Consider the following 72,089-nt stretch of genomic DNA (forward strand, 5'->3'; position numbering starts at 1 on the left):
TCAGTTCGCAGGTCGAACCAACGTTTCGAAAAGTGTACTTGTCTTTGTCTGAGCAAAGCGATCATCACTACACGGGTTTAAATACGCTTTTGCTTTCGAAGAAGAAACGTTGGGGAGAGGGAAAGTGGGTGAGAAGAAAGTAGGTGCAGGTGTGTGGGGGGGAGGATCCCATCCTCCCACTCATTGCTCTAGTTTAGAGATCCATGTCTTGGCATTATGAGAAGAACATATTATATTCATTCGTTTTTTTTTTGGTTCCTTAATTCTTACCAACCGTGCCGGCATGTTTACGTATGAAGTTTAACAATTGTGTGCAGCATTCAGTTTGAACAAAGCTCTGCTGCTAAGCAATCTTCATAAAAACGATTCAAGATGCATATTTTATTTTTCGGAGAGCAACAGAGTTATCACTGATACACAAAGTGCCCTTCTTTTTAGTCAAAAAGGTTCAAGCATTTTTCGTGCCACCTGATCACGACTTCTCCCTAGAATCCTGATAATGCTAAGCACTGGCTCACACCTGCAATTTATGCAGTGAAAAGACCAATTAGACTGTCCTCCTTTCTCTTGAGATTTCAAACATCTGTATAAAATGCGGTACCACCCTCTTCTCGATATGGGCGGTTAAAGATAGAACCTCTGTACCCATATAGGTTAAGCATGTTCCAGCCCTCGTATTTCTATGTTTCAGTCAACATAATTGTATTAAATTTAAAATCAATTGGTTTACAAAGCTATTGATGACGTCATCCTTGTTTATTGCCGAGCGCGTCTTAAAGTGTAGGACAGATGCACTCGGTAAAGAGGACCGGAAAACAGATTCAGGTAGAGCAAATGCGTGATTTTTCATGCTGAAAAGCTAATGCGCCTTTTGTAGATTAGTTCATCAGTTAAAGGTCGTGTTCTCCGGTAATCTGTATTGTCTTTGAGCTTTCTGTCTGCTTCGGAACGATGTTTCCATTCACCGACTACACTGATTTCCATTTATGATCGGTTGTCCTCTTGCTAGCCAAGCCGAGCAGCCGTTTAAGTGCGGGACAAAGATACCCATTGAAATATAAAGAGGCTGAGCCATTGTCACAGTGTTTGAAACCTACGTCTCCGTTGGTGAGCCTAGCTTTTTTTTTTTTAATTCCCAAATGCCTCATCACGCTTTGTGAGTGATTTAATTTGCACTTTTATGCTTCACTTGTCTAGGTTTCGAGTTGGCACTCAGTGGCCAACTTCAATATCAGCAGGCGTCATTGGGAATTCGATGGCGGTGCCTATTTTGGAAACGATGTCCAGAACATTTTTGTCTTGCCTTTCGATACTTTGGATTTCAATGTTTGAGTGCCTCGAATAACGTTTTAAGTTCACAACCCTTTTCTCGTATCCCTCTCTCTTACATTCAAGATGATCTCGCCTTACACGAAGTGTTTGTTTACATTCTGCAGGGCAGTGTTTTTTGCATCCTCGGCATCTAACTTCATTTCCAGCTCTTCAATTTTGAAATCCGCAAATTCCATTTTTTGGGCTAAGTTCTCTGTTTCTTTAACACCTCGCCCAGTTCACTGCTAACGTCTCGTTGGTATGCCTCAAGTAACAGCTTGGGCTCTTGGTGGAGCTCGTCTTTAAACTTCAAGATATCTGCTTTTAGTTCTCTTTTACTTCATGATGTCTCATTTACTTCAAGCTATCCCAGGTTCTTTTTCATTTAGAGGACACTCAGTAAGAATACAATCACACGTCAAAGTTTATGCAACATTATGCAAAATTGCTCCCTGCAACATTATTCAGTGACTGCAGAAAATAAAATAATGTTTGAACATATAACTATGAGAAAACCACTTTTTTCTGGCTACAGTTTCAGGGCTCATCATTGAAACCCCAAAAAAAGTTGAAAACATTTTTTGCAGTTTAAGCTGCATTTCATAACACAGCTTAACTGAAACTAAATAAAATGCAAGCAAATAATTTCATACATGTTATGCTCTAACCACTGGAATTAGTCTTTAAGAAGAAGCTGTAAATGTGGCACAGTTTTGTTTCTGAAACCTTCATTTTGCCGTAATAAATAAACCCTATGTCGGATATTATTGCTTATATGTAGGAAAAGAATTGAAGTAGACAACTGATTTCAAATCGTGCTGCAAGGTACAAATCGGATGTAGATCCTTCTCTTTCAAGCCGCTGTATCCGTAGAGGAGGAAACTGCCTTTACTAAGGCACAGTCGGTAGGCTTTTGTAGCAAGCCATTTTTATTCTGTTTTGTAGTGAACGAAGAGCGGATGTCACGAAACACGAGGAAGAGAACGAAGTGCCGCTGCGCTGCTCGAGCTCGCTGGTTTGTGCCTAGACGGACTGTGTTCCTGTGCTGTCCGCTGTGTAGCTTACAGAGGGCTATATTCCCTGTTGAACCCTCGGTAAAACCCATTTCACTTTCAGTTTATATTACTACTTCATTTAGGGAAAACAAAACCGCGCACTCTTGACACGTGGACCAAGGAAAAAAAACAACACAGCGCTGTTGTCATTATTTTCTTTGTCTATTTTTTTGTCATGATCATTTGCAACTAAATGCTTCTTTTACTAGTTTCTGTGCCTGGTGTAGTACCTGGAAAATGAAAATAAATTTCACTATAACTGTAGTGATGTTTTTCTCTAACAGCACGTCCTCTTTGCTATTTTATTATGCTTTAAACAACTCACCATTGCTCAAACTTCCGAATACAAGTATGTCTGTGTTATATTTACTGCTAAAATGTCCTGGTCAAAGTATATTAATTTCGTTTTCTTTAAAGCACTAACAATACTTGGGTATTTGAGAAGAACATTGTCTTATGCCCCAAAAGAAACTAAGCTACTAATGTACACATCATTAATTCGTCCTGTACTTGAATAGGCATCTCCAGTCCTGAACCCTAATAAACATTGTGAAACAGTGATGTCAAGTTCGTGTTCGGCAGGTTGATGAAATAAGATGACACGTCAGGCAGTCTTGAAGTTGAACAAAGAGGGATGCTATATTTACAGTTTATATACACAAATGACAACTGAATTTACACTGATGGCCTCACACAGAGCTGCCAACGCCCTAGCAAAAGTGTACATCACAAGCACAAAACATCTCACACAGAGAACCGCTTATACCCTCTTTACACGGGCAGAGTTAACCACGGTTAGCGTAACTGCAGTTCCCCGAAACTATAGTTAGCCGCGCTTACACGGCAGACGAAACTGCCGTTGCGCCACCTAACCGCAGTTACCGAAACCAAACTGGCCAACCTCCGTTTGCGACGCAAACCTGGTAAACTGACAAAATGGCGGCGCCCGTGACAGCAACAAGGTCGGCGAACGACACTTCCTCTCACAGGCGTGTTATCTGGCTCGATTCTATAACCACGGCCTTGATACGCATTTGGAAGGACCAGCTGCCTGCGCTGCGTGGTAACACGCGCAATGCACGAATATACGCAGCAATAGTTTCTTAACCGAACGCGGGCTAGCGCCGGACGAAGGCCCGTATACAGCAAATCAAGTAAAGCGAAAGATGGATAACCTCACAAAGAAATACCGGTAGGTGCGATCTCTATTGCACGATGATTGTACCGTCAGGTTCTTGACGCTGTTTTCATAGTGCAGCTGAGCAGCTTGCGTCAGTCTCGCGTGTGCGACAGTAGGTCGTGCTGTCACTTGAGCTACGCGTCGATTCTCTTCCCGTCGTCGCACATTGGTTAGTTCTTGAGTGTCCGAGGTAATCTTGCAAATGCGTTGTAAAGGTGCTAACGACACGAGAGTAATAAAGGATTCACGGTAGGCGAAGCATTTAGAATATATTCCTTATTTGTCTTCGCTCGTGCACACGTTCACCGCGCTGCATGGTAACTTCGTCTTCGTTCTACACGTGTTGTTCGTTGTGTTTATTTGGAAACTATCTACAAGCTGCACCGCTGGTAGCATTGCTGTACGCGTCGCTATTTCTCGCCCACGCGCTAGAGCAATAATGTAGTTAAATCCTATATTTATTTTTTTCATATATATTTTCCAGGCTCCGCTGTGTATATCTCGTGTATAGCCTGGAACGCCGTCTAGGAATTTGCCGATATGTGATTAGGCATTTCTTCCAGGCTTCACTGTGTACTAGCAGTATCTGTAAAGCAGTATATACAGCGAATCGAAGTCTGGAAAGATATATGAAGTAAATAAATCTATAAATTCACTAAGTTAGAATACCAATAGCTGAACCATAATAGCCAGTCGCTGCTTTGCTTGCAAGGCTGAAACTTGTAGGATTAAACGCACATTGTAAATGTGATTTACATTAGTAATTTTTTTTCCTTCAGTGCAAATGCGTATGCTAATGCTTAATTCACTAAGAGAAGTTTTGCGATCACAATCCTGAATTGTCCATTTTTTAAAAAGTACATTTAATATCTCAAATCATATTTACTTTTCCAGGCATTTGAGACGTACAAGCACTTAAACTGGGTCGACTGGTGTCCCATGGACCTTCTACTGGCAGCTCCACTGTTTCCTCGGCAGCCTACCCATCAACGATGATGGGCGAGTCTAGGAAAGTTTAGAGGTAATTTGTGATTTCTAACATTGCCTGTTATCAGTCCATCATATCACTACAGAATTTTATTACTACTCGCTTCTCAGCGTGCATCATACTCCCCATTACAGAAGGCTGGCCAATAAAGATAATGAACCGACTGGGGCTTGTGTAGAGTAAACCACTCCCACAATCATCCCATTTATACTTTTGCTCAAGTCATACTCATCAGGTGGCTTTACCCTTGGGTCGACCATGCCCATATGGTTGCATGTGTTTAGCATACTATTCCTTATTTATTTTGAGTGATGAGCTTCGTATACTGTACTGCTCGGCTCTTCATCTTATATTTATATAGTTATGTTCTGAAAAATTTGGACCTCTGCCTTCTTCCATCGTGGCCAGCACAAATTTGTGTTTTTCTCAATATACTGTTGCCGCCAGTGATTGCTTTCCTCTCTCCTGAGATGATAAAACATGCCGTCTCCCATGTTTCATCATGTGCAGCGGCCAGTCATCAATGAGGCACCAGATGGCTCAGACGTGCTGCTGTCATGGGATGACAGAGTGCCTGAAGAGAGCACCACAGACGGCCTCACACTAACTGCTGCCAGCTCCTCTAGCTGCAGTGCAAATGCAAATGCTTCAGTACGTGTACAACTTAGTACAGATGCCATCAACGGAGATACAGCCGGTGCTGGCACAAGCTCTGAAAGGAGCTGCGCTAAAAAGTCGGTACAAGCGACAAGGGTCAGCACTGGAACAGTTGTTGGCCCTCCTTAAAGGGAAGCTGCGCCGGTTTTAGAATTTGATGCGCTTCAGAGGGTCGAATCTGCGGTGTTTGTATGTTAAGTATACGAAATATTTTGGCTTTAGCTTTTGAAATAGTGACGTAATCATCGATTAAAGTTGCTACCCCGTTCAGGCTTCTCCGCAGTGCACAGCGCTGGAGGGGGGATGTCAGTAGCAGACGACAGGAGTACGACAGGCGGTAGTGACGTCAAGGACGGCGTCTACCTCTCTTCCGCTTCTATTGCGGAAAATGCAAAAATGCATGTAGGGTTTCTATAGAAATTCGAAAGCGTTGTGTCAATACACGCTGTTGAAAGTCTGTCGATAATCGGCAACATCTTGGATGATGCAGTGTTGACCTCTTGTTGAGCGCTTATGAAATAGTGGCCCATGTGTTTCTTAAGAGCGCTTTTGGAACTGAAATTCTGTTGATTTCAGGCTCAAATGCTTCAGAAACTCTGCAAGTGACGCTTTTTGATTTTTTGCTACCTTTCCACTCCTGAACAACAGAAAATAGTACACGACCATCGGTTTGCCAGGAGCAGACACGGGGTGATTTTCATTAATGCAAAAGTAGTACAGTACATCTCCTAGCTGCGATAAGTCACCACATTCTATGTTCTGCCCGACCAATCAACAATCCTGTCTGATCAGTGCTGGTTAATGATAAGCATATTGAGGCATAAAAGAACAAAACAGATCTTGATCCTTTAAGCCCCATTATACTTACTCACTCATTAACCTACGCTAAACTGACTAAATTGTTGCTTGGTCGAACAGAACATAGAATGTGTTGACTGACCGCAGCAAGGATATGTGCTGTGCTACTTTTGCATTAATGTAAACCACCTCCTGCCTGCTCCTGGCTAACCGTTGATCACGCAGCATTTTCTGTTAATCCGCAGCGGAAAGGGAACACAGAATAAAAAATGCGCGTTAATGAGAAAGAAAAAATATGCATCTTTGGTGAACCCATAACAGGAGCTGGGTTGTTTATTTGCTTTATTTCAATTCATGTGCAAGGTATGACGCCAGGCTGTTCTTTGCGTAAAACGCTGATACGTCCGGGAACTCCTCGCATGTGATGCTGAAATAAACAATATAAATCATAATTAAGCTGCCGTATATACTAACCTAAAAATAGAGCAAAGGCATTTGTGGGCTGCTCCACGTCATAGCTCAAGAAATTTCTTGTCTAAAATGAGTTGTCACTGTCTTTCACTGTTTAGACGGCATCGACCGCCGCCTCCACAGCTCGGCAGCACTACCACATCATTCATTTCTCCCTGATAAACAATATATGCTGCCGTCAAAGATCCCATTGTGAATATAAATAGCAAAGCGCAGGTCACAAGCATCACTACCCAGAAAACTTGAAGCAAAATTACCAACTATAGGCACTAATATGAGTGAAACAAAAACAAACACTTCAAAAATGGCGGAGCTGCACAGATTCAATAATCCACAATGTGTGACAGAGGCATATTATGATCTCGATAATGTGTCCGTCTCAGCGCGAGTAGCGTATCGAAAGAGTACAGCACTGTGCCGAACAATCCGTCAAAAATGGTCACCGGTTAAAAAAAAGAAAGAAAATGTCGCCATTCCAGCTGGCGTTCCATCGGCCCCAGCGTCCGCGTAGAGACAAGCCTCCCCCTCCTTTTTTTCTCCGACGAGGCTGGTTTGTCTGCTAGAAATATTTACATGCGGGCTTCACATTGTAACACACACTGTACAAGACTGGCACAAACACGAATAGGAAAAAGTAAAACACTCACCAAAGTGCAGACGCTCCCTCCGCCCGCGCCGGCTTTTCGCCTAGAATCCAAAACGCCTGCGACTGTTGAACTTCTTAAACACATCCTCCTTGCGCAGAAGCTGCCACCCAAGAGCGGAGTCCTCCGAAGACTTAAATTCGTACGTTCGCGCTCCAATTTGAACAAAACGATCTTCGTGATAATCACCAGCGAAAAACCTACATACGGTGCTTCGTTCACAGTGCAAGATGCGACCACGGTGGCGGGAAAACGCCAGCTGAACTGGCACATCGCCGCACTCAGCGTACCCGCGTCTGCGTGCAAAGAAAACGGGGCGCAGAAGAACAGCTTCGGTGAAAAGGGGAAGGCGCCGCCCCCGCTGCGCGGCTCCGGCTATGTTGAAGCCAAGGTCATCTCCATGAAGACAAACCACGGAGAAGGCAGAGAGCGGGGAGCACCACTCCCCCCCCCCCTTCTTTTTCCCCCCAGCCGACAGGGAGAGACCCCTCCGGACATGCTGGCGCCGTTCGCGGGGCACGGGGGAAGTGGGTACGGACAGGCCGGAGCAAGGCGGCGGCCGAATGCTTCTTTGAAAAGAAGAGTCGCCGATAGAAGACGCGTGCAATCCTGTTTTTGTTTTTCTTTTTATTTCATACGCGAATGTTTTTGCTATGCGTGTTAACTCTATAGTATGCGTGGGATCAATCCGTGATTATTAGAACCCCTCAATGTTTAAAGTGACTTCATTTTAGCATGGTGTCCACTAAGAAAGGAAGGAAAAGAAAAAAATAACAGTAAAATTCTCCAGACATACAGCGGTGGAGGATTCCAATACAGACTGCACCTCATTTTGCGGCAAAAAGCTACGGGCAAAAATACCTATGCTTGGGCAGAATGTCAGACCCTGAAGCATATATATAGTGAACTTTGGAACTGGTTTAAAAAAGCTCTGTCCTGCCCTACATGGTAGGTTCAACCTAGGATCCTGTTTGTTAGTATGATGACTCACTGAACTTGTTTTATGATAAATATAAAATATGTCCTACCACTAAAGTTACCTTCTGCGACATACAGAAGCTGATCCATTACGGATTCTGATTGACAGTCAACGATGTATTTGCATTAGTGGAGGCTTTGCCATCATGAAGTTTTTAGGGCATATTTTCACTGTGTTGCGAAGCTTGAGCTAAGTGTGCACCGTTAATATGTACTTTTATATAACATGAACGAGCACGCAACTGCATGCTGCTCTTATATTTCCCTTTGCAGAATGTGGCCGACAGTAGATTACAAGTGAGACCAAAAATTTATAACGAAATTGTCACATCATGTTCTTATCATTTGTGCCTAAAACTACTTAAAAACATGGGTCAGCATGAACAGTACACGCTAATTGTTCGTGAACGTTGAAAACTGACAACAAAAAGCACATAGAAAAAATTGCACAAAAAGTCTATTGGGTAGAACACAATGAAAATTCTGTTGGCCCTGTAAAGATTGCATTCAGCTGGAGTTGAATGTCTATCGAAATTCAGTAAATTCAAAAGGCGGTCAATAGTCCAACAATAGAGTTTCAAAACTCATTTTTGTAAGGGCCTGTCGCTTGCAGGCTACGCAGTGCAACCTTTTTCTTGTCTCGCGCTTGTTTTCTTCTTGCGAACGTTACCGCAAGCTTTTTAAGTGCATCTTGCACCGTTCTTCACGAAAAGAACAACCATGCTGTGGTTCTGCGCAGCCTATGGCTGCACGAACACTGGCGGCCGAGAGGATGTCGCGTTTCATAAATTCCCAAAGGAGCGCAAGCTATCGGCGCTTTCGGTTGCCGCGGTCAAGAGGAAGGATTTCAAGCCAACAAAATCGTCGGTGATCTGCTCAGATCATTTTCGCGACAGTGACTATCACCAAAGCTTGTCGTTGATGCGATCTTTTGGGATACCGATCAAATCTGCGCGATTGAAAACCGGTGCTGTGCCTTCTGTCTTCGCACACAAGAGCACCTCTCCGCCGCCAAGAGCTGCTTTCGCAAAAAGAAGAAAACTCGAGGTAAGAGGTCCAATACATCATATTGCTCTTCTGTTCTGTTTACGGTTTTGTTCTGTGGGGCAGATGGGTGGCCGGGCAGATGAAGGCATGGGTGAAAGTAAAACTATTCAGCATTGGCGCCCGCTGACGCGGCTGGAAAACTGTGAGAGAGTAGGACTTTTTTTTCATGATTAGGCTATCGGTGCGATGCGGAAAGATTGATCACACTGCTGAATCGACGAATGGAAAGGCAGCCCTTATTTGCTCATGAAAAGTTTTGTTCAGGAAAACGAGCAGTTATGGACCTCTATACGTTTTGCACTTGGCGATCCGATTCTGCTTGCACATGCCAAGTATGAACTTCTTAAAATGGAAGTCAGAAACCTATGTCATAAAGGAGAACGCACATCTTAAACTGGCCTCTGCTTTGTAAAATTAAGTTTCTTATGTCATGTTTCATTTTCTTATTTTCAGGTTCTTGGAGAGCTCCTGGGAAATTCAACTATCCCAATTAAGAAAAGAAATCGGGGCAGCATGATGTCTGTGGTCGAAGTCGCGATGTTAAGCGCAGCTAAATGAAGTGTGCTAAACTCGCGACATGGCAGCGCGTGACTGCCGATAGCTATCCTAGCGTTTCGGTATTTTTACCGGTGTTCTAAATGGGTTTACGCGCGCGCAGCAAGGTAGCGGCCTGGCTTCTCGTCGATACCGCGCTCCCGCGTTAATTTGCTAAATCCTGCGAGATTAAAATTTATACGTACTCGAGGTCGCGGGAGCTGAGAGCATGACTCTTGCTGCTCTTGCTGACATATAAATGACTAAAATCACGCAGCAAAACTGGGGCGACGGCTCGTCTGGATGAGTTCGTTGTTTACAATAGTCACATCAAGCGCATTGATGTGACACTGCTTCGTTCGAGTCTGGCAGGAGATTTAGGGCACGAGTAACGTAGATATGTTCAATTGAGAGCGGATCACAGGCGCATACAGCAGTGCAGCGCAGCGGTACGCACCAGTGTGAATTTCCCATGCGGGAAAAGGTTAGCGCTGTCTCCTCTCTTGTCATGTCGCCGCTGCCGCCAGTGTCACCTTGTTCCGAAGCCGCCGCTGGTTCGAACAAGTACGGCTCAATATCATATTCCCCTGAGCAGCGTGATCGTTGCATGTTCAGCAGCATACATCCACAAAAAAGCACGTGCGTGCATGTACAATCGCTTGGACCGCCGCTACCACTGAATGGCACTCCGTCATAGACGTCACGGCGCGCTTGACCAATCACAGGCAAGAGCGCCACTTTCAAAACGCCCCACGGCGTTGGTGCACGTTTTTTTGATTAAAAAGTAGTTTGCGGTCCCTTATGACTAAATTTAACGTCGTGTTCGTGTTCAGGGGGTCGTAAACTGTATATCTGTATTCCGAACTCTTCCTTTTAAAAAGTGATGCAGCTGCCCTTTAAAGGAGAAGCGAAGGCGGCAGCTCACGCTGACCGCAAGTCGCATAAAATGCGCAAAAACATGGTTCACCTCCAAGGAGAGGGCAATAAAATTATTGCTAGTATGGTAAGACTGCTAGCAAAATTTTTGAACAATAAAGAAAACAGTGACACTCTTTCAATAAAGAGTGATGAAAAGTACTGAAAGTTTGTTGGTTTGCAGTTCATGACATTAGAGTTCATGCGATCAGATGAACTGAGATCTTTTATTGCTGAAATATTTGTATTACAGTTGTCCATATACTAGTGATTGGCAATTCAAAAAATTTGGTGTCTTGGAACGCATTTTAAGAACTAATGAAGAATTCATAGCTGCCTGCACTGAGGTGCTGCTCGATTTTTTTGCCTACTGGGGCAAATCATGCAGGAACATGCAAATAGTACCTGTTCCAAACTAATCAAATGTAATATGAAAATAGCACAGGCTTGCTACCAAATCAAATACGAACTTAACCGTTTATAGCCATGTTAGCATTTTCGTACTCTGAATATGAAACTGAAAAACAGTCTGAAATGAAATTTTATTTACAGTTCTGTTCGATCAATCGTTTAGACGAATCTACACCTCACCTGCTTAAGACATGACTACAGGTGCGATAAATGTCGGAAAGAAGCAAGATTGCAGGTATTTGTAAACACAAGAAAACAAAGCACCCATTGCAGTGAAGTAAAGCTGATGGGGGTTAAAACGCAGATTGCCTAGATGCACAACCCCGCACTACTAAAACACACCTGGAAATGGATACTATCTTGGCATCAGTCATATGATATAGCATCAACTGAGAAGACATCAAACTAGCGCCTGCCGCAGTTGTCCAATCGTTAAGGTCAGCATTTTGAATGTTTTTGCTCAGATAAACCGTGCTAATGCCTGTCACTGCACTGCATGCCTACAGGCTATTTACTGCTCGCGCACACTCAGCACGGCAGCATGCTGTGTGGGGTCAGAGTTGGCACTGCCTGCAAAAGGGTTGTAAGAAGCAATGGAGGTGGCCTCTCACACTGATTATTCAAACACTGCGCAGAACCGATTTGAAAACTTGTGGATATATCTGAATTACAGTGTAATGGCATATGTCTGTGCTAACTGAATAACTAGCTGCCGTGATGAAGAAATGCAAGTGTAGATGGCATCAAAATTGAATTACAGACTCATGCCGAAACGCCTTATCTCTGGGCTATTGCAAACCAGTTCCATTGCAGCTTCCACTGAGCTAGCTTCTGATGCACACAGTGAGCGATATGGCGGCACCCAGGGAGCCCTTATTGGAAAGGTTTATATAGAGAATGCGTTTCATTATATTTATTTCATAAGTAGGAGTGCAAGACTAAAAGCTTGAACAGCTTGACAAGGTCTCGGCCAGTTTCAGATTGGCAATAGGGTATGATGATGACCTCTCATACATGAATATCACAATGAAATAAACAGTAACCGATAAGAGTAGCAGGTCATGTGACACAAACACAGAAACACAAGACCATGTGACACAAAAACAAAAAGGCAGTACAATGACATTGAATCGGCATAACCAGCAGTGCTTAACAGAAATGAATACTATAAGAATGGGATGCTTAAGCCAATATTTTACTACTGAGTGCTAGCAGAACTGTTTTAAGACAGATCTGTTTAGACTAGAGCAAGGATTGATATTTTTATGGCTTAACAAGTTATAGGCAAAGGTTGCGCGTAAGTGAAGAGTTCTTTGCCATAAGAAGTGTTATTGGTTGGTATGAACCACATCATTTTATAGCTTAACATGAGGCTATAATTGTGAAGAAACACATCACACTTTAGAAGAAGAAAAAAAGCACATTACGGTAAAAGTAATGCACCTAAGCTATATAATGGAAGACAATTTTCAGAAGCACATGTAGCTTATGTAACTTAGCACACTAGTCGTGACTCTCGCAACCTTCACCCCAGAGGGAATACATCACATGCATGCAGTGTTAGCCTTTAAAGGTGAGCCGAAGCTGCAGTGTCTGCTCCTTCACAAATATGCGAGCGCCGTGATAAACGCTGTTCTTGGCAGGAGCGCCTACCCAAATGCTTTTGAACAGTTCACATCAACGGAGTTTAGTTCCCGGCAAGGTGGTTCGCTAGGGCATTCCTGACAGCCACTCCTGACGGCTCTTCGCGGTTGCTTGTGCAAACTTGCTGAGGCCGCTTTTCATCTGCACTTTGTACCACACCAAACCAGCTTGAATCACATTGTCGTTGAGCTGCTCGCAAATGTTGTGCAATACACAAGCAGCACGGACCACGTTATCCACACTATGAATGTTGCACTCAAGGCCGTTTAGCAAATTTGTAAAGCGTGCCTTCACACGTCCGAATGCATTTTCCACAACACGTCTGGCACTGGACAACCGGTAGTTAAAGGTCTGTGAGGGGGATCCAGAAGCGCCAGGTAGGGGGAACGGTTTCATTAAATGATTCTGCGAGGGGAATGCTTGGTCAGCAAGAATAATTGGGCCAACTTCCACACCTTCAGTGATTTTGGTTTCCCCTCTGAATAGTGGATTAGCCAGAACACCAGGCAACCGAGACTTTTGAAATACAGCCGAGGCATTGTTTCTATCAGGGCTCCCAACATTGGTGTACAGGAACGTGTAGGCATGGTCGACGACAAGTACGATGCACCATACCATCCCTTATAGTTATAGTAGTCTTGCTTTGGAGGGCACACCTCTATATGGCAGCCATACAGTGCACCGACACCTTGTGGGAAGCCGCAGACTGCTTCAAATTCACACATGTGCTCATGTAGCTCGTTAAGTGTTGGCAACACCACAATTTGTGCTTCCAACTTCACAATCACGCTGCAAATTTCGTGAAAGATAATGTTCACTGAGGCGGTGCTCACGCCAAACAAGTTGGCAACAGTCCGCTCTTCGGCTGATGTTGCGAGGCGGTACAGGCCAATCGCCACACGTTTCTCCACTGCGACGGCTTTTCTCATATTTGTGTCCTGCCGGCGCATACTTCCACAAACTGCCACCACGCAACGGAATGTAGCGCGGTTGACGCGAAAGTTTTCTCAGAATCCGCTGTCCAGAAGATGCGGCAGCGTTGTTTCATACCACGACTCAGCGTGCGGGTAGGTCCACAAACTTCGCTCACGGACCGAGAGGTGCGCCGCCGCCAACAAAAGGCGCTTCGACCGCCTCCGGTGACGCTTCCTCCTTTCTACAAGCAGGTCGATTTCGACGCTCAGCGCCAGCTTCTGCATGCGCAGGCGTTGTAGTGCTGCCTGATGTGCCCCGAAAGCGGTCCAAAATTCAGCGTCGCCGTCGTTCGCGACGTACGCCGCAGTCCTGCTGAGGGCCATTGCAGGCGTGATGACAAACAATGCACAGTGTACAGCAAACGAAGTCGCACCAACGGTGAAAGAAAAGACGCGGAAATAGCGAAAGCACCAGCACTGATGTGTCGCAGTACGCAGTCACGGTAAAAAGAGGCGAAAGATGAGCACGGAGTCGGCTACGAAGTCGACTGCGATCATTGTTTAAGACTTCCTTTTAGCTTTTCGGTAACGTCAGCCACACGTTCAAGTAAAAAAAAGGTTTCAAACAGGTCTTAGCATGGAACACAACATTTTTTCTTTTGCTTATTCTTTTAAAAGTAGCTTTGTTTATTAATGCGCCTCGATAGGTGAATTTATAGCTTCCCTCGGGCGAGTATCACATGATCTTTTTCGTCGCACTAACCGAGATGCTTAAACTGTGTGTAAGCGCGGCTAACCGCGGTTCGCTCTAACGACGGTTAAGCGCCGTAACTGTAGTTAAGCTTAACCACGGTTAGGACTGCTCGTGTAAAGAGGGTATTAAATGCTCACAGAGAGGAAAGCTACGCGCAGAGCAGAGTCGCCAGCTTGTGCTCGACTGGACAGAACAGCTCAACCGGGTCTGATGGCCGCTTTTTCATGGCAACAACAAAGACATGCGGGCGGCCGCCTCACATGATCCTTCTCAAAATTACGCAGCAATCAGACCCGTTGATTAATACGACCCACCCCGATGGGATGGTTCTATTCTGGGACCTAGGTCCTCAATTCCTTAAAAATAAATATGAAGCGTGCTTTCTGCACGCTCTCTCCACGTGAAGGTTAACAACCCCTCCCCATCGGCGCTCGTCGTCCTTTCTTTATCTCACGGTCTACGGGGAAAAACAGGAATGTCGCTGCTGCATTTCCGTAGAAGCGCCGCGGGGGCGTTCAATGCCTCGGCGACCAAAGCCGATGCAGCTGAGGGTCAAGCCGGCAAGTTGCGTCTAGACAGAGGGGCACTGTGTGGTCAATCTTTCTTGAAGTCCCTGTATGGGAAGTGGGCGCCCTTCCGAGTCGCGTCCGAAGAAAGGTGTCGCGAAGCGGCGGCACCGGCCCTTAATCCCCCCCCCCCCCCCCCCCCGTGACGGGAGCTTGAACCGGTCAGCGAAGGAGACAGGTGTCGTCGTCGGCTGGTCCGATGGGTTAGTAGCGAAGATGCGTGGGAGCGAACATCTTCGCGAGTTCTCACAGGGTCCAGTTTTCCCTAAACCAAAAAAAAGCTGCAGTTTATCACGGCCCTACGCGTACTTCCTAAGAGGATGATTAGCTTGGAGACCGCTCATACCAGCCTAATATAACAAAGGCCGCGACGAAAACAAAACATGTATGACACTTCACACATGAATGCGGCACAAATGAATTTGTCGACACAAAATGGGCAACACAGCATGAATCACAAACATTCGCATCGGCGGACCGGGCATTGTTCGTGACAGTCCCGCGCGTGAGCAATTGGATATCCTCACACAGAGTTCACGTGCACTTCACCGTTCACATCACACATTGCACAGGGTACGCGGGAACATTCACGCGTCGCCGAAAGGCCGAGGCTCAAGCGTGTGCTTGCTCTACGCCCCAAGTAACACTGGGGACCCGGGACAACGCGTCGGCGTTCCCATTGCTTGACCCTTTATTATCGGTCACTGCCACATTGTAGCGTAGTATGGCCAGCGCCAATCGCGCGCGTTTTTCCCTTTGAGGCGAACTAGTAGTGAGATAGCAGAGGGGGTTGTGGTAAGATACCACGTTAATTTCTTTCTCGTACCCCAAATGATCAAATGTTTTTAGTGCCCAAATAATGACAAATGCTGCCCGCTCGATCGTAGGCCAGCGGGTCAGCGTTGGCGTGAATCGGTGGCTGGCAAACGCTATCGGCCATTTCCGTCCCTCGTCTCCCATCTGCGTTAAACAAGCCCGCGCTGCGACGTCGGGCGCGTCGGTGAATAGCCAATATGTCCTTTTATTGTCGGGGGTGTTCAGCGTTGCAGCTTTGCACACAGCTGACTTGAGCCTATCGAACACGTTTTGCGCCTCCTGGCTAAACGGAATCGTGTTAGGTACACCTCGCCTCTTTAAAGACGTGAGCGGTGCGGCCACCTCAGCCTAGCCTTCAACGTAATCGCGGTAGTAACCACAAAAGCCTTGCAGACTTCGGAGCTGTTTCTTCGTTGCGGGGGGCGTGAGGCCTCGAATGGCCGATATCTTTGCTGATCGGGACCATGAGTTCCGCCTCCCACTATGTGTCCTAGGTAGGTAATGTGCGCCTGTGCGACCTGACACTTTTCTTGGCTGAATTTAACCTTGGCGTCGCGCAACAAATCAAAAAGATTTTCAAGTGCCGCAAGTTTTCAGCCCAAGAGGAAAAGAAAATGGCGCTGTCATCGAGGTATGCGGCCGCATAAGCCTGTAGGTTCGAGAGGAGGGTGCTCATTATCCGCTGAAAGGTGGCCGCAGCGTTCTTTAGCCCGAACGTCATGACGTGCCAAGCATATTGTCCCTAATGGGTTACGAAAGCGGTCAGATGTTGGCTCTCTGGAGCTACCGGCACCTGCCAGTATCCGCGTCGCCAGTCGATAAGAGTCATATACCCAGCGCGGCCCACCCTCATGATTAGCTCTTTAGTGGGTGTCGATGGAAAGGCATCCGTGCACGTCGCTGCGTTTAGAGCGCGATAGTCAACACACATGTGCACAGATCCATCCTTCTTACCCACGCATACAACGGGACGGGCGCACTCGCTTTCCACCGGATACACTAGCCCGAGGTGTAGCAACTTGATTACCTGGCTGCTCACCTCACTCCTTAATAACTCCGTCACGCGATATGGGAAAGTGCGTTTGAGCTGGTGGCTTTCGTGCAGCTCTATCTTATGTGCACCACCTTGTGCTACTCCCGGCGTCTCGATGAAGAAATCAGCGTAAGCGGCTAACACCTCCGAGATCTCGAGGCGGTTCAGAGTAGGTAAGTGTGCGAGTTTCTCCGCATCTATGGGACAATCACCACATCTCTCAGGCACAGACCAAGGGGTGTGCTCGATTTCACTAAACTTTTCGTCTTCCTCGAAAAGTACTCCGACATGGCTGGCACGTGCGTAGTAGGGTCGCAGCCTGTTCGCATGCACTACCGCTGTAGCCATCCATCCCCTGTTTATTCTGTACGAGTTCTGCCTCTCTCGCGCGGTTACGACGAATAGAGGGATCCATTTTGGAGCCATTTTACTACCAGGGTCTGTGTCAAAGAGCAATACCTGGTCTCCGACGACAAACGTCTTGCTTCGCGCGCCTGTTATATGCCTGCGCATAACTTCCCTGACGTGCGCTCGCCGTCAAACCCGCTACTTCTGCTGCTACTTCTAGCTAATCGCGTAGCTGTCGCAAATACTTCCCGGGCTCTTCCCTCACCGTGTTCGGGAGGGGTTGCTGGCCTGTCCATGTTCGCTGCAGAATTGCTAGCGGTCCGATAGGGTTCCTATCGAATAAGAGCCCGAACGGCGCCACGCTGTAGTGTCATAGTAGTAGTCATAGTGTCGTAGTACACTACGCCTGTAGTGTAGTAGTACGCCCAGAGAACGAACGGGACCAGTCTATCCCAGTTCTTGGGATCTTTCTCAATAATATGGAACAACATGTTCTTCAAAACGCAGTTCCACCTTTTCACTGTCACGTTGCCCTCCGGGTGCTCAGGAGTCGAAAAACGCGGCGCGCATCCCAGTCTTGCTAACATCTCAAGCGTTAGCTGCGCCGTGAAGTTTGTTCCCTGATCTGAACAGACTACCTCAGATATGCCCGTGCGGCTGAAAACTGTAAGCAAGGCGTCGCATGTAGCCCTATATCGGTCAGAGTTGACAAACAGACTATACCTCCGGCCACCGCGTCCACAAGTCAACGAGGCACAGAGCGTACCTATGACCCCTGCCTGACGGAATATTGAGGGGCCCGATTATATCAACATTTACGACCTGACACGGATGTTCAGGTGTGGTGAGAGGTGTGATGAGAACCCTGTCTTTAATTTGCCTGTCTGAGCGGATTTGACAGCCGTGACATGTCCTGTAGATATTGCTTTAAAAAGATAGTAAAAACACTAGATAACACTTAAGTGTTTTATGAAGGAGAGGGCGGGCGTTGATTCAGATATTGTTGCATTGCTCTAGGTTAGAGAGGCATGTCTGGAAATTACGAAGAGAACATATATTTCTTCGTCTTTTTTTGTTCCTTAATTCTTACCAACCGTGTCGGCATTTTCACGCATGAAGTTTAACAATGGTGTGCTGCATTCAGCTTGAACATAGCTCTGCTCCTAAGCAATCTTTATAAAACGTTTCAAGATAGCAAAATTTATTTTTCGGAGAGCCAAAGAGTTATCTCTGATGCACAAGGTTCCCTTCTTTTTAGTCTAAAAAGCTACAAGAGTTTCTAGTGCGACCTGATCGCGACTTCTGCGTATACTCCTGATACTACTAAGCACTGGCTCACACCTGCAATCTATGCAGTGCAGAGCCCCTCCCCCATTAGACCGCCCTCCGTTTTCTTGCGATTTTTCAAGCTCCGGTCCTCTGTCACTGATGCAACAACCCGTCTGGTATATGTTGCTCCTTCCGCATGTTAGCAGGATTTCATACACAACGCCAGCGGCTCACGAAACAAAAGGCTTACCATGACTCTTATCGATTTCGGATTTTAGAAATTTTTGGATATGTGGACGACTTCCTTGTTACACTAAAGAGTAAGGCTATAATTACGTACCATACCTCTGTAGGAAACATACTATCCGCCTTCAGACAACAAGGGAAAATGCTTACTTTCACCCATGAACTACCACACCAATGACAGTGTACAGTTTTAAATATTACCTTCGAGCCCATAGGTGGTAGATTTTACTGGCTGCATTTCCTTCGGGCAAAAAAAGAGCTACTTCCACACCGATTTGCCCACTCCGAAACGGCCATAAGGGCTATCGCTTCCCTTTGCCTGGAATTCGCCCTCCTTAAATACTGTGCTCACATGGGCGAATAACCAGATTTACAGGCTTCAAATTTCTAATTTCCCATGTTTTGCCGTTTGTGATATAGCCGAAACCTTCCGACAAAAAATGAAAGTCAAGAGGAAGCCTAATAGCAAGATGGGAACTAGGTGACCACAAGTGGTTCCCTATATACATCGACTGGCGCCCAACCTGAAGAATGTGGCAAGACGTTGCGAGGTTGAGGATGTGCTCTCCGCATCGAAAACGCGTGAATGGTGGTGCTCAAGCAGTGGGCAAAAGAATAAACCCGAAAGCGAAATATTTTTAACTATAAATGCTAAAGTGTGTACATCTCATTCGGCTGTAAAGACGCACCCACGCATTTTTTGTCGCCGTAAGCCGAATAGAGAAAAGTGGTGCAATACACACTTATTTCTTACCAAACTTTTCGACGCAACTTTTTCTTGTGAAGCGTTCAGTGTGGTGTCGTAGCATTTCGCTTTCCAGGTAGAAGTCATCTTTTTGGCAAGTTGGGGGTAGTTTGCGATAGGTATCCGAGCCGACGACAGCTGCACCTCTGAGAAGGATAGGCGTTTACTGAAAAGTGAGATATTGCTTCCGTTTGCCAAACACAAACTTCAACTAAAATATTAGAGGAGAGTAAAGATGATAAAACCTTGAAACTCACTACGACGCAAAAAGAGAACACAAAAACGAATACGACACGAGATGCACACATTCATTAGCAAATGTTTATTAGAGAAAAATAGGCATATTAAATTATCGACCACGGATGTGTAAAACGCTTAATCGCTCTCAACCGTGGCGGTAAAAGTAAGCAGAGGTCAAGTGTGTCAGAGGACGCTCACTATATATTGCTCATACAAAAAAATTAAAGCCCGATCGTTAGTGCACCATCCACCAGGCCTCGTATCGAAATGAAGGCTCTCAGGAATTTTAGGGAACAGGCTAAAGTGAACAACGTGCTAAATTACGCTACTTATTTTGCATGAAATAATTTGACGAAGGTATAGAAAAAGTTTCACCGTGAAAGGCGAATCGCTAAGAGTGACATGCAGCGCCCAGTCAGAAAAAAATACAGAAAATGTTATGTGGTCACGACAGAATTTCTGTGCGGTTTTTGACGGGAAACTTGTTGTGACAACAGAATGTCCTGCAGTAACATAATAAATTTCTGTAGTTACAACAGAAAAGTGCTAGGGAACTACAGGCAAAAGATATACTACAGAAACACTACAGAAAAGTACCACAGAACTACAGAAAAGCCCGACATTTAGAAGGAACTACCGAGTATTTGGTCGTATTTTTGACATGGTTATGTAGTGTTTTTCGACTGGGCGTAGCTTTCATAATGAAGGTTTTAGCCAACGGAGGCGGTATATTCATCACACGGTAGCTTCAGTAGATTTCCTTGCAACGCTACTGCCAATTAATGTGGTCAGTTATCTCCCAGGGATATCGCGGTGGCAAGATCAAAGTGCACAATGACAAAGTAAAATTTCAGCTATTCTACCTTCCGCTCGTCATGCCGACTCTAAGACCCTCTCCTTGCCACTTTTTTACAGTGACAACGGAGAGGGAGAATGTGACAGGCGCAGGCAAAACCCTGAGGGCAGCCCCTCCTTTCTTCTCCCCTATCATCGCAACAAGTGAAGTCGGCGATGGTGCCAGGCGGAATGTATGTATGTATGTATGTATGTATGTATGTATGTATGTATGTATGTATGTATGTATGTATGTATGTATGTATGTATGTATGTATGTATGTATGTATGTATGTATGTATGTATGTATGTATGTATGTATGTATGTATGTATGCGAGAACGGATGCATGGATGGAGGGTTTTGGTTTGTGGGTTCAATGTACAAAAGTGACTCAGGCTGTGAGAGACGCCGTAGTGGAGGACTTCGCAAATTACGACCACCTGTGGTTCTTTAACACTGCACTGACATCGCACATCACACGGGCGCCTGGATTTTGGCCGCTATCGAAGAGCGGCCGCCGAGGCCGGGATTCGATCCCGCATCCTTGGGAACAGTAGTCGAGCGCCATAACCACTGCGCCACCCCGGCGGGATGTATGGATGGATGGATGGATGGATGGATGGATGGGAGGGTGGGGGGGTGGGTGGATGGATAGATTAAAGGAATGGATGGATGGATGGATGGATGAATGGATGGATGGATGGATGGATGGATGGATGGATGGATGGATGGATGGATGGATGGATGGATGGATGGAAGGATGAATGGATAGATGGATGGATGGATGGACGGACGTCTATGCGAGCGGACACTACTACCGAGGAAATGAGAGAATCGGGAGTTACCAATAAACAGATTGGTATGCTGGATAATCAAAGATGTGGTGTTCGTAGCGGCTGGTGGCGTTGCCCGAAGTAGTGGAACGGCGTTTGGATCTGGAGGCACAGCCCTAGCCCTATCGAGCCCCAATAAACTCAAAACCGTCTCGATCTTAGCAATATGGCCCTTGCAATGACTGATGTAGTTCTACTGCTATTGCAATAAATTGCACTGAATAAGCGCACAAGCTGTAACAGCTGTTTTGGAGTAGTATATTAAATTAAGATGAACTCAGAACGAGCCAGGTTACCTCAAGCTTAGGTGAAATCGTTTATCTCCAATGCTAATAGCTCGCATTCATGCTACTGGAGTGTTACGAAGCTGCCTATTCTTAAACACCTGACGCTTGACACCTGTCACAGTCTAAGCCGTTCGGTCATATTCTTATATATTTTAGATGCAATGCAGGTCATGAGTATTAAAATATAATTTGCTACAGTATAGCGGACACCCTTTTTCATACAAACTAATTTGCAGCCCTGCTAAGTGCTTATATAAGCGATTGCGCAAGATTTCCAAACATATTATTAGTTATGATACCGAAAGCATTGGCGATTTATCTCTAAAGACGTTCTCCGTGTCGCCGCGCCTAAACATGACATAGGTTGATGACAGTACGTATGAATGGCTTAGGAAAGTTGAGGACATACAGGAACGGCGGGACGAATTTTAATGTTTCAAACATTCCAGAATTCGCGAAGATATGTGATTTGAAGTGGCATTTAGATATACTCCGCTTCACCAGCTGTTTGCGTTACTACGAAATATATGGGGCCTCTACGCAGTAAAGATTGCGAGCACTGCACAATTTTGTTCTTTCAGTTCAATCGTCTGCATGTCGGGATGTCTTAGGAACGGATTAACATGTGTATATTATCTTTATTGCCTCGTGCCAATCTTATCTGTCATCGTATTGCAAAAAGTATGTGGAACGAAGCATGATAGGGACCATATTAAGTAGGCTCTACAGCTCCTTAGCATGATACATCCGGGCTACCATATCTAAGACCACTATTAATGACCAGACCGTCTAGGTAATTACTGCGCTATGCTTTCTGTGTAACGATGAACCAACACATCCAACAAATTCCCTCCTGAAGTCTTAGTAAGGCGCGGTCACAAATTGTAAATGTGCCTGCAAATCCTCGCAGTGAAACTAAGTTAGGTCTCTGAAGTGGCGTTGCCAGTAAATGTATTTACTCCACACGCCAAATTTTAGACAAGCTCAGTAAAGCAGCCTTTTAATCCAAAAGCAAGTGTCTGTGCACTTTCAAGCGTTCTCAGGGCAGGTAGTCTGAACGCGAAAGAACAGGCGCACTAATCAGGGACAAGGGACTTCCCGCGTTGGTACAGCTGCAGAAGAGCCACTACGGCGGGCTTGACTACTATCCGACTGTGCCCAGTATTATCGTAGCAAAGCTAGGGTAATTTAGGAAGCTAAAATATTTCCATTCTTTATAAGTTATCACGGTCAATGATGCCGCCTACAGAGTAACATACTGAAGAGTGTGATCGTCATTCTGAACGTGCACCAGGACATTACGGCGCTTTTTGAAGCCAACACGACGCCTTCAAGTGGCTGAAACTGGAAAGCCTCATTTTGCGCGCAAGTGTAATGTAAAGCTGTGAGCAAAAGTGATATGCACATGCATCCGGTCGCGGAGCTCAGATAAACCGCATCTAAACGTCATCTATAGACAGCGACACATTCATGTCGACAATAAGTAGCACCATCACGCTTGTCTCGATCCCAAAGAACTGTTGCTAGACGGGGTTGAAATGCAGGTTTCCGAGCTTTGCCACCGGCTGGATGTTGTATATCGATTTTTCTTACTCTTGTACTTTGACGCAGCAACTTCGCATGAGCTTGCGGATGTGCGGTGGTGTAAAGGGTCATCCACGTCCAGCTGTAACACGTTTACAGCATTCAAAGCATCACTGCGGTCGACGCAGGCGCATATCGATGCAAAGGGATGCAAGCACAGAAGACACCCGGATGTGCTGCTTCACATTGCCTGCCACTTAGCATTATTGCATGGCCGAGTCGGACACAATGATGCTTTAAAAGAAGTGACGACGTTATAGTTAAAGGTGGGCGATGCTGTACATTCACATGCAGATATCTCTGCTAGTCTTTGTCGGATAGCGTTAATATGTTACACTACAAAAGGTTTTTAGATTACATATCTTCGTATGCTCTGGGAAAGACGTAGTAGTTCTGTTTGGCAAGTGCACTGACACCAGACAGCGCATGGTCACGTTTGTATTTTATCTGTTGTAACGCGCGGTCGGCGAGGCTTCGAGTGGATCGCGCATTCTAGTGATCAGTACCCGGAAGATAAGATAATATACTGTTTATTTCCATGTTTTTCCAAAACATGGGGAGATGAAAGAAAAAGCTGCTGAACAGCAGCTTGACAAGCGTTCACCCCCGTATTCACACAGACAGCAGCAGAGCGCACAAAAGACGTGTCCTTACAGATCATCCATACAGAAATCATACAGTGATAAATCTATACAGTACTAACGCAATGCGAATTAACCATAACTTCCATTAAACCTACACGCAGACAGCATACATTCACGCTCAACATGACCCTGTCATTTCAAAGCATAATACAACAATAAACAGACAAACGATATCTGAGTAGAATATATTCACTTTCTCTCAGTACAAAAATCACGGAAAGGAAATAAAAAAAAAAAGAAACGAAAAAAAAAAAGTTTATGAAGTATAGTGCAATGAACAAAACAGAATTAAATGTTTACGGAAGGAATAGATCTCTGAACACTGATTTTGGAACATTCATCAGGTCAACATCTTTTTGGTATAAATAGTTTAATACACTTAGTACTGTCTGTCGTAGCATCTGGTTGCCATAGATAGTTCGGCTGTACTGCACTACCCAGGGCAAATGATGCCTAGTTGTATAAAAATGCCTGTTTCTTCGTAAGTTTGCTAGGTTAGTGACAGGTTTAACGTTCAGTTTCTTTTCATCTTTTATCATTTTACAAAGGCGAGAGTTATAGAGGTTCTCCATGTTAATTAGTCTCAATTTCCTGAGCAAGCTATCTGCGGGACAGTCTGGTTTGGAATTTGTAATAATCCGGATCACCTCATTTTGCATTACCGAAAGTTTTCTAACGTTTGTTAATGTTGTCTTGCCCCATACTAAAAAAAAACAGCACTTTACGTGTGATAAAAACAATGTATGATAGATAAGCAGTCTTGTGCTAAGCGGAAATAATTCCCGATTTCTATACAAAATCCTATAATTCGAGCTAAGCTCGTTATGACGTGATTTGTATGAGCATCCCGCAGCATGTACTATGAGAAAAATACTCCAAGAGTTCTAAATTCGCTGACGATTTCAAAAGGCTGTTGGTTTATGTGCAGATAACTGTTTGATACGATTATTTTGCTTTTAGAGTTTGTTAATACACTTGCCCATTTCCCTATATAGGAACTTCCACAGGTCAAGGGTATGTCGTATACCATTCCTTCCACAGAGGAGATGAAAGTACGCTGATGTTTTATTTTGCACCCTTGGCATACAGCAACGAAAATCCGGGGTACACGTTTCCTCAACTTGTTAGGGGCTGAAAAAAAAAACAGCAGTACACTGTGCTTGTTAGCCACCTTCTTCAGATTGCGTGACACTTTGTGTACGTAGGGCATAACTTCAGGTATTATGGTGGGGCCCCGCCTTTCAGGGCACATCGGATTAGTGCAGAGTTTTCTTTTTTTTTTTGGTGGAAGGTTTCGGTGACCTTAGTGAACACCCCCAAGGGAAAGCCAGCAGCCAAAAGGAGGCTATTCTGATTTTCTATACTAGAATGCATTTAGTGCGGATAGGATTTTGAAAGCGACGACTCAATGCATAAAGAGGCGACGGCGCGCTTAACAGTTTTATAGTGCGCCATATTGAAAGGCATCAACTCCTTGCTAGTTTGGGGAAAGTGACTTGAGCATAAATGGTCGTCCCGGAATAACAGTCTGAGGTCTAAAAACTGCAGTATTCTCTCAGTTGGGAGGTCTTGCGCAAAAACTAGGCACCGAACTTTCAGGTTCAAAATATTTAAAATACTTGACCCATTAGCTGAAAAAGAATTGTCAAAATCAGTGGATAAAAGAATAAGATAGTCATCTACATATGTAAAGATTTTATAAACAGGTATTGTTAAAAATAATTGGGCACGCTCGTTATCCAAAGAAGCTAAAACAAATGTCGTATTAAATAGGGGCTACACAGGAACCATTACATATGCCTTTCCGCTGTATATAAGGTTGTTTATTAAAATCGACACAAGTGACCTTCAGATAAGGCTCCAATAAGTTCAAAACGTTTTGCAGAGATGGTAGCACCCCGGAAGGCCATTTCACCATTATCTTCAAACGCGATTGTACAGACGCCAATACCTCAGCATGCAGGACGGAATAAAACAAATCCTCGGTGTCTACACAAAAAGGGGATCTAATTTCTGGATCGATTTTAAAACAATCTACTGAATTTATCGAGTTCTTAGCTTTAAAAGATTCATCCAACTGAAGAAGACTAAGCTTTCTTTCAAAAAATCAGCTAAAATTATGCTGCCAGGAACCATTTTCATTTATAATAGTTCTAAACAGAATCTCAGCTTTTTGGGTTTTTGCAGTAAAGAGCACTCAAAGAGAGTACCGTTTACTTTTGGCTATCTCATTTGCCAATCTCGGCAGTTGCAACTGTTTACAAAAGTAATAAACTTTATTTTCACTAAATAATCTATCTTTTCACACTTACGGCCCCTTAGTAATGGAGATAAAATGTTTGCCTACCGCTTTCCGCACTTTTTCACGGTAACTGCTTTCTTTCGTAACCACAAACCTGCCATCTTTACCTGACTGAAGAAGACGCAGCTCATTCCTTTTAAAGAAAGACGTAACATGCCGTGCATTGCGCTCCAGTCGACTGATCGTTGCCATAGTAGCAGATCTTTTCAGGCAGTCCACTTCTTCCAACTAACAAGACCTTTTATAGAGCTTAATATGTTTTTAAAGGAAAGCGTAAAAATATCTTATACTTCAACAACAGAAAATTTCTTTTGGTTATACATTTCCAAGCCGCTCTATTTAAGAGCGGACCTGCCGAGTGTCCTTATCGAGAGGTCTTTCTGAAGCTAATAAGACGAAGCATGACACAAAATACCCCGCCCTCAGTTGAACTTGACAAAACAACTTGGGTAATGGCGGATACGGGAACATTCGCAAGCCGCACCCCATATGGTAGCTGGATAAAAGGACACTATTAAGACAAAATTGCCAGGCGTTCAGTCTATACGTATCTAAATGTGGTCAGACCACAGGGGCCTTGGTTGGTGTCTCGTGGCGGCAACACGGGTGGTGCGATCTCGAACGTGATTGTCCCGCGTGTGTGCAGAATGATTTCAAAGCCTGGAAGTTCTGTCTAATCACCTTCGATCTAGCCGCATTCGTGATTGCACTTTTGCAGATACATGGAGCCATTAGGCGCCATGTATCAACAAGAAGAGCGTGCTACATGATCACCGATAGGTTGGAGGCGTGGATATAATAATTATGTATCTTCAATGACTCTTGCAATACGTTCAAGATTGAAGAAGTGATAGTTCTCTGCTAAGGAATTCCAATATTCAATGGTGTGTGGAAACACGAATTTCAGCGGGGCAATTCGTGCGTAGAGGAGCGTCAGGTTAACTTCAAGATGGCTGTTGATGTTTCTGTATCAAACGTACGCTGGCTGGATCAGAGAGTGAGTGAAGAATTATTTACTCAAAGCAAGAATTTCAATAACTCTATGCGGCAACTTGTGGAAAGCCTGGTTAGTTTTCAGGGAAGGAATCGCCGAAGAGGGTGAGAAACTGCGGTCATGACGGGGAAAATAAGTCCCACTGCATTACTTAGACAGCCTGTTATTTATTAAGCTGTTTTTGTGTTTATTGATTCCAAACTACATGAAAATATTCTAAAGGTAGAAGAATATAATGATTTATACATCATTAGCTTCATGTCTGGAGGACATTTATTAATGAACGCTGCAGGAACGGCTTTGCTGCAGATGTGATTAATGCGATTTGTCCAAGACAAGTTATGCGTGCAAATGACATCACAATATTTATACACGGCAAACGATTTAGGCTACTGTCTTGAAATGAGTAACTAGACGACGATGAAGATTTATTGAGCAGAACATCAGGACAGTTTCACCAATAGTAACCTCATCTGCCAGGCATTGCACCTGGTACAAAGCCTAGAAAACGACTCTTGTCGTCGAAAATTGTCATTAGAACAATTATTCACTTATACAAAGCAATCATCAGCGTAAGGATGAATGTTAGAAGAAACATAACATTCTTCTAACAGAAAGATAATTATTTACGAATAGTAAAGAAAGTAAAAGCCCGAGGACGGCGCCTTTAAGAACCCCTGACGTGACATTACTCGAAGAACAGTCAGTGGAACGGTAAGAAGCGAACTAGAACTAACTAGAGCTAACCTTCGGGGGCTAGAGAATATCGTCGAAAATATTTTCATCGCATGTGTTGGAGCAAGTTTATTTGCATTGCCTTAGAGTTAAAATATATTTCTTATTTATGGGATTTAGTTTTACGCTCAAATTAACGGTAATGGGGCTCTTCACACTGCTGCACTATTAATATAATAATGCCGTTTCGGTCTTCTACTGACTATAAAAAAGTTTTTGAACAATTGCAAACATTTCTCTTGCGTACGATATGCTACAATTCCACTTCCAATGTGCTCTTCCTTTCTGCCAGCCATTGCGAACCTCAGCAATTAGGCAGCGTTGCCGTTCGCGTGGTATGTGACAGTCACATCAATAAATTATCAATGTGTGTTCATCTGACTTGACAAGCTAACCGCAGGAAAATTTTGTTGCGCTTTATTTATGAACACTGCCGCATTAGGATCATTTCATTTTATCCTTGGAACTTTATATCGCCTATCAAACTGTTGCGTCTACATGTCAAGCATGATGCATCTCTTTATATCCTGCACGTATCGGTGCCGACAGAAATGAACAGACCACGTTTTTTTTTCTACCATTTTTCTCGCTTTACATAATTAAAACTGGCAGGCTTAGCATACGCGATCCGGTTGTAGACGCCAGATCCCTTTCACTGGAAAAATATTGTTTTTTTATCTCCAGTGCAGAAGTCATTATCTTGATTTGAACAGAAAAGCGTGCTCCGTTCACTCATGCCGCACTGGTACATTTTCGTATAAGTCAAAGAAACAGCTGCAAAGAAATGCTATCTGGAGCAATACGACTCAGGTTTCATATGGTATATAACCTCTAGCATCCAAAAGTGGCATCGGCTATGAGATACGCCGCAGTAGAGCGCTGCGGAAAGTTATCGACTGCCTGGGGTTCTTTAACCTGCGCTGACATCGAAGACTACATAGGCGCTTCAGCTTCGTCTTCATCGAAGCGCGGCTGTCGCTTCTGTGATCGAACGTACGTCTTCGGGTTCAGCACTCATGAGCCCTAACCACAGATCCACCGTTGTAGGGCACAACCCTATTTTATTATTTGTATTAAGCCTTTAACAGATATTTACACAACAGCCAGTTCTCCCGAGTTTTGCAGCGACAAGACGAGCATATTTAGTTTAGAATATATCGGTGTGTGTTAGACCGCTGCTTAGCCGTTTGGGCCAGGTCATATGAAGTAAGGAAATCGTCTTGCGTCCGAGGTAAATACTAACAGCTATAAGCTACGGCGTTCAATCGTTTTGCACGCCGAGTTCTCTCTGAAATAAGGAAATAACAATTGGGAGCCCTGGTTGTCGTACTTAGATTCCTGTAAAAGAAAAACGAAAACCAAAGGCGGACCACTAAGCCAACTTCAGCGCGAGGTTCGTCGATCCGGTTAAAACTGACACTATGGAGTCAGGTTGAAACATCTACAACCTCGTGCGCCAAATCAAAAAGTAAGAAAAAAAAGTGGATTTCTCACATAGCCAGATAGGCAGTCTATATTGCTTTCAGTCTGTAGCTTTTAGAAGCAATCGCATCTCTATAGACAGGTCGAGATAACTGTATGAGGACTAGTCTATAGCTTCAGGAACGTGCATTGTCTATAGAGCGCTAAACACATATGGCTTGCAGTGTGTAGTCGCCTTTTGAGGCAATTTGCAGTTCTATAGGTAGGTAAAAATAACTGTATGACTACAAGTTTGTACTTTTAGGAACATACAGTTTTCTACAGCTAGCTAAAACCCATGCGGCATAAACTATCCGCCCAATATTGTTATTGTGTTTGCAATGTCTGGCCCAACGTAGGACTCATGCACTACCTACACAGTACCGATGTTGGGTCCGTGTATTGTGCTGCCTGGAAACTGATTGTATGGTTTTTAATCAGTAGCTTTAGATCCATTTCCATCTGTATAGGCAGCTAAAGATAAATGTATGAATATTTTGCATGTGGCTTCAGGAACATATAGATCTACAGCTAGCTAGCATGATTCATAACCTATAGCCAAAGTATTATAAAGGTTTCTCTATGTGGGTGTATATAGTCTTATGAGCCTTAGTGACTGACTATAAAAGTATATAGACTGATATAGCTGATTATTACGTTGTCAAATGAAGGACATAGAGCATTTTTGTGTGGTTTGTAGTCTCTCCCCTAGCTTGTTGTGTCTAGCAATTGACTCCATAATGCAGACTAGTCACAGGCGTAGCCCTCTTTGCATCACAGGCTCTATCTGAAAGCACTTGCTCTTTATTTGAAAACCTATTTTATTTACTCGCACATTATTTTACTCATACGTTTTTTTTACCTATAAACAGTATCCGGGTAATATTGCACCGCTTTTATCACAGGTTGTTTCTGATATAAAAAAACAACTTTCGGGTTTAGGCACAGATATTGAATCTGCATGAGGAGGCTCCTGTAAATTGTAAAGCAACAAAGCCTTGCTCCCAAGAAACGCAAGATTTCACCCACCATCTCAATAAAGGGTTGTCGCTTTGTTTGCGCTTTTGTAAACAATAACTATCTAAGACCATAAAAATCTATCATACGAAAGCAGGAACATCGGAAGCGAAAAGCTGCAGGCAGGAGGCCAGCACCACTGTTCACTTGCAGTTGTGAACACTGTGAACAGCCAGTGCATGGTCGAGAAAGAAAGTTTGCGCAATAGCTGGGTTGGCAGCACCGATGCTCATTCCTCAGTGGATGACATGATATAACGCATGTATTACATTAGGTACCGCGTGTGCAGCTTTTGCGGGAAACGATGGATAGGTGCATCTTTGGCTTGCCATTTTTCGAGAGTGTCTAACCAGCTTGGACCATGTAACAGAAGAAATATTTCCCCACGAACAACCAAAGTCGGCGTGCCAAGGAGGATGTAGAGGCTGAGCCTCATTCACCAATGGTCGCATCGCGAAACAAAGACAGCAACGCGAGACAAATTGACCGCTAGCCTTAAACAATGGCGCGAAACGAAGGAGTGAGCTAATGAGTTCCGGGCATTTTATCTATCACGCGAACGCCTTAAACAAGGAACTCCTCCACGAATGCCTCTCACAGATAGAGAGGGAAAGCGACAGAAGTATACAATGCAGCATCCTTCGTTTCCTTCCAACCGAGGACGTACAGGACTGCTAGCGGGCCGGCAAGGCTAAAAAAGATGCACAGCCGCATGTACACTTCATTAGGTGCCTGAAACCGTGGGGAAGTTATAGCCTAATTACACCGCAGTCAATTCTTCTCTTCCCGAGTCTGTGCGAACTTCGGAACGACCGTAAGGCTGTGTACGCTTGGCGTCTGTAACAACGTTTATGCAGGTATCACTTGCAACGCCGATTAATGATGCCAAAAACTTTTATACTACTGTCATATATCAGGAAATTTTACACTGTCTTAGTGCGTATCGCCTTCCTGAGTTAATACGTGCGTGTCTGTACGACGGCATCTGATGCGCGAAAGGTAGTGAATGGAGATATCTCCTTCCATGATGCTGCGCTATTATCAGCGGCGTTGACCTCTCGAAAGCATCAGTTATGTCTGTGAAATACACCCGTCGTGATCAACTCGCACACTGAATTCGCATCGTAGAGCTTATGGACGAACATGCCACGAAACATCGGAGGCTGAAGTCTATGCAAATGAGGTAATCAAGATTTGTTTAATACAAGATTGCAACAGTGCAGTGCTTTGAAACATTTATTGGCTAAAGGCGACCCTAATTTTTACAACAATCGCTGTAAATTTATATAAGTGTCCCTGGTGAATATAACGATCACTGAAAGATAGTCGCCGCGGAAAAAGGAGCGAGCTGTATATCTGGAAGAAGCACAACTTTGCTTCGCCATTCCATTTGTTCCCCAGCTATATAATTTTGTTGTGAATAATAAAGTTAAAATTTTCAAATATTGGCTTCCCTACATATATATGAAAACGGAATATATGTGTCCTGCTGGTGAAATACTGATTGAGATATCTAGAACAAATATACTTTTACATAATGAAAGACGCAACTAACCAAAACAAGACAGAAGAGCCACACAAACAGGCATGAACAACGCTTGTTTTATGTAGTTAGTTGCTGAGAAGTATTTATTATCTGTGCGACAAAGTAGCTAAACTATGCACCATAATAAAATGACATTCATTGTACTTATTTTTTATGCCTCTAAAGACCTACCAGATAAGAGAATAACTGGCAGGTGATAGCGGTGTGACATTACAGTTAATAGGCGTGATCTCGGCGGGAAAAAGATGGCCACAAGTGCTCTGACCATGACTGTTTCACGTTTGTAATGGCTGCAGAGATGCGCCAGCAAATTGAATCAGCTGACATGCGTTTTCAAAAACTTATGTGACCCATCGAAACATACTGGTAGACCATGGTAGGGTTCAGTAAAATTCCAAAGCTGTCTGTATTACGTGTAGAGGACAATGCTGGATTTCGAAGAAACATTTTCGTACAAGAAGAACACCACGTCAAAAATTATTTATCAATTAGCAGCCAATGGCGCTGTTCAATAATTTCTCGAAATAGAAAAACCTATTTATTTTTTACTGAACGCAAATCACACGTCCATTCTCACATGTGTCTTAATGGGTTTATATGCCCGTTTTCATCCAGGAGTATGCGCCGCAAATGAGTCGGAAACAGCCGTCGAGTGTAAATCCCTACCCTTCGGCGACCACCTTTTCGAGCTTTTTCCTGAATACTTTTCCCGATGTAAGGCGTAATATACACGAAACATGCTTGTAGATATTCGTCCCTCCGACGTACTCTGGCCGTCGAGTGTCCCAGTACACAAGCCCTGAATGTGCACAGGACTTCGCCCAACAGTCGGAGATAAAATTACCCCGCACATTAGTAATCTATACTTGCGCTTATAGCATTGACTTGGCAACAATCAGCATCCGCCCAGGCACTATATAGCACGTCAAAATTTGTGTCCTGGCAGGCCGCGTCTCCTACAGAAAAAATCAACATCGTCATCAGCCAGACTATACCAATTGCAGAGCAAAGGCCTCTACCATACTCCTCCAATCAACCATTGCAAATGTCTCAACCTCATCCGCCCACCAAATTTTCTGCCACCTCTTGCTACGCTTTCCTTCCCTCGGTATCCAGTTGGCTACCCAATTCCACCATCGGCTACCCTAGCTTCACATTACATGCCCTGTTCATGCCAATTTCTTCTTGATTTGAACTAGGATGTCATTATCTCAATATATTTATCTACCCCATTCTGCGTACTTCCTTTTTTTTAATGTAGCACCTACTATTTTCCTCTCCGTAACTCTCAGCGTTGGGCTAAACTTAACCAGAACCTTCTTCGATAGCCTCCACGTTTCAGAATAATAGGTGAGTACAGGTAGGATACCATTGTAATATATTTCCTCTTGATTGGTACAGTTAAGCTGCTAGTCATGATCGGTGAATATTTGTCACATTCTCTGTCACCAATCACATTCTTATTTCCTTTTCGCTGTTCGGATATACGGTTACTACATGTTATAAAAAGGCACATTCGCCTACCCCTTCCAATCCTTCGCTGATTTTTAGGTCAGACATTTCTGCTTCTCCTGTCAAAGTCATTAAACACGTTTAGAAATTTTTTCCTCACAGTTACACAGGCAATCACGGTCATCAGCGAATCAGATTACTGTGGTAATTTCCTGGATCTATATCTCTAGCTGCTCCCATTCAAGTCTCCGAATACTTCATCTAGGCACCCGGGGAGTTGTACTGGGAACAACCTTAATTAGAATTTTACTACTGAAATCTTTTTCTCATTAACTGTCTATTTCCTACTCGACGTCAATTTAACCATTACGATCATGATTGTTGCTAGTACCGGGTGTCTAAGAGCCTCACGGAATGCATCTGGTGTTAATAGTGGCGCTAAAAACCAAATGAAGATATCTTCAAGTTGTATCGCGAGTGCGGATCTTATAAAAAATGCGACTTTCATTATTTATGAGATATGTACGGCCAATAACTGGAATGAACTAGTGAACTCCCGGCCACGTTCGCATGTCGAATTCTGGCATGCACAACAAACTTCTGATTGAACACGAGAGGTGACGCTGAACGAATTTTTTTAAACAGTGGCAAACTTGCTAATTTCGATAAGGGTTTGAAGATTATGAATCCATTTGCGGGAAGGTTTAAGCCAATTAGTCCCAGTTATATGTACTATAGTTTTCGCCGAACATTTTAAGGCGCTGAGAAAATAGCAAGGAAACAGATTTTAGAGAGGCAATAACTTGGTGGCGTTATCATCAGTCTATATTTACACGATAACATAGGACAGCGCACGGGCGTCTCTAGCGTTATGCCTCCACGCAAACGCGGCCGCTGCGCTCAGGCTTGTACTAAATATAGGTCGCCATCATGTTCGAATGTAGATAAAAGAGGATTTAGGAAGAGGAACAAGAAGGAAAGAAGGAACGAAAAACGTGTTTCATGGGGACTGCCCAGGCGTAGACGACAGGGGCTACGACATTTATTTTATTGCTATTTAACCTGTTCCTTCAAATTGCGCCTGTCTGTTTAAAAGGAAAGGAAATATCCGCGGATGCAGCGGCTGGGCCCAATGTAGCCAAAATCAAAGGCATGTGCCGAGAGAACGGCATTACGAGAGAGTGGAGTAAAATAAATCACTTACGTTCGTCAGAATAACGACGTTAATTGTAGAGATAATAGGATGGCTGTACCAGCGACGGAGTGACCACTTTCGTTTACTTTATTACACGAACACTGATGGTACCGTTTAGGCCTTAAGCATGGTAATATTGTAAATATAAACCTCCTTCTTGCACATGATGTGAAAATCCTTATCAGTTACAGGCTGTCCGTAAATATATGCTTCGTACATTTGCTACACACTTAATTGTAGAATTTTGACACTTGAGCTTTACCGAGGGCACAGGCTCTTCAGTTCCGTTCTGTGTTCTGCACAATCGCATTTATCCTGCATCAATTACGTGTAAGCAGTCACTGCTCGTTTAATAAACTGATTCTGACTCCGATCGTAAAAGCTTTGCCTTACGCATTCTGCATTGCGATTGTACGCTGATTTGTCATGATTTGTTTAACTTTACCAATCCACACAGCCGTACAAAGTACGGGTCAGGCGCCCTTTGTAACGGTCTAGGGTCCATTATTAGCCGGCTAGTCGTTACAGGCATGACTAACACCTAACCTATAAAGCGCCTGCATTCTGATGGGTGTAAGGACAGGTTGAAGTTCCCCGTGTGGTCTGAATAATTTTAGAGCCCTCTGTCGAGGCTTTGTTCATACAATGAGTAGCCGCGGGGAGACAAATGTCACACACTATAATGTATACTGTGCAGTTTTAAAGTGGAATCTTTGGCGGGTGTCATTGCACCTGTACAGAGACTACTATGGTCCATTCACTACACTAGTGACCACGCCTTTGTCTAGACCCTTCTGTGCGCTTCCTTCATAAGCGGGAGTTGTTTCCTTCACACCTTATGTCCATATGTTCTCATTTCTGAACTATTGTATTAGAAATATCTTAGACACACAAGCTTCCAGCCATTACCGGTATGTGGTTTTAAACTGCTCTCACGACTTGCTCTGCGCACAATCTCTTAAAATTTATATACGAAACAGCCACATTCATGGCAGCTTGTACTCTCCATGGCACTGTCTCGAACGAAAGAAAATATCATAGGCACAGATGTGTTCATGCTCTTTTCAAGGCTAACTTTTGTCAGGGACTGCATCATGTATCGAGGCAAAATCTTTTTCGGGACTCGTGTTGCCCAATGAAAAGCCACAACAGATATTAGATCATCTACAAGCAAGCGCTCTCACAGAGCATTTTCTGGGACCATGCAGTGAAGAAATCGCCAAAGCATACTGTTACTGAAATGGTAGATATTCACGCATCGTACTTCATGCACACATTGATAAGAGCTCTTTTTAAATATTTGGGATATTGTACACCCTCATAAATAACATAGGCGATGAACACAACCGCAGGATTCATCTGCATCCTGTCAATGTGCTCTGTGGAATCTTCTGGAAGTTGGAGAATTTTTTTTTAAGTTGCGCTCATTACTGAATAGCTCCAGTAAACTGTTGATACCCACAATAAACAGAAGTAACTGTGGCATAGCTTTAGATTTATTTCGTGAAAAAAAAGAGGTGTCAATTCTAATTACAAAGTGTTTCGATTTGGAGGTGGCTTTCCAATGAAGCGCACAGATTAACCGGACTATTCCCAGCATCGTTTACAACTAGAAAGGTGCTAAGGCAGTAAAAAAGAAATTTCAGCATGCCTCCGAAGAAACATCAGCTGTTGTAGGTTCTGCTCTAACACACTCGGAGTTGCCTGTCGACAAATAAGGACGCTGTTTTGAATAGTGCGTTTCTAGTTTGGGCAAAGTATCACTAATAATAACTGTTGCACTCAAAAAACAAGACCTCATTAATTTAATCATTTATAACGCTGCGATAGGTGGCTGTGTGTATTTATCGCTACGACAAGTACCGAGACAGCCTCCATTCGCGGTGTTATAAATTAATTGTTGTGTTGCCGTCATGATGGACCTTGACGTATCTGAAGGATATATACTTCGTGTACACTGCTTGTTTGGGTAGACTCCCACCGGCCAGGCAGACGGTAAACGAAAACACTGCCTCCTTCATGCTTTCCTTCTATTTTTTTTCCATGTTCCGGAGGCGGTTCCTCTGCAATCAATAAAAGAGGCCATGCCTCATTCTTAGCTCTCCGGCCCGCAACAAATTGGCGCCTCTCGATGTGCTCAGTGAGTGTGTGTCTTCTTGCAGCAATATTTTCTCTCTGCAGATACTTCCAATTCGTTAAGTACTGTGTAGAGTTTTGTGAGCTCTGACGAAATAAAGCTGTTTTTATGTTGCTTACATTACGCGTACGGTTCCGGTGGAGTTCCTTCATTTAGGGAAGCAAACTTGTTACGCGATGGGGTTCCGAAGTGAAACAATGTTGAGTGCAGTGCAGCCGTGCTACTTTGTCTGACCCTTCGAAGAACTAAAAGAGTAATGACCGAATTCTTGCACAATTTGTGTTTACTGATGAGCGCTTATTTAAAGCGTTGATTTGTTGTATATCCTGAGAGAAGTTTAAAGCGTTCTTGCCTCCTGTGGAATACGTTAGTGCTCTGCACTAATATCTTCTTCTGGCCCTAATCACTTTCCTCTCCTTAGGTTCCACTGAAGAGAATAGGCTTTCATTTTCGCTGTTTCCATTCTCTTGTCACAGAATCCATTAGAATCACAGATGTGCAGCATTACCGATGTAGAGTATTTATTTAGGTGTTGGGGATATTAAGCACTGCTGAATATCCCGGTGTATAGCACATAAATTGATATTGATGACCTCCAGATAAAGCATATTGGGTATATTTTTGATCTCATTTTACCATATGTTACGTACATCCTGAATCTTTGTGTTACTGTACTGCTGTATTTCCTCGTAAAATGCTAATCGCACGTGTGAGTGTTATCTTTAAAAAATGCAATAAACATGAAGAGGAATTTCAGAAAGAAGTGAAAACATTAGCTGAATCTGCAAAACGTGGCCTGCGGAACGAAGTGGGCGAGGTGAAAAAGGAGCAGATGGAACTAACTAGCAGCATTGAGTACGCCCAGAAGGACATTGCTGAATTGGAGATAAAGTTGCAGCAGGAAATAGAAAAAAACTCGAAGCTAACGATCGAAAATCAGGAGCTTAACTCCCTATGCGCTTCGTTAGAAAGGAAGTCTCGAGAACTTGAGTTACGACTTCTTCAATGTGAACAATATTCCCGAAACCACAACCTCGAAATTCAAGGTGTCCCAGAACATGAGCATGAAAATGTCAGTGAGATTCTGTCAAAACTTGGTGATGCAGTCAAAGAGCCGATTACAGACGTAGATGTTGAGGCTTGCCACCGAGTTCCTACTCGGAACTCCGGAAAATCTAACATTGTGGTTCGATTCAAGTCCAAAGCCAAGCGTGATGGTGTGCTGCAGAAATCAAAAAAGATGCGGCTGACTACGGAGGATGTTGGACTGGATGACAAGATTTCAATCTATGTCAGTGAACACCTAACGCCCGAAAACAAAAAACTTCATGGAGCTGCAGTAGCAAAGAAAAAGGAACTGAACTGGAAATACGTGTGGACGAAAAATGGGGCTATTTATGCACGCAAAACTGAAGAATCCAATGTCATTCGTCTGTATTTGCAGGATGATCTGTCAAAAATGGCGTAGTAAGTGCTTATGCTCAACAGACACATCTGATCCCGATTCTTAGAGTAATATGGAAGAGAGAGCACTTTTTACACCATGTGAGTTCAACCGTTGTCTAAGAAACAAAGAGCGCGGTAAATATTTACATATGCTACACTTAAACATGCAGTGCGCTTTAAATAAAACGAATCAACTGACAACTTTTTTGTCGAGTCTTAAATGCACCTTTGACGTAATCATGATGTCTGAAACATGGTATCGCTTTGACAATGACATTACTCGAATTCCCGGATACCTGACTTTCATTCTTAACCGAAGCTCGAAACGTGGTGGGGGCGTCGCCCTTCTAATCAAAGAAAGCTACTCGTGCCATATCTTATCAGAACACTGTCTGAGCGACCAGAACATTGAGATGCTTACGGTTCATTCTGGCCGTCAATCCTTTACTGTTGTTTACCGCCCACCGCAAAGCAGTATAAACGAGTTCCTTCGCGTTTTTGAAAAAGAAATCAATTTCTTGTCAGATAAATTCTCATCTTGTATAGGAGGTGATTTTAATATAGACATGGGTGCCAACAGTTCTGCGCAACAAGAACTCACGATATTGCTTCAAGCTGCTGGCTTCCAGAACGTCATAAATAAGCCAACGCGCATAACGGCTACGTCTTCTGGCGTTATCGACCTTTTTATCACAAATTTTAATGTGCCTCTTACCGCCGGGCGTTTCGCAGTGGACATCGGAGACCATCTGCCTATTTTCCTACGCATTGATACAAAATCCCGCTTAACACATAGCTTTATTCCCTGTCGGCAGCTTATTTCACAGAAAAACCTTGAAACATTTAGGTGCCGTATAGAGCAAACAAACTGGGAACCTGTTTTTTTAAGCACTGACTCGAATGTTGCCTATAGAGCTTTCTTGCGAATATTTTTACCAATCTATCATGATTGTTTTCCTACTATTGAAGCAAAAGTGCCGAAAAACGCTCGCAAGCCGTGGATGTCCCCAGGACTTCTGCGGCTTGTAAAGAAGAAGCACCGAATGTTGCTAAATTTATTAGCACGAAGGATACAGCACTACTAGCCCGCTTTAAAGCATTACCGAACTTTTTGAACAAAGAGATCAGGACAGCTAGGACGACTTACCACAATAACCTCTTTGATAAGGAACTATCCAATAATCCTACAGAAAAATGGAGGCGCCTTAATCAACTTTTAAATAGAATCACTCATCCCAATAGCATAAAAAGCTTAACAGTAGATGGTATTGACCTAAATGGGCGTCCTTTGGCCAATGCTTTTAAAGAATTTTTTACTGCAGTCGGGAGTCGATGTCACTGCCCTGACTTCTCTAAATTTCTGGGCGATAGAGTTTTGCAATCTCTCTTTTTTGGGCCGACAGATGAAAATGAGGTGTACTGTATTTTAAAAAGCCTCAAAAATACGACAAGCTTGGACTCTTGCGATCTCCAAAGTCGCCCAATAAAATATGTCTTGCCTTTAATAGTTCCATGCTTAACGCACATATATAACACTGCGCTAATTACAGCAAATTTTCCTGCTAATATGAAACTTGCTAGGGTGGCAGTAATCTTCAAAAGGGGACAGAAATAGTCTAAGTAATTACAGGCCAATATCTGTCTTACCTTTCTTCTCCAAGGGACTAGAACGCATAATTCATTCTCGAACGCATAATTGCCTTCTAAAACGCTCTATTATAAATGACTGCCAATATGGGTTTACCAAACATAGGTCCACGGAGCATGCCTTACTTGATCAAAAAGAATATATATTAGGCAACATAGAATCCCAGAAGCTTACTATTGGAATTTTTGTACATTTCAGTAAGGCGTTTGATACACTAAATCATAATACCCTCTTCGCTAAACTCGAACATTGTGGTATACGTGGCCATGCCCTCAACCTTCTCAAGTCATATATGTGCTCACGATCCCAATATGTTGTTATCAATGATTGTCGTTCTGATGTGCTACAAATTTCGAATGGCGTGCCACAGGGCAGTCTTATGGGTCCTATACTCTTTAACGTATATATTAATGATATTGTTAACATAAGCAACGAGATAAAAGTTATTATTTACGCTGACGACACCAGCTTATTTTGCTCCTCTACTGATATTAATCAACTAACAAACTCTGCGAACAAGGTACTCGCTTCTTTGAAGGAATGGTCATGCTTAAATTCTTTGACGGTAAACAAAGAAAAAGCAAAGGCAATAATATTTCATGCTAAGGGCAAGCTAGTAGGGAATGCGCCACCTATATTTTTCGGCGGCTCAAGAGTCGAATATGTCCAATCATTCACATCACTTGGCATAGATTTTACACCCACAATGTCATGGGATACTCAGGTAAACAAAGTTTGCACTAAGCTTTCTAAATTCATAGGCATTATCTCTCGTAATAAATATATTCTACCAACGAAAACGAAGCTTGACCTCTGTACTATGCATTATTTTTCTCCTAGTTAGGATACTGCTATTTGGTGTGGGGAAATACCACTAGTCCAATTTGCAAAAGCTTTTTTTTCTGCAGAAGAAAATGCTGCGCGTTATAACAAATTCCTCCTATGACGCCCCAACCCGTCCCATACGGATGAAATACAAAAAATTTCTAGTACTTGAGCTGTTCGAGTACAGGTTTGCTTGTTTTTGTAAAAAACATACCGCATGAAATGACCCATTTTTGTCCCGCATTGTACAGCTAGTGCCACGCAACACGCCCTATGCTACAAGAAACCCTGAAATGTTTGAGGTACCCAGATGTAGAACAAACTATGGTTTTGTTATGTTGAAATATATACTGCCAATGTGTTTGAACACTTTTCTTTACAGCAACATGAGCAAAATGACTTTTTCTTTCCTCCGAGAAATGTTCACTGATTAGGTTGTATTGATAAGGAATGCGTCTATCGACAATTCATTTTTACTTTTTCCTTGTCATTGTATAACTTTTTTTCTGTTTCAAAGCACTGTCTCATTTTGTAACGCGCGAGTCGTTCATTTTATATCGCACAAACTGCCGCTGCTGTTCATCGTTGACCTTACGGGTGGCTAAGCCCGTCAAGCGGTCATTGCAAACTGCTTTTTTTTTTCGTCACCCGCGCTTTTTGTACGACAAAAGAGGAATAAACGTTCATTCATTCATTCATTCATTCAACTCGGGAATTACAGGCCAATATCCATCTTATACCCGTATTTTCTATCAGCAGTGTGATTCTTTGGTAGTGGCCACAAGGAAAAAGGTAAGAAGGAAAAGAGGAGGAGATAAATGTTTCAGGGAAGTCATTTAGTTAGTTATAATTTAGTAAAAACTAAGTAGAAGAAATGGGCATAAACAAAAAATGAAATGTGAAGCCAAGGTAACCCGTCGTGTTTATGAGCAACGGAGTGGATTCTACGGGGGCCCATAAGTGCAAGTTCTGCTGGATGTTTAGCAGGTGGATGGAACGAGATGTGTGCGCATGAAACAGTTACTGCCATTGGGTTAATCGAACATAAATTCGCAAGGACTTTGTTCAGCAGGAGGCGTTGTTATGCTGCTGCTGCTCATGGTTACGAAGAGGGCACAAGGCTTGTCTAGAAATATCATTACCCTGTTTCTCAATCCTAATTCTGGGTGCACACTCACATTAGACAGTAGTCAATGGTCGTCTGCCTATTGCGGAATTCCCACGTTATTTGTTTTTCGCATTTTGTTTCTCTACTTACTGTAACTAGGTCGTGTCGCTCACAGACATCTAGCATTAGCTTCCCGTTTGAATCCGCGTAACCATCGAGATCATCGATGCGGCCGTTCATGTCCCCCAGAAGATTATCGGCCCCGTCTCCAAACTGGCTTATATCGTCACTGAGACATTCAACAAGATCCTTGTTTTCTTGCCTGCCTTGGTGTCCTATTCGTAAATAAAGCTTTACCCCCAGCCATGTCCTTATACCGGCAATTGTTCCTGATACCCAGATATGTTCTTTACAAGATGATTTTATTCTTTGCCAATTTGGTCCCTGGTGTATCAACACACCTACCCCTCCACCCTTTTTTTTTTCCTCTCTCGCTCAGTTGCACCCTTCCCAGACGTAGCCTTCTATAAACGGCGGATAGATCCCTGAGATGAGTCTCGCCAAGAACGTACACACATACTTTGTCATCCTTCAACTGCAGTTCTATATCTAGCTATTTCGCTCTTTTTATACCTCCTTGCATGTTTATGTGACTGATCCTTGTGTTAAATCTCTTTTTTGTACTTCTCTTTCCCGACCTCCTCCTTGCAATTTTTTTGGGCTCAGCCACAACCATGGGGCTCAGCCATGGCTACGGCGCGCCATCTGATAGGCGCGGCGGTGGCTCAAGGTCAAGCGGCGCGCGGCGAGACAAGCCACGGGATACCGTGAAGAACGGTTCTACCTAGCTTAGTATTGCTTTCGCTATAAATGCATTTATGATGACATTCAATATACACTGGCAATGAATCAGTGGGAAAGTACCCCTTTCCCTCTGACCGGCGGTGTCCGACCAGGTTGCTCCTCTCGCCTGTTTTGTTTGCTCTCAAGGTAGAGCCTTATTTTGGGCTATCATTAGAGACCAGGGCATCCATGCTCACCCTCTCCCAGGGTGTCAGACGCTGAGAGTAACTACTTATGCGGTAGACATTACATTGTATCTGTGTGATGAATCGAGGAAACAACGCTGCCTTCATATTTTTGACAGATACGGCAAGGTGTCTGGGGCTGCTCTGAATTTTCGCAAAAGTAAATATCTCTTCAATGGCAGGCCAGAAACACGCTTCAATGGCACCCTAAAAATTACACAAAGCAATATTATCCGCATCCTTGTCAATGATTACCACACACGTGTTCATAGAATCTTTGGTACTAAGTTCAGTCTGAAACGAAGTGCGCAGCAAGGTGGCTACGGCTTGTGCTCTTAACTACCCATGCTGGAGAAACGCTACCTTGTACACACTGTGTTCTGCGGGGTACATGGTACGTCGCACAAGTAACGTATCCTCCTCTCAGGCTATTACGATCCCTTCAGTCTCTTGTTAGCTCATTTTTTTTGCAATGCGGATTAAAAAGCGGGTGTTAAACAGGCCATCGCTACAACACTCAGCTTCCGCTCTATCACTAGGTTAGAGCTATGCTTAAATCCCATATTTGTTCTTGAAAAACGGGTACGCCTCATGATCTCATTCGCAGATGCGAGCTTAAAATTCAACGGGTGCACTTATGACGGGCGGCAATCTGAAAGCACTCATATAGTGCACTAGCATACCAGAAACGTGTGCCTCTTCAGCGCGCAGCAATGACAAAACTGAGTATACCGCATGATTATATTCGTAGATGCGAGCTTAAAATTGAACGCTGCACCTATGCCTTACAAAAAAGCTTAATGAGTTTCTGATTAAATGTTGATTACATTTCTCAACATGCAGCAGTTTCACAGTCCCGCGTAGGATAGTCTACGCACACTATGACCCAGCGTTTTCCACTGGAGGAAAGGGGAAACGGTCCCAGAAGGTCAATACACGCCTGTTCGAATGGGGTTCGTGGTGGCGCTATAGGCTGAAGATTACCCAGCGGATTACCAAGGTTCGGTGCTTGAAACGCTGGCACTAGAGGCAGCTGGCCACATAACGTTGAGTAGTTTGTCGCATATTCGGTCAATAAAAACGTTTCTTAGTTCTGTGCAATGTCCTTGTGAAACCCAAGTGTCCAGCTGTTGCATCGTCCTGCATTACACGAAGAACCTCACACCTAAGACGTGTAGGAACTGCCAGAAGAAACATTTGACTCAGTTGAAACCTCGGCGGTGATGCAGGCATTGCGAAATCAGGGTGTAGACGAGCCGTAGGTGAAAATGCTGGAAGATATATATAGCGGCTGCACAGCAACCATAGCTCTGCATAAAGAAAGTAACAAAATTCCCATAAAGAAAGGAGTTAGGCAAGGAGACACAATCTCCCTAGTGCTATTCACAGCTTGGTTATTGGAATTATTCAGAGACTTGAAATACCTCAGTAATCTGCGATTGGCTGATGGCATTGCCTTGCTAAGCAAATCGGGGGATGAACTGCAAATAATGATTGATGACCTAGACAGGTAAAGTAGAAAGGTAGGCTTGAAAATAAATATGCAGAAGACTAAGGCAATGTTCAACAGCCTCAGGAAGGAACACCACTTTACATTAGGTAGCGAAGTACTGGAAGTAGTAGGCGAATATGTCTTCTTAGTAGAGGTAGTAACCGCAGATCTGGACCATGAAAAAGAAATAACAAGAAGAATAAGATTGGGATGGTGCGCATTTGGCCAGCACTCACAGATTATGGCTAGCAGCGTACCGGTATCGCTAAAGAGGAAAGTATATAACAGTTGCATCTTACCTGTACTCACCTATGGGGCTGAAACGTGGAGGCTAACCAAGAGAGTTCTACTTAAGTTGAGGACAATCCATAGGGCTATGGAACGAAAAACGGTAGGGGTAACATTAGGAGATAGGAAGCGCGCAGAGTGGGTCAGAGAAATAACTCAGGTTACCGACATTCTAGTGGAAATTAAGAAGAAGAAATGGGCATAGGCAGGACATGTAGTGCGAAGAGAGGATAACCGATGGTGGTTCAGGGTAACAAACTGGATTCCAAGCGAAGGAAAGCGTAGAAGGGGGCGGCAGAAAGTTAGGTGGGCGGATGAGGTTAAGAAGTTCGCGGGCTCAAGTGGATGCAGCTAGCACAGAACCGCTTTATTTGGAGAAATATGGGAGAGACCTTCGCCCTGCAGTCGGTATAGTCAGATTGATGATGATGATGATATTCTGCGGGTCTTGTAGAAGGCACCAGGCCACTACTGCTTCCTCAGTCATGCGACACATGCCTCTAGCAATGAGAGCAATGGGCCGGTTAGAAGGCGTAAGATAAATGCGTAACAAATGAACAAGTGCGCACCGCGTTTAAATATTATCTTGAAAAATATCACCGTAACGACAACTGGTAGGGTTAAAAAGGTAGTAAATTAAGAATGTTGTTCATTAGTGTTTAGGATGTTAATGGTGATCGAAGTACATCTCGTCATTATCACTAAATGCCGTCCCTTACTTACTGACTAAAACCGAAACAAGCTGTGCGCTCTTCTTATACAATGAGTACAGGGGCGGACAAAACAAGATATGTGAAGCTTACCTTAGACGCCTCGTAACAACGAAGGTAATACAGCATTACCATCTGGTAAAATTCTCCACAATAGTTCGGTAATCGATTTAAATCTTAGAGCTCCCAGTTTAGAACAACATGAAAAACTGCACCACGGGTAATAAGACAGGGTAAAGGCAGGTTTTTGAGGACCTTCTGTCGCAATAAACCACAAACAAAATTGGGCTTGACTGTTCATATGACAAGCATTAATAAAAAACAACACTAAAGCTCAAGAATGCAAAAACAGGGAGGGCGTTTCAAGGCGAGAGCCTTTCTTGGCTCATGGAGTAAATCTCGTGCACCTGAGATCTGTCCGCGAGATGTTTTCTCCTTATGTAGCGTTCCTGCGTTTATATCGCGATGTAGGGGGCGCGACGATGCGCGACGCCGTACAGCTACAGAGGCTAATAGTACAGCTGATTCGACAATTTCAGGAGAGCTTCCAAAGAACACGCCAAGGAACCCCACGCTCAGGAGCGACGGTGTACCACCAAGTCGTACTTTTGCAGGAACCCTGCAACTAAAGCGTACCAAGGAAAAGAAATTCCCTTTTGCGGCACGAGCCATGCCTTTGCTAGCAAAATCTATGCGTGATGTACGGTGTGCGGCAGTGTTCACATTTCTCCAGAGCCGATGCTACAGTGTTCTGAGAAATATTTTGATGTAAAAAAATCTCCGAAAAGTTTAACAATAAAAAGTGTAAATAACGAATGGTACAGGAACTGGGTGTGTGAAAGCCAAAAGAAGAAGAAGATAAAGGTAAAAATAACAGTTGGAGGGTCAAGTACAAAAGCCATAGCTGATATTAGGTGCTGGTAATATAGGCGGAACGCTGGTTTTCCGTTGTGGTATTATGTTTACAGTGGCCAATGCAACCCGCAAATCATGAATTAAGTGAGCCACAGAATATCCCAGAGGGGTTTCAAGTTTGCCTTATACACGGCTATCTCTACTGGTGCTGAATACTTATTTCTTCTGGAAGCTTCTATTTCTCAAATATTTCAAAGCTGATTAGAAAAATAAAATTTTAAACTGCTTGGAAGATATCCCATTGATTCAAGTATTCCGAAGCAGCCTTTTAAGACATTCTTTCCTTTGTCAGAACTGTGGTCACTGATTCCCAGGCTCGCTGATTACTCTTAGCCTCATTATTTATTCATTTACAATACCCTCAGGGCCCGTAAAGGTATTGAAGAGGGGAGTGGGATAACAACAAAACAAAATAAGCATAACCGAATTATTTACAAGGGTGGATTTTCAAAGATATTTAAAAGACAATGATAAATACAGAAATTATACACAATAAGAAGCAGTGCAAAAATCCTGTCAGTATAATGTATTATCTAAAGCAGTACGAACATTTTAGTTATAATTGATGGAAACGATATCTGCGGGAAGCTGGTTCCATTGAGTCGATGTTAGGAGTATGAATGACTGTAAGAAAGCATGTGTATTGCATCTATCGAGGCCAATTTTACGATGATGGTCAATGCGATGGGAAACGTAGTGAGGTTGAAAAAAGAATTCCTCACTTAGGCTAGGATGATGATAGCGCTTGTGGCACAGGACCGTCGGGCTCGACTGGTCAGAAAATTGGACAGTTGTCGCAAAGCAGACTGAGGTACGGGAGAAGCGGCCTGTTGCTGCGGAAGAGACTGTGTGCGCATGTTTACTTGCCGGCATCCCGTTCGGAGAAGTGTTTTCGTCGCGCGCACGTGTTCCCGAATGATGGCCTGTTTCTTTGAGGTCCAGACGCCGCCTGCGCACCCCCATTCTTGCGGCCCGGGCGCGGCCGGCGCCCCCCTCACCGCGACAAGACCGGTGCCGCCGCCTGGTCGGGAGAGACTGCTCGCAGACCGTACCATCACCATCGCCGCTGCCTGGGAAAACGTCGGCGGTGGCGTAAAAAGAAGTGGGCGACAGGACCGCGGGGCCGGAGCCCATAACTCGACAGTCTGCTGAGACGCGGCCGGTTGAACTCTAAAGTTCACACAAGGCTGACAGCGGGCTGACAGCGGAGGAGCATGGATATCCTTCGCCGGCTACGAAGAGCTTGCCAGTCCAAGGAGTAACGTTACATCAATCGACCAGCTGCTTGGTGGAAGGGCCTGCGAGAGTGTGAAGGCACCGCCTTATTGTGGGCGGGTTTTAGTCAACGGATGTGATTGGTTGATTACAATAGAGCCAACATTTTCCTCGCAATTCGGAAGCCTTACAAGGAACCTCTGGAAATTCTTCAGACATCTTGATTCTCATCTTGATCTTCGATCTGAATCCCGACTAGTAATTATGTAAATAAATAGTGTCTAACTAGTCTAACTTTGGTGAACTGGCTGCATCTTATTCTGCGCTTCTTTGGGGTACCGAGAAACTTCGGAAACCATCAGAAGTAGGAACCATCAACATTTTAACTGGCGCAGTCGACAGGATTCCGCAGCGATCGGCGAGTGATATCAGCAGTGGTAGACACCGGGCGAAGTCGAAGGCGTGGACGGCGGACCCGAGAATGTCACTGAGGAGCCAGCGGGCTGCTAAACCGAGTCCCTCTAATCCTGTGGAAGAATAGAGCATCACGGAGTGACTCTTCAGAAGTCAGCCTAGTGCTTCTTGGTTTCCTGTCGGGCGCGGTTGATGATGCCATACAACTTGCGAGAAAGGGACGTTAACACCACCCTATGCGGAGTTGGACGGGATTGAAAGCTTGCAGGAGTTGGCGGTGACCAGTGACGCGGTGGGGGATCCGAGTAGCGCCATGACGCAAACGGTGTCGGAGCAGCAGATAAAAATGCTGGATCTTTGATTGAAAATTGCTGAGGCAAAAAGGAAAAGCCACGCCTAATTCTGGAGAGTCAAAAGTTGTGATCCCAAGAGCGGACTGGTTCCCACGAGGATGGCAACCGCCGAGCGCTAGCTGTGAGTTGGTCAGAGGAAGATAGACGCGTGATATATGCATCCTTGTTGAAGGGAGTATTAGCACCGATGCCAGGTCGGGAGTTCCTAGTGGCCGGAAGGTTTGAGGATGTGGAGGCGACTCTTGATTCTTATGATGTTCCAGCCGAGTGGCGAGCTGGGCTTGTCTTGCCGCAGTTGAGTGAAAGGGCACGCGGGTTGCTTTCTACCTGGAAAGCCCAACATAGAAAGGACTATAAAAAAATGTAGCAAAGCATTTTAGACGGGTTGAGGTTGTCAGCGGCAGGATATAAAAGGATGTTTGCAGAGTCGACAAAAGCAGCAAATGAAACATGGGGCAAATTTGCAATCCGGCTAGAAAATTATTTTTAATATTATGCAAAAACCTCGAAGGCTACCAGTTTTGCAGAACTAAAGCAATTAATATTCACAGACAGGTTGATGGAGTGCTTAACAGCTGAGGCAAGCGCTCATGTAGTTGTCAATGAGAGTGAGAAGTTCCTTTTCCCATGCAAAGTCGCCAAGCTTTAGAAGAGTTTTGACGAGAGTGTGATATGCAAACCAGGGTCAAAAGCTCGTTCTAAAACTATCGAAAGAAGCCGTATGATAAAGAGAAAGGGCAGACCTGTGCAGAACCTCGTCAAAGAGAAAATCCTTTCGTAATGGAAAAGAAAGGACGGTGCTCTGAATGCACGTCAACTAATCACTTCGCTAGGGATTGTCCCCTGAAAAGGTCGGGCACAGCTGGGCATAGAATCTATGAAAAGCCAGGATATCACGCTATAATAGCTGAAGTGATGGCTCGTTTGGAGGAAGTAACTGCGGTGAATGAGGTAGGCATAAACGAAACAGATAGAGCAGGTGTGGGCCGCCTCACAACATTAATGTTGAAAAGTTCGGAACAAAGGCTTAACGCCGTATTAATTCCTGTGCGGAAGTGAGTGTTATCATGTAGACATTAGTGCCGACATATGAGGCAGCTGGTTCCCAAATAAGCTGAGGGGAGCTTTCGGTAATGAAGTAAGCGCTGAACTAGCGTATGTGCCTCTCGCCGCAACGGAAGTTGCGCCGTTCGTCTCATTTGAAGATGCACAACCAGCATTGCAATGTGCGCTTAAAGACAAATTGTCGACCGGAATAGATGCGCTCATAACGCCCGAAGACTACAAACACACTTCTCAAAGAAAGGGCAGCTGTAAGCGAGAGGTTTTCCGGGGAAGAGACAGAACATGGTGAAAAAGTGCTGACCTGGTGGGCGCTGGCTCTCCAGAAATGTAACGCGATAGTGGGGCATAAAATTGGGTTTCTGAACGCAATTGCCGACACTATATCGCATCTGGTCACCAACGACGTAATCGGATAAGATCAGTCGTCATACCTCCCGCGACCTGGGTTCGCGGGAGGTATGGCATTGTTGATCACTGTATCAGTGGGGGGCTGTCGAGTACTTTTCGACATGTGAAGTGGTGGCAACGCGTCGAGCTGTTGTACTTTGTTGCGTGCCGCAAGCTTGAAGACTGTGCAGCAAACTTTGTTGGGGAGGTGTGGAGCTCGACTGGTCAGGAATTTGGACAGTTGGCGCCAAACTGACTGAGTTATGGGAACAGCGGCCTGTTGCTGAAGAACAGATTGTGTATGCGTGTTTACTCGCCGGCATCCTGTTCGGAGAAGTGTTTTTAGTCGCGCGCACGTGTTCGCGAACGATGGCCCGGCGCCCCCTTAGCGGCGACGAGACCGCCGCCACCTGATAGGGAGAGACTGCTCGCGGACCGCACCATCACTACCTCCGCTGCCTGGGAAAACGGCGGCGGCGTAAAGAGAAATGGGTGACAGGACCGCGGGGCCGGACGCCCATAAATCGACAGTCTGCCTAGACGCGGCCGTTTGAACTCTCAAGTTCACACAAGGCCGACAGCGGGCTGACAGCGGAGCAGCATGGATCTCCTTCGTCGGCTCCAAAGAGCTCGCCAGTCCAAGGAGTTATGTTACAACAATCGACCAGCCGCTTGGTGAAAGGACGTGCGAGAGTGTGAAGGCACCGCCTCACTGTGGGCGGGTTTTAGTCTACGGATGTGATTGGTTGATTACAATACAGCCAAATATTTCCTCGCAATTTGGAAGCCTTAAAAGGAACCTCTGGAAAGCCTCCAGGCATCTTGATTCTCATCTTGATCCTCGATCCTGATCCTCGATCTGGATCCGGACTACTATTTATGCAAATTGTGTCTATCTCGTCTAACTTTGGTGAACCAGCTGCAGCTTATTCTGCACTTCGTTGGGGAACCGAGAAACTTCGGAAACCATCAGAAGTACGAACCATCAAAATCTTAACTAGAACTAAGCGAGATATTTCGCGACGTGATCTTAATAATGGAAGTTGAATGTCGGACTTTATGGCTGTAATACTTTCGGTTCGGCTGTAATTCAAATAAATCAAACGGAAGGAATTATTTTGAACAAGCTCTAAGGTGGTGATTAGTTTTTCATAACCTGGATCCCATACAGATGATGCATAATCTAATTTAGGGTGTATAAGTGTTTTATATAGCAAAAACTGTAATAAAGATGGAGCTGTGGAAAAGTTACGGCGTAAGTACCAAGCCTGAGGTTAGTGTTGTTAACTATATATTCAATATGGGCTGTCTACGGGAGGTTGGATGAATTAATTATGGCCAGGTACTTATATGAGTTTGCTGATTCCAAAGAAACGTAATTGAAATAGTAAGCATGTGAGTCATTACAAATCCTTGTAATTTACATTTACTAATATTATGTTGCATTAACCATTTTTCACACCAGGTAGCAATTGCAGTGAGATCAGTTTGAAAACAGTTAATATCATCTGGATTTTTAATTTCGGGAAAAATTGCGCAATCATCGACAAAAAGGTGCATGTTAGAAGTTATCTCAAAGGGCAGGTCGTTGATGTAAATTAAAAAAGAGTAAAGGCCTTACTACGGATCCTTGAGTTACACCGGAGTTCACATCAGAAAGCGAAGAGGTATGTCAGTTAACTGATACGAATTGTGAGTGGTCAGTACGAAGGCATTCAATCAATTCTAAAACGCTCGGCTCAGTGTTAAGATAACGAAGTTTGTGCAGCAGCAGTTTATGACAAACCTTGTCGAAAGCATTAGAAAAGTCTAAAAATGTGCAATCAGCGAATGAGAATCGATCCAGAATGTGGTGCAGTTTATGGGTGAAGGATAAGAGTTGAGTCTCACATGAGTACGACCTAATGAAATCATGTTGTGCCATTGTAAAGAACGAGTTTGATTCAAGAAAATCTGTCAGTGCTTTAAAGATTATGTGCTCTATAGTAGCTTACAGCATGTCATAGAGATCGGGCGATAATCGATGGCAATGTTTTTGCTTCCCGACTTATGAAGAGGAACCTCCTTCCCAATCTTCCATTGCGTAGGTAATGTACAGAATGATCCACTTCTAGGTGAAACACGATAACTGCTTTCAAAACAGCATTGCGTCGGATGGAGGCGCTTATCGAAGCAAAGCGATATATGCACAGTGGGACGCGTAGCTTATGCTCCGCATGGCCTGCCGCCTATGGATTGGACCGGTCGGATGCAACGTTGCTTTGAAAGCAGTGGCCATGGTATAGCTAGAAGTGGATCACACTGTACATGTGTAAAGAGACTGTTGAAAAAAAAATTTAGTGTGAAGGAATCTAAGTGGAAGTGTTTTTTAAAACATTAGCGTTGATAGAATCAAAACCGGTAGAATCATGATAGTCGAGATTTTAAAATAAATATTGCAACACCAGCTACCTCTACCGAAATTGGGAACATGGTCGGGCAGTTATAGTTGTGTAATTCAAAAAAGTGAGAACAAGGAGCACTTAAAAAATTTTTAACAAACATATCGTTCAAAAAAGATGCACATTGGGTGTTGGAAATCTGTTGGCCAGACGAGTTCTGTAATGTAAATAGGTTTTCAGAGGAAGGTTTAACTACGCGCCAAAATTTACGGACGTTAGTTTTCAATATGGGTGGCAAAGTATTGGAAAGATAATGACGCTTAGCGCTTTTTAGGGCGAAGATGTACTCTGAAGAAGGTAGTTTATATGCCGTCCAACGTGAATTAGTAAGCGATGCTCCAGCTGGTACGATAGATGCGTTTCGTTTGGTTAGAAAGGTGTCTGATATGACCGCTGTACCACGGGGCGTGACTATTTGAAATGATGGAGCGGTTTGGAACGTATCTATCAGTTAAAGCTTTGACTTTGGCTGCAAAGCTATCCCAGTTTGTCTGAGCAGTACTGTCGTGAATTTCAGTCAAAAAATTGTCCAAAAAGGCCGATAATTCAGTATTGATAATTCTCTATTGTCCTGTTCTCGACCGTGTCTTTTTAGCGCAATTTCCCTTGTTTAAGTATTTACGAACGACTCACCTAACAACGTGCTCTCTTAAATGTAATCGTTTTACCTGACACATGGCTTTCTCCACAAATACAAGATTTTGAATGTTTCGAAAGTGCACGCGACTTCACAATTTGCCGTTATGAACGAAATGACCACCATGGAGGTTCATTTTGCTATTTCAAACGACATTCCCTCATTCCGCATCCAAATAGACACCAATCAGGAAATAGTCTGGTCACAATTTTCGCAGATTTTTTTACATCGAAATATTTCCCGGGACACTGCAGCATCTACTCTGGAGAAATGTCAAAGCTGCCGCACACGGTAGATCACGCACCCTTGCATAGCTTTTGCTAGCAGAGGCAGGGCTCGTGCAGCACAGTGGGAATTTCTTTTCCTTGATACACTTTAGTTGCAGTGTTCCTGCAAAAATAGGATTGGATGGTACACCGTCGCTCCTGAGCGTGGCGTTCCTTGGCGCGTTTTATGAAAGCGCTCCTGAAAGTGTCGGATCAGCTGTACGACGTCGCTCATCGTCGCGCCCCCTACATTGTCATATAAACGGCAGGAACGCTAGACAAGGAAAAAACGTCTCGCAGAATCTCGCGGAAAGATCTCAAGCACACGAGATTTCCTCCATGAGCCAAGAAAGGCCTCTCGGAGTTGCATCCTAGAGCTTCAGTGTTGGTTTTTATTAATGCTTGTGAGATCAACAGGCACGCCCTATTTCGTTATTGCGGTTTTATTGCGACAGCAGATCCTCAAAAACCTGCCTCTATCCTGCCTTATTACCTGTGATGCAATCTTTCATGTTGTTCCACACCGGGAGCTCTAAGATTTAAATCAATTACCGAACTCTTGTGGAGAATTTTACCAGATGGTAGTGCTGTATTAGCTTCGATGCTGCCAGGTGTGTAAGCTAAGTTTCACATCGCTTGTTTTGTTCGCCTTTGTACTCACTGTATAAAAATGACGAACTGCTTGTTTCGGTTTTAGTCAGTAATTAAGGGACGGCATTTGCTGATAATAACGCGATGTACTGCGATCACCATGAGCATTCAAATCACTTATGGGCAACATTCTTAATGTACTCCCTTTTTAACACTACCAGTTGTCGTTATGGTCTTATTGTTCAAGATTATATTCAAAAGCGGTGTGCACTTGTTCATTTGTTACGCATTTATCTTGCGCCTTCTTCTAACCGGCACTTTGCTCAGATTGCTAGAAGCACACGTTGCTTAACTGATGAAGCAGTAGTGTCCTGGTGCCTTCTACAAGACCCGCAACTAAAAAGCAAACATTAAAATAGTCGCGCTGCTCTTCTTGGGTGGCACTCAGCGAAAGTGATCCTGGCCGGGAAGAGGGACTTATGGGCACTTGGAACATTTATGAGGCCCACCCCCTTGCCGCACAACAAACGGCGAGTCTCCGCCATTGTGATTATGTACTGCTACTTATACAGACGCGTGTGCAGAATCAACAGAGGTCTTTGCGAGCAGGCCGCAGACGATGAAGGGCGCATAGTGATCAATATGTGGTGTCAAAGTGGCACCACGTGACAACCCGTGACCTCTCCGGCCAGGTCAAGCTTTCAGCATAGGTCTCTGCTGCCTCCGAAGATATAACTCAAAAGCATTACTCAAAGCTTTGCAAAAGCTTACAGCATAGGTGGAACTCCTACTCACCGTGAAGCGCTTCTATGTAGTAGACGCTATGAAGCAGCCGGTTTGTCTCGCTGTGGTTACGATAGCTCGCTGTTATCAGTAAGCCTATATTTATGCATTGTCTAATGCCACAGTGTAAGATAAAATATGTTAAACGCCATTGTGAAGGGAGAAAGTTTTGTTTCGACCACCTAGAGTTCATAAAAGTTTGGTGATTTCGCACTGTTAAGAGGCGCTTTTGCTTTTAGCGTGTCGTTCATACGCGGCTTCCGCGGCCGGGATCTAAGGCGCTTCCAAGGCTCGGCAACTGTACGCACAAACCACTGGGCAACCACAGTGGGTTCACTCAACGATGAAATGGGTGATGGAAAATACAAGCAGAAATTGTGGCAGAAAGCATCGCTTTGGCACAGCCCCCCCCCCAATTTCAGCTTTCACAAAGTAAAACAAAAACAAAAAGTGCAACAAAATCCTTTGCCTAGCATTTCTAAAATTTGGCTATAGCTCTTTTTTGCACAAAGCCAGTACGGATTTTCTCGTCGAAAGAACAGACTTTCTTTATACTTTACGTATAAATTCGTTGTAAGCATACACAATAACTGTTTATTCTAAAATTGACTCAGTGCTAGTCAGAAGACATGGCGTCAGCATTACGTGTCCTAGGGACTATTATCGGCGGACCTTAGATGCGGCACAGAAAATGTTTCCAAAGTACCTGTGCAATCGGGCCTTTGCCTACCCTTATGATACCGTCTTGTGTTTTTAATACAGCTTGCGCGCTTACGCCCTGTTATATACTCATGATTATTGTGAAAAATGAATATTCCATGCAAAAATTGTTGTCACTTTTGGGGACACCATTTTTATGCCTATAATCTCTACTCTCCTCGAACTGCATGATCGATATAATTGAACGGCCGCCTTAAGCAACTTGCATGCCGACTGGGTCGATTTTAATGTGCAAAAATAAAAGATAGAACCATGATTGTTGTTTTAACATGATAAGCAATGCATAAAGTACATGCGGAAACTGTCAAACAATAAAAACTCTATGAAAAAGAAGCTGATGATCGTGGAACGGATCCTCAGGAAGTAAACAACTGGAATGGAACCTGATGATCATGGAATAGATCCTTAGAACGAAAATAAAGCTGGAAATGAATTATTCAATGATTCATATTTAAAACATGGTACTCAATGGCGAAAAAATTGTAATCAGGCGTGGGTGCACTGAGCCGGAAGGCCGAATCTAATTATAGCTGCTACGCTTGCTGACCGAAATCAACTACGCCGAAAGCGGACAATATACTAAGCTGGGATCACTGGTAAGGGACAGAAAGCTGAAATGGCAGCAAATGAAAGCATAAAGAGGGAGAGTAGGAGCAGAATGGCATTCCTTAAATACACGACAAAGATTCGATTGCTACGAGCGCATGGAAATATGTGCAGAGGAGGATGCGCAGTTTTTTTGTGGAAAATATATTATGATGAGGATTTGCTACAGTCGCGCATAATAGCTAAAGTGCAGCACACACCTCGAAATCGAGAAGATGTTGGTTTGATTGGTTTATGGGGCTTAACTTCCCAAAACAACTCAGACGCCGATGGGGAGGGTTCCAAAAATTTTGACCACCTAGGGTTTATTCTGCACTGACATCGCAGAGCATCGCACATCAACCATTATTCCACATAAAGGAAGTAGCAATTGCCATAAAGAACGGTTAGGAAAGAAGACATGATCTCCCCAGTAATATTCGCAGTTTGCTTAGAAAGTGTATTCAAATGCATGGAATTGGAGCAGTTAGGCATCAGGGTTGACGGAGAATACCTCAGTAGTATGCGATTCGCTGATGACATTGCCTCGATAGGTAACTCAGGGGATTAATTACAACAAATGAATAATGATGTAGATAGGAGAAACAGAAAGGCAGGCCTAAAATTAATATGCAGAAGATACAAATATATAGAGCTCCCGCATGCACAGTATGTATTAATCATGTTTTTTGGGATGTATACAGCTGTGAATTGACATAGATATTTGCATTACAGTAGAGCTACCATGCCGGGTTGAAGACCACCCGGAAATGGACATCTGACACGAAAGCCAAAGGGCAAGACCATTAGCGAAGAAACTATCGCTCCCCATGGTAGAAAAGTTCCTCGGGCAGAAAGCTTGCTATCTCCTTTCGTAAACGGTCTAGAACAGAGATGAGCGCATGTCCGCTGCGGCTTGAGGTGACAGCCTCAAAAAGATTGAGCCATAATGCGAAAGCGCCCGCTGCAAACAGCAGCCGTGCAAAGCCACCGTGAAGACATCTACGAGTTATCTGATATAGATTTATGGCAAGAATCCTGAAACCGGCATGGACTGTTCTCCAAATGACACGAGCAATGGCGCACTGCTGGGCCATGTGACGATAAGCTTATTGAAGTAGACTGTTGGAGCACTGCTCTGTCCGAACAATTCCCCATCGTTGCAGCCGGTCTCCTGTAGGTAAACCCCCTCCCCCCCCCCCCTACATGAGCCACATAAATTCACGTAAATGTTATGACATAAGCGACGCTGTGAATGGTAATCAATAAATGGAATCCGTCCTTCGCCTCCACTCTGCAGGCACTAGCTGGAGAAGTAAAGAAGTAAAGTAAGAAGTATTAGCTCTTTTACTCTGTTCGCCGGGATGCCTAAATCCGGACAGACATGGCGGCGTGGCACCGAAATGCCACCATGGACGAATAAAATCCGGCATCCAGACAGCCTATGGAACCCTGTTGAGCGGTATATCAAGGAGAAGCTACCTAACACTTGTGCCTAACAATGGTAGTTGAACACCCGCGCTGGGCACTCATCTGCTTGTAGGAAACGAAAAGGGTAGCGCAGAACCAGCAGCCGGCAGCAGACAAAGAAAAGGCAAACCCACCCTTCTAACACAGCTGCCCTAGTGTCGCACAGCATACCAGTACCGTGCGACGAACCAGATGGTTGCAACGAAGAGACAAAAAAAGCCTCACCGATTGTTGAAACGAAGTTAGCCAATTGCGATTGAGGCTCGACCGCACGGGAAGGGTTTAGGGTGGGGGAGTATCTCGGGGACCAATCAGCGCGTTTGCACTGACAGTCCAAACTTCTGTACTGAGCTAATCCGGCGCTCGTGCGTGCATGACCATTTTCGTTGTCGATATCTCGCTCGTCAATTGCCAACTGCGTTGCTAAGTCGCTACGAACTCAGGTAAGACGTCGTTATGGACAGAATCATCTGCGAGTACTGCTACTGATAACCGCGAAGGCTATTGGCGAGGAAGTGATCGCCATTGTTTATGGTAAGTGAAGATGGATCATCACGCGTGCATTCTTGAAGTGAAATAATCTAGGAGTACCACGGATGAGGCTGCCAATTTTTGTATAGGCAAACGGCTAGAAACCGAGTGACTCAAACTGTGAACTCATCAGCTACATGGCCTTCCACTCTTTCAGTCGTCATTGATTCTTCTGTGATCTTAGGCTGGCCGCAAATTTCATGCAGCCCGCAAATGTATTCTGACATGGTGCAGGGATTGTCAGTAGCTTTTCTCCGTGGCCATTTTGCGTTCCATTTTGCCACTGCAGATTAAAATAACCAATAGCAGATCAGAAAAATTATTTATTCTGCCTATGTTGTTTTTTCTCCCATAGTACAGTAATTTGATATTAATCACTTGCTTGTGCGTTGCGAATGCTTTACGCCAGGGGATTCCGTTGCGTAGTACTTCAAATTATGTCCGGGCAAGGCAGACAAGGCAGAATCGAGGTTTACCAGAGAGGCGACAACTAGGAGTAGGTTTCCTTGTGAATAAGTATATAGCGGGTAATATAGATGAATTCTATAGTATTAATGAGAGGGTTGCTGGCATCGTAATTAGGCTTAATAAGCGGTATAAACTGAAGGTTGTACAGGCCTATGCACCTACATGTAGTTATGATGACCAGGCAGTTGAAAGCTTCTATGAAGATGTAGAATCGGCAATGCGAAAAGTAAAGATGCAGTATACTGTACTAATGGGCGACTTCAATGCCACGGTAGGGAAAAAACAGGCAGGAGACAAGGTATGGGGGACTATGGCATTGGTTCTAGGAATAGCAGGGGGGAGTTACTAGTTGAGTTTGCAGAGCGCAATAACTTACGAATCATGAATACCTTCTTCAGCAAACGGAAGAACCGGAAATGGACATGGAAAAGTCCTAACGGAGAGACTAAAAATGAAATCGACTTCATAATGTGTTCAACCCACGCCATTGTGCAGGGTGTAGAGGTAATCGGGAAAGTGCGATGCAGTGACCACAGGATGGTGAGGTCCCGAATTAGCCTAAATCTGAAGAAGGAACGCAACAGATTAGTAAGAAAGAAACCCATCAACGAATTAGCGGTGAGGGGGAGGGCAGAAGGGTTCAGGATCTCGCTACAGAATAGGGATTCCGCTCTAACTGAGGATGGCGACATTATACTAGAGGCAAGGAACAATAATTTCAGAGATATCATTACTGAGTGCGCGGTAGAAGTAGGCGGTAGGATAGTTAGAGAGGATACCGGCAAGCTGTCTAAGGAGACGAAAGATTTGATTAGGAAGCGCCAGACTATAAAAGCTTCCAATCCAACAGACCAGATCGAATTGGCCGAGATATCAAAGCTAATCAATAAGCGCAAGGTGGCCGATATAAGGAAGTATAACATGGAGAAAATTGAGCATGCTGTAAAGAACGGGGGAAGCCTTAGAGCGGTAAAGAAGAAATTGGGCATAGGCAAAAACCAGATGTATGCGATAAGGGACAAGGCGGGCAACGTCATCACTAATATGGAAAAGATAGTCAAAGTAGCCGAAGAGTTCTATACAGATCTCTACAGTAGCCAAAGTAGTCAGGACCGTAATGAGATTGGCGGTAGGGAAAAACAGTCAGACGTTCCACCAGTGACGAAGGACGAGGTCAAGAAACCACTAGAAACTATGAAAAGGGGGAAATCAGCTGGAGAGGATCAGATAACTACAGATTTGCTGAAGGACGGGGGGGATATCGTGCTAGAAAAACTGGCCACCCTGTATATTCAGTGCCTGGTGTCATCGACGGTACCGGAACCATGGAAGAATGCAAACATTATCCTCATTCACAAGAAAGGGGCCTCTAAGGACCTTAAAAATTACAGACCAATCAGCTTACTGTCTGTACGTATAAGGTATTTACTAAGGTAATCGCTAATAGAATCAGGACAACCTTAGACTGCAATCAAGCAAAGGATCAAGCAGGGTTTCGAAAACGGTACTCTACTATCGATCATATCCATACCATCAATCAGGTGATAGAAAAATGCTCGGAATATAACCAGCCCTTATACATAGCATTCATTGATTACGAAAAAGCATTTGACTCAGTTGAAACCTCGGCGGTGATGCAGGCATTGCGAAAGCAAGGGGTAGACGAGCCGTACGTGAAAGTGCTGGAAAATATATATAGTGGCTGCACAGCAACCATAGTTCTGCATAAAGAAAGGTGTTAGGCAAGGAGACACAATCTCACCAGTACTATTCACAGCTTGTTTAGAGGAAGTATTCAGAGACTTGGAATGGGAGCAGTTAGGGATAAGGGTAGATGGAGAATACCTCAGTAATCTGCGATTTGCTGATGACATTGCCTTGCTAAGCAACTCGGGGGATGAACTGCAAATAATGATTGATGACCTAGACAGAAAAAGTAGAAAGGTAGGCTTGCAAATCAATATGCAGAAGACTAAGGTAATGTTCAACAGCCTCGGGAAGGAACAGCAGTTTACATTAGGTAGCGAAGTACTGGAAGTAGTAGGCGTATATGTCTACTTAGGACAGAACCGCAGATCCGGACCATGAAAAGGAAATAACAAGAAGAATAAGATTGGGATGGAGCGCATTTGACAAGCACTCGCAGATTATGACTAGCAGCTTACCGGTATCGCTCAAGAGGAAAGTATACAACAGTTGCATCTTTCCTGTACTCACCTATGGGACTGAAACGTGGAGGCTAACCAAGAGAGTTCTACTTAAGTTGAGGACAACCCAGAGGGCTATGGAACGAAAAATGGTAGGGGTAACATTAAGAGATAGTTATTCATTATTGATATAAACAGCGCGAACACGAAAACAAGGGACAATAAACAATGAAAGCCACAGTACATGCGCTGACTCACAACTAAGCCTAAGCCGTTTACTCCAAGGCCCAGAAAAACAAACATGAAGAAATCGAAACAGTCACGTGAAAAACCCCTGGGTTCACCTGCTGCATAAAAATTACTTTAAAAATCACTTAAAAAAGACACCTCTTTGCTTGAAAGAGCAAGAGACGTCTTGCTGACACACTTATTGTCCGTTGAAATAAAAAACGCTTCCACTATCTCTCTCGTTATCTTCTCTTTGTGGCGATATAAAATCTTAACACTGTCAAACTTAGTAGTGCACTTCTTCTTCTCCTTCTTCATTAATTCACATGACCGGCAATGGGATACTAGAAACGTTTTGTCCTTTCCAATTTCCAAGTTGTTACAGTATTCCTGTAGTCTCTTATTTATACACCGTCCGGTTTGTCCTATATAACTGACTCCACAAGAGAGTGGAATCCTATACACAACACCTGTCTTGCATCCAACATAGAGGTTTCTATGTTTCACCCCACATTCTTGCTTCTTCTCATCTCTTTCCCTTTGAACAGCCGGGCAAATCCTCTTCATCTTGACCGGGCGGTCAGTGCGACGTCCACATTATACCTCTTGCCTACAGTTTTGAGGCCATGCGAAATCCTGTGCACATACGGTACCACGGCAACCTTCCTCTTCCTCTCACCCATGCTGGGCAGGGATTTCAGTCTGTGCGTTCTTGTAAGGTTCTTCAGTACCCGGCAACTGGCCTCAATAATAACTGACTCGCGATAACCGGCCTTTGCAATTCTCTTCGCTTGTCTTTCAAAACTCTTGCCCATGCCGTGGTAACAAGATTTCGTCAACGCACTTAATAAGCAAATGTTTATCATCCCATTCTTCACTAATTTGGAATGTCCTGAATTGGAGCCTAGCAACGGCTTCATCGATCTCGGGTTGTATTCCCAACAAACATGATAATCACCGAATTGAATCAAAATATCTAAATACTGTAACTGATCGTCCACTGGTTTCTCACCAGTAAATTCCAGGCCGGATCCACACTCAGTAAAAACATCCATAATGTCCTTCATTCTTTGATTGAATCCCTCACGGTCTGTTAATACTAAAAAGTCGTCCACATACCTGAAGGTGGAATAATGCAAGCCCTCCAAGTTATCCGCTCCGCTCAAGATGAAGAGGATTTGCCCGGCTGTTCAAATGGAAAGAGAAGAGAAGAAGCAAGAATGTGGGGTGAAACATAGAAACCCCTATGTTGGATGCAAGACAGGTGTTGTGTATAGGCTTCCACTCTCTTGTGGAGCCAGTTATATAGGACAAACCGGACGGTGTATAAATAAGAGACTACGGGAACACTGTAACAACTTGGAAATTGGAAAGGACAAAACGTTTCTAGTATCCCATTGCCAGTCATGTGAAATTATGAAGAAGGAGAAGAAGAAGTGCACTCCTAAGTTTGACAGTGTTAAGATTTTATATCGCCACAAAGAGAAGATAACGAGAGAGATAGTGGAAGCGTATTTTATTTCAACGGACAATAAGTGTGTCAGCAAGACGTCTCTTGCTCTTTCAAGCAAAGAGGTGTCTTTTTTAAGTGATTTTTTAAAGTAATTTTCATGCTGCAGGTGAACCCAGGGGTTTTTCACGTGACTGTTTCGTTTTCTTCATGTTTGTTTTTCTGGGCCTTGGAGTAAACGGCTTAGGCTTAGTTGTGAGTCCGCGCATGTACTGTGGCTTTCTTGTTTCTTGTCCCTTGTTTTCGTGTTCGCGCTGTTTATATCAATAATGAATAAGTACCAACTCGCCCAACAAAGTATCTTGGTAAGCCATATTTCTTGTGCAACGGGCTCTTCGTGTGTCCTACAGAACCTTTAGTTTAATGACCCTGAGGTGTTAGCGCCTGCCAGCGCAGTTTGTGTCTGCCAAGCAAGAAAGGCCTCTTGGTACCTCAAGCTCGGCACAGTGCCTCCGGAATTCCTGAAGACCTTTGGGTTCCTGAGGCTGTCTACTGGTCATTGCAGGAGACTCTGCCGTATAATGGTGTCTGAGATGTGGTGGCAAGCCCGCCATTTTTGTCTACGACTCGTGTGTGAGTTCATGTATAGCGAGCAGCGTGCGTTTCGCAAGTACACAGAGTGGAGTGCCCTGAGTGAAAGATTGACGGAATTCCTTTGGAAGGTTGTTCTACCTCTGCTTCCACGGAAGAAGAAAATGAACAAAGATCAGCACGGCAAGGTATTGAATTTCGCTGATGAAGATATACCTGTAGGTATTGATAAGATGCTGAGGCTGGGTCCTAAACATGCTTTTGAACCTAGAGTTGATGAGGCTGAACAGGTGACCATGTCACGATGTATTGCAAATAGAGTTGAAGATTCTGAAAGGTCGCGGTGCATCCATGAGTGCATGGAAGTGCTAGAGCACACAAAAGAAGCATTAAAGGGGAAACGGTGCCCTATTAACTATATTGCTAAATGGTTGGCCTCAAGAGACCTCAGAGTTATACTATCAGATAAAGAAGGGTATTCTACTATTTTTTCTGAGAATCAGTTTCAAGAAAAAGCCGAGGCTGTTGTTGAGAAGAATTTCAAAAGGTTTCCTATGGAAGCGACCAAGATAAAAGAGAGGGCTATGGCTCTTCTAGATGATCTGGGGCTTGAACGGATACGTGAACAGGTGAAGAAATGCAAGCAACTACATTTGGAAGTATTCTTTTCGGCAAAAACCCATAAACCAGATGTTCTGTTCAGAGCCATCTTATCTGAGAAGAGCACGTGGCAGCACCTGGTGTCCAAGTATTTGCAGAAGCACCTTTCCTCGTTGACTTTATCAGACCCTCTAAGGCTACCTAACTCTGAAGCCCTTGTCGTGTTCCTCAAAGAACACAACCCAAGAAATTGTGTCGGCTTCAGCATGGATGTCAAGGATTTATATTATAGCCTTCCCCATGACTGCCTCCTTAAGCGAGTACAAGTGTGCATTACAGAAGACAATAATGAATGTGACTTCATTGACACCTCAGGTGTTAGTGTTGAAAGTTTCCTTGAACTTTTGAGGTTCTACCTGGAATCCACCTTCATAGGATTGAAGAACAAGCTATATACGCAGAAGGCTGGAGTATGCATTGGATCGAGTGTCGCACCGGTCTTGAGTGACATCTTCTTAATGTACGTGGACAGACACCTGAAGGATAACTTGGAGGGCTTGCATTATTCCACCTTCAGGTATGTGGACGATTTTTTAGTATTAACAGACCGTGAGGGATTCAATCAAAGAATGAATGACATTATGGATGTTTTTACTGAGTGTGGATCCGGCCTGGAATTTACTGTTGAGAAACCAGTGGACGATCAGTTACAGTATTTAGATATTTTGATTCAATTCGGTGATGATCATGTTTGTTGGGAATACAACCCGAGATCGATGAAGCCGTTGCTAGGCTCCAATTCAGGACATTTCAAATTAGTGAAGAATGGGATGATAAACACTTGCTTATTAAGTGCGTTGACGAAATCTTGTTGCCACGGCATGGGCAAGAGTTTTGAAAGACAAGTGAAGAGAATTGCAAAGGCCGGTTATCGCGAGTCAGTTATTATTGAGGCCAGTTGCCGGGTCCTGAAGAACCTTAAAAGAACGCACAGACTGAAATCCCTGCCCAGCATGGGGTGAGAGGAAGAGGAAGGTTGCCGTGGTACCGTATGTGCACAGGATTTTGCATGGCCTCAAAAATGTAGGCAAGAGGTATAATGTGGACGTCGCACTGACCGCCCCGCTCAAGATGAAGAGGATTTGCCCGGCTGTTCAAAGGGAAAGAGAAGAGAAGAAGCAAGAATGTGGGGTGAAACATAGAAACCCCTATGTTGGATGCAAGACAGGTGTTGTGTATAGGCTTCCACTCTCTTGTGGAGCCAGTTATATAGGACAAACCGGACGGTGTATAAATAAGGGACTACAGGAACACTGTAACAACTTGGAAATTGGAAAGGACAAAAAACGTTTCTAGTATCCCATTGCCATTCATGTGAAATAATAAAGAAGGAGAAGAAGTGCACTCCTAAGTTTGACAGTGTTAAGATTTTATATCGCCACAAAGAGAAGATAACGAGAGAGATAGTGGAAGCGTATTTTATTTCAACGGACAATAAGTGTGTCAGCAAGACGTCTCTTGCTCTTTCAAGCAAAGAGGTGTCTTTTTTAAGTGATTTTTTAAAGTAATTTTTATTCAGCAGGTGAACCCAGGGTTTTTCACGTGACTGTTTCGTTTTCTTCTTTATTTTTTGGGGGGCCTTGGAGTAAACGGCTTAGGCTTAGTTGTGAGTCAGCGCATGTACTGTGGCTTTCTTGTTTCTTCTCCCTTGTTTTCGTGTTCGCGCTGTTTATATCAATAATGAATAAGTACCAACTCGCCCAACAAAGTATCTTATTAAAAGATAGGAAGCGTGCAGAGTGGGTCAGAGAAATAACTCAAGTTACCGACATTCTAGTGGAAATTAAGAAGAAGAAATGGACATGGGCAGGACATGTAGTGCGAAGAGAGGATAACCGATGGTCGCTGAGGGTAACAAACTGGATTCCAAGGGAAGGAAAGCGTAGCAGGGGGCGGCAGAAAGTTAGGTGGGCGGATGAGATTAAGAAGTTCGCAGGGGTCAAGTGGATGCAGCTAGCACAGAACCGGGTTAAGTGGAGAAATATGGGAGAGGCCTTCGCCCTGCAGTGGGTGTAATCAGGCTGATGATGATGATGAAGGCAGACATTGCAATCCATGATATGTTAGCAGAACAGAAAAGACACTAACCTCTAAGATCGCGTTGGTGCGGTATTTGAGGCTGTTTTTTCTGCCACAACTACCTGACAGAGGATTACAGCTTTTTCCTCTTCCTCATACTGCTATCGCTGTAGAGACACCAGACACTCACACTTTAACATTGCCGATTTTTTTCGTCGTGTGTTCTTCTTAGGCATGCGGTATATTTACTGTATCGTAGCGGTTACTAATTAACCCGCAATGACACGAAGATGAAGTGCGACTTACGTTGCAATGCTCAAATATGGGAGAAAAACGAAAGAGAGGAAGAGCTGTTTAGATTATTTTTTGCGGCAAAGTGAACCTTCGGTGTACTATCAGATTTAAGGATGATCAGGCCAACACGTTTTCATCAGGTACAGTATAACTATAGGAAACGCTCCAACTTTAGCACACATAAAATGCATGTAAAAATTAGTATCCCTTCAAAGTCATCGTTAACGAAGTGCCAGATGCGGGAATAACATATACTACACCATTTTCATTAACATGTTGCACCTAGCAGAAAACTAAAGCAAATGATGCAAATTTATTATGCGTGGTCCAGTTCCGCTGGAGTCTAGAATGGCCAGTACAGAAACCGAAATTACATTTCTTTGCCTCATCACGGTTTAGTTGAGCGGAGAATACACACACACAATGACTACTCCTTGCGATCCACTGTGAATGGACTCGCAGCAATACTGCCTCATTCTTGCAGCCGTGAGATAGAACTTGAGCTAGTGTCTATACTGCTGTTAAAGGGCGTCGGGTCGCTGCTTAAAGCTGTCCGGCGCAGGATTAAAATGTGCTCACCGCTTCCTGTTATTTAGGCATCGCAAATTCATGCTCAGACTTTCACACTGCCTTTTTTGAACACACGCGACCTCATACTCGCCACGTTTTTTCACTCGCATCGCTTCTCATCAAGCTGCTACGCAATGCCGCACTCATGTTCTGTGGTAAAAGGTCGGCTTCTCTGCAACGACTCTCCTAATGTCCACCTTCGGAACCGTAAAAGGCAAGATTACTCTATACGCATGACCGTAGCTCTCGCCTACTCATGTCATTCGGTCCAGGTGTGAAAACCAGTCCCGCGACAAATTGGAGGTTCCTCTATGCTCTTGCTTGTGTACGGTTTCTACGGTTTCTGATCTAGAAAATTGTGTTTATGACAATTTACCTTACAATAATAGGAACAGAGAGTTTTCGACAAAATTTGTTGAAGCAGCTACCTCCTATAGACCTCTTCTTGACCTTGAGATCACTTTAATGAACGAAGCCCTACAATTTTGTGCTGCCTGGTAAGAGAGCCAGCAATTAAGCCTTTACTTTCAGATTGCATAGATATTTGTCAGTCCCAAGCATCTCTAACCTTCAAGTAAAATGAATGAATGAAAAAAGCCTTTGTTTTGAACGAGAGGTGGGGCTCTCGTTCGCTGTTTTCTAAAATTAGGCAGGTAGAAGGTTTGGGTTTGTGCGCGGTGCGAACAACTCAGCTGCGCCAGGACACTGTATTAGGTCATTATGCTATGATTTCCCTCTTTAATGTTTTGAACGCCTGCTCGGATCACCTTGAAGGAAGCGGATAAAATTCTCAACCGAGATTTTTTATTCGGGTGTGTTCTAGAATATAAAATAAAAGTTACTGCACAAGTGATTTGTACATATTAAGAATACAACAAAGGCCGAAAATAATTATTTGTACAATGAACCACAAGAACACTATTGGAAAGAGTGAACACTACATGATCATAATCGAAGAAATGAAGTTAAAATTCAAAGGGCGAACTTGAGTTCAGTAATGCGAAAAGCAAACAGTGGTTATTAAGGCTCTTGTTGGACAGAGCTCTCATACAATCCCAGATCTCTGCACGAATGATGCAAGTGACGCCATTTATCGATCACGGTTTACAGATAAAAGTTTGGGAACGCAGCTATGGGCCCCGCGAGAAACACAATGTTGTTAATTATTATATCTGACGCGTGCGCGGAACAGCTTGAAGAAAGCGGATAAAATTCTCAACCAAGCTTTTTTTCATTTGGGTGTGTTCAAAAATAAAATCAATGTTATTGCGTAGGTGATTCGTACTATTACTATATTAATATCTCAATGGCCGAAAACAGTGACTGTAAAATGAACGACCAGAACACACTTGGAAAGTGGGAGCACCATCTGGTCATATAGAAGTGCCTTTGATATTAAAGGGCTGCCCTTACCTGCAGTAATGCAAAAAGCATACAGGTGCTATTGAAGGTGCTTGCTTGACACGGCGCTCATGCAATGACAGATTTTTGCCTGAACGATGCAAGTGGTGGCATTTCTCGATCCCTTCACATAAATAAAAGTAGAATCCCTTCACATAAACAAAAGTTTGGGAAAGCAGCTATGGCAGCCGTGAGGAATAAAATGTCGCTAATCATCACAAATGCCGCCTGTATGCATGCGCTTGAAGAAAGCAGATAAACTTCTCGACCAAGTTTCTTCCTTCGGGTGCGTTCTACAATATAACATAAAAATAACTGCACAACGTGATTCACATGTATTAACAATTTAACACAGGCGGAAAATTGTAACGTAAGCGAGCAGAATTCTTTTGGAAAGCGGGAACACTCCATGGTCATATTCGAAGAAGCGACCTTAAAATTCAAAGGGAGCCTGAAGGCAAAAATTGTAAAGCGGGTTATTAAAGGTTCTTGATTGGCAGGGCGCTCATGCATCAAAGATCTCTGTCCGGATCATGCAAGTGACGGCATTTATCGATCCCGATTTACAAAATCTAAGTTAGGGTAAGAAGCTATGGCCCCGTGACAAACAACATGTTGGTATCATCATATATGACGCCTAATCGGATCAACTTGAACACAGCAGATAAAATCCTCAACCAAGTTTTAAGGGAAAACCTTTATATCCTGATTCGGTGTCGTCCGCAGGTGTCACGGTTTTGCAGCGGCTTTGATTATTCGAGACGGGATGACGTCATGGAGGTCTCGACCAATCACAGAGCCCCACCACAGTATGCGCAAATGCGTGATATGGCCATATGCCAATCAATGATTCATAAGATATAATGGCTAATTTACTAATTGCTAATTTCTGTTTTGGTATTATCTTTATTAGCGGTTAAATAAGTATATAATTAGTAATCACCAGTTACTAATCACCAATTATTGACTAATTATCTAACAGATACTAATTAGCATAAGTTGTGTACAAATTCCCTTAATTAATAAATAATGCCGCGCAAAAAGTAAAATCGACCACACAACAGTAAACGTAGAATAACTGCGAAGATACAAAGAGCGCGATCTCTTTGCTTCTAAGCAGAATTCATTGAGTAAATGCACTCGAAGAATGCGAAAGAGTAGTCGCTCGCTATATTCGTAGCAACATTCATCGCTACATGCGCAACAGTCGAGTAGCGGAATGCAGCACTCAGACTTTCGCCTTTCATTACTGTAGTCGCCAAAGTGTCCTCGATTTTTTTATTCGGATGTGTTCTACAATATAACAAAACTGCTACTGTACAATATGATTCGTAGTAAATTAACAATGTGACAAAGGCCGAAAATATGTACTTGCAAAATGAACCACCATAACACTTTTTGGAAAGCGGGAACACTACATGGTCATAATCGAAGAAGTGACCCTAAAATCCAAAGGGTGCACTTCTTATGTGCAGTAATGCAAAAAGCATACAGTGGTTATAAGGCTCTAGGTTGACAGGGAGCTCATGCAAACACAGATCTCTGCCCGAATGATGCATGTGACGGCATTTATCGATCACGATTTATAAAGTCAAACTTTGGGAAAGCAGCAATGCGCCCCGTGAGAAAGCCCAATGTTGATAATTATAATTTATGACGCCTGCGCTGGTCAACCTGAAGAAAGCGGATAAAAAACCCAACAAAGTTTTCTTTATGCGTGTGTGTTCCAAAATATACGTTATCGCACAGGCGATTCATACTATATTGATAATATCACAAAGGCCGAAAATTGTGATTGTAAAATGAACAACCAGGGCACACTTTGAAAGTGGGAACACCGCATGGTCATATAGAAGTGGCCTTGAAATTAAAGAGGTGCCTTTCTTACGTGCAGCAATGCAAAAAGAATACAGGGGTATTAAAGGCTCTTGCTTGATATGGCGCTCATGCAATCAGATATCTGCCCAAATGAGGCAAGTGATGGCATTTATCGACTCCGCTTTACGAAATCAGTTTGGGAAATCAGCTTTGGGCGCCGTGAAAAACAAAATTTGGTAATCATTACAAATGACGGCTGCACCTATCAACTCTAAAAAGCGGACCATATTCTCCACCAAGCTTTTCTTTCGGGTGTTTTCTAGAATAACACATAAAAAAGACTGCACAAGTTGATTTGTACATATCAACAATATGAAACAGGCGGAAAATAATCATATGTAAAATGAACGACCAGTACACTTCTGGAAAGTGGGAACGCTCCAAGTTATAATTAAAGTGACATTAAAATTTAAAGGGTGCACTTCTTAGGTGCAATAATGCAAAAACATGGAGGGATTTTATTAAAGGCTCTTGCTTGACAGGGCGCTCATGCAATCACAGGTCTCTGCCCGAATGATGCAGGTAAAGGAATTTATCGATGCCACTTTACAAAATCGAAGATTTGGAATGGAGCTATGGGCGTTATGAGAAACAAGATGTTGTTAGTCGTCATATGTGACGCCTGCACGGATGAACTTGAAGAAATCGGATACAATTCTCAGCAAAGGGTTTTTTTATTCGGGTGTTTCTAGAATATAACAAAAGTGTTATTGCACAAGGTGATCCGTATTATATTAAGAATGTGACAAAGGTCGAAAATGTTTGCAAAAATGATCGACCTTAACACACTTGGTAAGCTGGAACACCGCAAGGTCATATAGAGGTTTCCTTGAAACTTATGGGGTGCACTTACGTGCAGCAATGCAAAAAGCATACAGGGGTTATTAAAGGCTTTTTCTTGACAGCGCACTCATGCAATAACAGATATCGTCCTGAACGATGCAGGTGACGGCATTTATCGATACCTCTTTGCAAATCAAAGTTTGGGGAAAGCAGCTACTCAAGCAGTGACAAACAAAAAGTTGTTAACATCATATATGAAGCCTGCACGGATCAATTGAAAGAAAGCGGATAAAATTCCCAACCATGTTTTTTTCTATTCAGGTGTGTTCTACTATATAACATAAATGTAACTGCACTAGGTGATTCGTATATTTTAACAATATAACAAGGGCAGAACATTTGTAGAATAAACCACCAGAACACTTTGGAAAGCGAGAACACTCCATGGTCATAATCGAAGAAGCGACCTGAAAATTCATAGGGTGCATGTATGTGCAGTAATGCAGAAAGCATACAGGGGCTAATTAAGGCTGTTGCTTGACAAGGCGCTCATGCAATCGCAGATATCTGTCCGGATGATGCAATTGACGTCATTTAACGATACCGCTTTACAAAATCGAAGTTTGGAAAAGCGGCTATGGGTCCCGTAAGAAAACTAATGTCAGTAATCATTATATATGACGCCTGCACGAATCATCTTCAAGAAAGCGGATAAAATTCCCAACAAAATGTTTTTGATTCTGGTAAGTTCTAGAATATAACATAAAACTTACTGCTGCATTTGATTTGTACTATATTAATTTGACAATTATTTGATCTATAATAATATGACGAAGGCAGAACATAATGATATGATCGACCTGAACACTTTTGGAAAGCGGGAACACTCCATAGTCATAATTGAAAAAGCGACCTTAAAATTCAATAGGTTCAATTACTACGTGCAAAATGCAAAAAGCAAACAGGGGATAGGAAAAGGTCTCGCATGACAGGTTGCTCATGTAGTCACAGATCTGTGCCTGAATAATGCAAATGACTTACGGATTTATCGATCCCTCTTTACTATAGCAAAATCTGGAAAAGCAGCTATGGCCGCCGGGAGAAACAAAATGGTAATCACTATATAGGATGCCTGTTCGGATCAACTCGAATTAAACAGAAATTCTCAACTTTTTTGTTTCATTCCGGTGTGTTCCAGAATATAACAAAACTTTCTGAGCAATGTTATCTGTACTATATTAATGATATAAAAAGCTCTAAGAAAGGATTGGTAAAATGAACGACCAGAACATTTTTGGAAAGCGTGAATGGAAATTTTTGGAAAGCGTCTATGGTCATAGTCGAAAAAGCGACCTTAAAATTCAAGCCGTGCACTTTTCATGTGCAGTCATGAGAAAAGCAAACTGGGGTTATTAAAGGCTCTTGCTTGACAGGGCGCTCATCCAATCAATAATCACTGCCTGAATAATGCAAATGACTTACGGCATTTCTCGACCCTTCTTCACAAAAGCAAAACTTGGGAAAGCCGCTACGGACACGGTGAGAAACAACATGTTGCTAATCATTATATATGGCGCCTGTTCGGATCAACACGAATGAATAAGGTTGTCAACCAATTTTTGTTTATCTTTGTGTGTTCCAGGATAAAACATAAAACTTACTCACAAGGTGATCCGCGCTATATTACACTATGATAAAGCCTCACAAATATTGGTAAAATGAAAGACCAGAACATTTTTTGGAAAGCTGGAACACGCCTACTCAAAGAGGCAACCACGAAATTCAAAGGGCGCACTTAGTTGCATCAATGCAAAAAGCAAACGTGTTATAAAGACTTGCTTCACAGGGCGCTTATGCAATCATAGATCTCTGCCTAAATGATGCAAATGAATACAGCATTTATTGATCCCCCCTTACAGAAGCAAAGTTTAGGAAAGCAGCTAAGGGCGCCCTGAGAAAGAGAATATCATAAATCATTTTATATGACTCCTGCACGGATCAACTTGAGAAGAGCGGATGACTTTCTCAACAATTATTTTTTCATTTATATTCTAGATAAAACAAAACTTGCTGCAGAAGGTGATTTTTACTATAT

The sequence above is a fragment of the Amblyomma maculatum genome, chromosome 10 (genome assembly GCF_055883805.1).
Source record: "Amblyomma maculatum isolate TAMU_Amacu chromosome 10, ASM5588380v1, whole genome shotgun sequence".
Taxonomy (NCBI): Eukaryota; Metazoa; Arthropoda; class Arachnida; order Ixodida; family Ixodidae; genus Amblyomma; species Amblyomma maculatum.